Below are 55,317 nucleotides of genomic sequence, written 5' to 3' on the forward strand. Positions count from 1 at the left end.
ATGTATTGTATTGACAATTTTTACAAGGTTGGGTGACTTACCCAGTTAGTGGTAGCCCCGGTCAACTTGGGCGGGGGGAAGCCCCCGGCCTGGTTGACCTGAGCCTGCATACATGGCCATCTATGGGAAGAACTTGCGCAGGTGCTCGATGTTCCACGCGTTGGGGAGCGGCTGCCCATCTTCTGCAGCCAACCGTAAGGAGCCTTCTTGCGGGACACCGATCACGGTTAAGGGGCCTTCTCACATAGGGGACAGTTTATTCCTTCCGTCGGGCGATTGGACGCGTCGGAGAACTAGATCCCCCACCTCGAGAGACCGGGCCCGGATGTGACGCTGATGGTAGCGCCGCAGGCTTTGCTGGTAGCGGGCTGCTCGGACGGCGGCACGCCGCCGGCGCTCTTCCAAATAGTCGACGTCGTCGCGCCTTTACTGTTCCTGTTCACCTTCAGAGTAGGCATGCACCCGAGGGGAGCCTAGAGTGAGCTTGGAGGGGAGGACCGTCTCAGCGCCGTACACAAGGAAGAAAGGAGTCTCCCCTGTAGCGCGACTCGGCGTGGTACGATTGGCCCATAGCACAGCAGGCAGCTCGTCGATCCACCCTTTTCCCATGCTTTGCGAGCACGTTGTAGGTCCGGGTTTTGAGCCCCTTCAGTATCTCCGCATTGGCGCGCTCGACCTGCCCATTGCTCCGAGGATGAGCGACGGAGGCGAAGCAGAGCTTGATGCCGAGGTCTTCGCAATAGTCCCCGAACATGGCACTTGTGAACTGAGTGCCATTGCCGGTGATGATCCGGTTCGGGACACCGAAGCGACTGGTGATACCGCGGATAAACTGGAGCTCCGTGTTCTTGGTCACCATGACGACTGGAACCGCCTCCGGCCACTTGGTGAATTTGTCGATGGCGACGTAGAGGTACTCATAGCCCCTAATTGCTCGGGGGAATGGACCAAGAATGTCCAGCCCCCAGACCGCAAAAGGCCATGACAGGGGGATGGTTTGAAGAGCCTGAGCTGGCTGGTGAATCTGCTTTGCGTGGAACGGGCACACCCTGCAGCGCTGAACCAGCTCTGAAGCATCCTGGAGGGCTGTAGGCCAGTAGAAACCTTGCCGGAAGGCCTTCCCGACCAACGTGCGGAACGATGCATGGCCGCCGCACTCGCCCTCGTGGACCTCAGCGAGAAGCTCGCCGCCTTCTGCTCGGGTGATGCATTTCAGGAGGATGCCGCCTGCGCCACGCCGGTAGAGATCTCCATCTACTATGGCATAGCGTTTGGAGTGCCGAGCAACTCTTTCGGTAGAGGCATCATCCCCGGGGAGGAACTTTTCCTTCAAGTACCCTCGGATCTCGTCCATCAACGAGGCATCTTGAGAACTGTCAGCAAGCGCAGCGAACTCGCCGGACGGCGGCACCCTGTCGGGGCTTCCCACTGAGGGCGCCGCCGGGGTCCCCTGAATTGAGCTCGAGGTTTCCCCTTCGTCTTGTTCGGCAGGCAGGACGGAAGGCCATGTGAGTCTTTCTTCAAAGACTCCGGCAGGGACGCGTGCACGGGAGGAGGCCAGGCGAGAAAGGTCATCGGCCAGAGCGTTGTCGCGGCGAGAGATGTACCGCAGCTCCAGGCCATCGAAGCGCTTCTCTAGCTTCCTGACTGGCGCCACGTACGCCGCCATTTGAGGATCCGTGCACTGGTATTCTTTCGATACCTGATTGACCACCAGCTGGGAGTCTCCCTTGACCAGGAGATGACGAATCCTAAGGCCCACCGCGGCTAGGAGGCCGGCGATGAGGCCCTCATATTCTGCCATATTGTTGGATGCGCGGAACTGCAGCTGCACGACGTACCGGAGTTCTTCACCCGTTGGGGAGGTGAGAACCACTCCGGCCCCCGCGCCTTTTAGCATGAGGGAACCGTCAAAATGTATAATCCAGTACCCGGGCGCATCGTGCCTGGGATATGTGGAGATTTCTTCTTGTACGACCTCAGGGACGAGTGTCCACTCTACCACGAAGTCAGAGAGCGCCTGGCTTTTGATCGCGTGGCAGCTGACAAAGTGCAGGTCGAACTCCGCCAGCTCCACCGCCCACTTGACGACGCACCCGGTGCCTTCTCGGTTCCGGAGGATAGGCCCCAGTGGGTACGTGGTAACCACCGAGACCTTGTACGCCTGTAAGTAGTGGCGCAGCTTCCGGGAAGCGATGAGCACGGCGTAGAGCAGCTTCTGAGCTTGGGGGTACCTTGTCTTGGCCTCCCGGAGGACTTCATTGACGAAGTACACCGGTCGCTATACCCGGCGGGCCCGGGCTGCGGCTTCACCCGAGGGCCTGCTACAGCCCCCAAGCTCGGCGACGTGGTCGGGGCTGACTGGGTGCTCGGGCTCGACTCCCTGGTCGGGAGGGGCCAAGTGCTCGGGCTCGACCCCCTGCTCGGGAGGAGCCAAGTGCTCGGGCTCGACCACCTGCTCGGGGGGAGCCACGAGGACAGGGGAGTGCTCGGGGGTGGCCGGGAGCTGGAACCCAGCACCTAACCCCGTGCACTCGTCGCGCTCCACCACCAGTACCATGCTCACGACCTGAGAAGTGGCCGAGACGTAGAGCAATAGTGGCTCACCCTCGGATGGGGCCACCAGTACGGGTGGTGAGGTGAGATACTTCTTTAGATCGTGGAAGGCCTGCTCGGCCTCCGGCGTCCAGTCGAAACGACCGGTCTTCTTTAGAAGATTGAAAAGGGGGAGTCCTCGCTCCCCGAGTTTGGAGATGAAGCGTCCGAGGGCCGCCATGTAGCCGGCGAGACGCTGAACCTCCTTGAGTCGAGCCGGGGGTCGCATCTGCTCGATGGCCCATATCTTCTCTGGATTGACCTCCATCCCTTGGCTAGAGACCTAGAAACCGAGGAGGTTGCTCGTAGGCACCCCGAAGACGCACAAGATCTTCAGGCGGGTAGTACGAAGACTGTTGAAAGTTTCGGCAAGATTTTTGAGCAGGGTGGCATGGTCTCGGGATTTGACCACGAGATCATTGATGTAGGCCTCGACGTTGCGGCCAACCTGCGAATCAAGGGTGATGTGGATAGCGCGCTGGAAAGAAGACCCAACGTTGCGCAAACCAAAAGGCATCAATAAATAACAATAAGTCCCCACCGGAGAGGTAAAAGTAGTTTTTTCTTCATCCTCTATGGCCATGCGAATCTGGTGATAACCAGAATTTGCATCTAAAAAATACAAAAGATCACATCCCGCGGTTGCATCTACAATCTGATCTATGCGGGGCAAAGGGAAATGATCTTTGGGGCAAGCCTTGTTTAGATCAGTGTAGTCCACGCACATGCAGAGCTTGCCGTTGGCCTTCGGGACGATAACTGGGTTCGTCAGCAACTCGGGGTGGAGACCTCTCGGATGAATCCGGCGTCAAGGAGCTTGCTGACTTGCTCCCAGATGAACTCTTGGCGCTCGGGCGCCTGCCGCCGGACCTTCTGCTTCACCGGGCGTACGTCCGAGCGCACAGCCAGGTGGTGCTCGATCACCTCCCTAGGGATCCTGGGCATATCGGACGGCTGCCATGCAAACACGTCGACGTTAGCCCGGAGGAAGGCGACGAGCGTGCTTTCCTATTTGCCGCCCAGGTCACCGCCAATTCGGACGACCTGAGAGGCGTCTTCGCCCACCATGACCTCCTTCGTGGGAATGGAGGCGTCGACAGCGAGTCGGGGTTTGGATGAAGAGGGTCCCGGGCCCCCTGGACGACCTTCGACCTCGGCTCGAGCTGAGACCAAGTCCGAGTATAACTGCTCGGCGCAGGAGACGGCGCTGCTGGTCTCAACGGACACAGAGATGGGGCCTGCTGGGCCCGGCATCTTAACCGTGAGGTATGCATAGTGTGTGACCACTATGAACCGAGCGAGCGCCGGGCGCCCGAGGATGGCGTTGTAGGGGAGGGGGAGCTCCACGATATCGAACATGATGTTCTACGTCCATAAGTTGTCCCGGCTCCCGAATGTCACGGGCAACTCGACCTGCTCGAGGGGCAGGGAGTGCCTAGGTGTCACCCCGTAAAACGGGAGCGACGGCTTTAGGCGCCTGAAGGGCACCTGCAGCTTCTCGAAAGCCTCCTTGGAGAGGATGTTAAGGCCTGCGCCCCCATCGATCAGCATTCTGCTGACCTTTATATTGCAGATGGTGGGGGACACTACCAGGGGTAGTCGCCCCACGCCTGCAGTACTGGCGGGGTGGTCGGCCAAGCTGAATGTGATCGGGGCGTCCGACCACTTCAGGGGCCTTACGGCCTCTTCGCTCGGGGTCGCCGAGCACACCTCGCGCCGCATGGTCTTGACACTGCGGCGGGAGGAGGGCGTGTAAGCGCCTCTGTCGATGAAGGCGACGGTGTGCTCAGGCTCCTAAAAGCCGAGCTCTGAGTTGTTGGGGGTGGCTTCATCGTCGCCACCCTGGCGGGGCTCCTCGCGGTCCCTGTGGCGCTGCTCAATGAGGCCCTTGACCGTGTGACACTCTGTGAGGTCATGCCACCTGGTCTGATGAATCAGGCACCACTTCCCCGGCTTGGGCCCCATAGGAGTGGGGGCCCTTGCCGGAGCGGGAGCCCTTGCGGGAGCCGGAGCCCTAGGAGGGGCTCGGGCTGGAGCCCTCGCGGGCGCAGGCCGTCTTTCGGCGGCCACCCGGCGTGCTTGCCGGCGGTCGGGCTCCTGGGCCGGCCCAAGGGCGGGGCCTTGGGCTAGCTCGACGGGGACAGCCTCGCTCCTCCTTCTCTTTTTCTTTTCCCGCCTGTCGGAGCGGGAAGGACATGGTTGATCGGCGGCGGGGTGCTCAGAGCGCAGAATATGCCACGCCCGAGCGCGTGAATGTGCCCTGAAAATTAGCCAGGAACTGGTGGCAAAGATCGTCCCCAGGAACTGATAGACCCTGGGGGTAAGTTCATAAGCCAAGAGCGGGCAGAACTCCTCAAGGCAACATAAAAGTAGTTAGCCATCAACTTTTCACTGCCACCAGCCGCCTGGACAGCGGTGGTGTATATCTGGAGGAACTCAACGGGGTCGATGGACCCGTCGTACTTCTCTGGCAGCTCGGGGTGGAACTTGGTGGGCCATTTGACCCGGTGGAGCTCACTGGTGAAAGCACGGCAACCGGTGCCGTATCCTGCGGCGCGGGTAGCACCCTTGGGTGGTGAACGCCGGTGAGCCGGGGATCCCCGGCGATCATGGGCTGGCATAGTGGAGGCCTGGTCCTCGGCTTCAGCCTCCTGACGGGTCTCCCGCTGGCGCTCGAGAGTGACGCGCGCGTCTTCGATGCCCCTCCGCTCGTTGAGGTGTAAGCGGAGGTCCTGGGTTCCGGACGTGGCCAGGGGGGCGACGCTCCGCCTGGAGGCCTCCCGGCCAGCGCGACCGCCACCTGACGATGGGCCGCTCCTAGCGGCGCCACGCTGGGAGGTGGCGCGGGAACTTTCGGCCAGCACCTGGCGGTGGGCCGTGCCGACTAGGGCGGCGACTTCCTGGAGCCAGTGGCCCGCCGGGGTTTCCCCCGCCGCCTGGACTAGCGGATGACTGAGGAGAGCATGCGCCGCAAGCAGCGCGCTCCCGGGACTGGCCTCACCGAAGGCGAGCCTACGCCAAAGTGGCGCCCGTCGCTGTCCACACGCGGACCTGGCGGCAGGAGTTTCGACCACCTGCTGGGGGTTGGGTGGTGCACCGGCGATAACAGCGGCGGCCCTATTGGGCCCAGCACCCTGGTCCCCTTGAGAGGGGAACACCGTGCGTGCGGATTGCGGCTGCTGCTGGGACACAACAGCGACTGGGGCCTCCTGAGCGCGGGGCTCCATTTCCCCACTGGAGCTGGAGCCAGAACGCTGGAGGCGATGACCACCAGCCATTTTTTCTGCAGAAGAAAACAAACAAATTCAGGGATACTTCCCCCCTACCTGGCGCCAGCTGTCGAACGGTTAACTCCTGTCGCATGGATCCTGAGGGACCCCTTTTTAGAGATTCGACCGGGGGGATGATCCTGAATATGTTCGCCGGAGAAATAAATGGGTATGAATGCGATGGCCGGTGGGGTGGAATGATCTAGTACGAAACGGAGTAAATGCGCTGGTGTTTAGACAGGTTCAGGCCGCACGGAGGCGTAACACCCTACTCATGTATGGATACTATAAATGCCTTGAGAATGTCCCTCAAGGATGTTGCTGGTTACAAGAATGTCTATCTATCTTAGAGCCTGGGGCTCCTTGTTCTTTGGTCTGCATGTATCTGCTGGCCTTGGGTGCTTCGATCTTCTCTTCTCTTCGCTACCTCGAAAACTTCTCAGAGATTGTCTAACTTGTCGAGCTTAATCAGAGATTTCAAAGCTTCAAAAAAAACTTGTCTTTGTCCATGCTGCCGGCTGCTTTAAATACCTGCCGGCAGTGGCGTGCCCCGAACGGGAGGGGGCACGAGTTCCAAGACACCATAAATGGAAAGGGCATCTTTATAGCCTCTGTGCGAAGTGACCGGGGGTGGAAAATACGTCCCACGCCCGGTCATACGTCACCATAAATGCACTGGCAACGGGCGCCGTGGAGAGGGCCCACCGGGCAGCCGCAGAGCGGCCCAGCGTGCCCGCCCTATCTTGTTATTCTGCCACAACAGCGTGGTAGACGGAACGCCTCGGCCCTTACGACGTTATCCCGAGACGGGCCGGATGGCATGGGATGGGACCCGTGCATTTAATGACCCCACGCCCTTCTGCCAGAATGTGGCAGGAACTGACACCGAGCATGGCGGGAGCAGTTGGAGGTGACAGGCCACGCGTGCTCTTTAAATGCGGTCTTGGACCTTTGACTGGCTGACACCTCATCAGTGGGCCCCTCGGGGGCCACTGTCAGGGGGCTCTCTGAGTCGTCGGGGAACGGAGTGCTCGGGGGTCACTGTTCACCTCCCCGAGCACTCTCTCCCGAGAATGCTCTTTCTTGATCCTCGGGGAACCGAGTGCTCGAGGGTACTGTTCACCTCCACGAGCACTCCCTCCCGAGCACGCTTGTACGGATCCTCGGGGGACCGAGTGCTCGGGGGCTGCTGCACGCAGCTCCGAGCACTCTCTCCTGGAACTTCCTTCAGTGGATCCTCGGGATACTTGGGTGCCCAGGGGGCCACCGCTCGCGGCCCCGGGCACATTTCTCCCGGTACTTAGCTTTCTTGATCGTCGGGGGACTCGGGTGCTCGGAGGCCACCGCATACCTCCCCGAGCACTTTCTTCCTGGTACTTAGACTTCACAGATCATCGGGGAACTTGGGTGCTCGGGGACCACTGACTGTGGCCCCGAGCACCTTCTCCCGGGACTTAATCTTTTTTACCTCACGAAGGAAACTCCGCGGGATGGCGCCACGTGGCGGATCGCTAGCCTGGCCTCGGGATTCGGGGACCCCCAGTTCCTGATTCACCGACACACTCATTCAAATTTCTTCGTCATTTTCTTTTGTCATTAGTATTGTGCCCGTACATTGTAACAGGAGCCGAAAATTTACACATGATAACTTATGAGCTATTGTCAGTTCATGTTGCACTTATTGTAGCAACATCTAAAAAGTTACAGGCATTCTATCACATATAATGGAGTTATCTTTATTTTTTAAAAAGGTGTCACCCGTTGTAAGTTCCCTTCCAACGAACAACGGTAGTCTAGATGGGCCAAAAAAAAATTATTGACTAGGTGAAACACGTACAAAATAACTAACCAAGATAACATCATATAACTGAACTTGGAATAAGGGGGAAAATCCTCACCTGAAAGACGATTTAAATATCTATCATGGAACCAGTCGTCATCATACCAGCCAACCCTCAAACACGTGAAACCCTGTAACAACTTATAAGCAAACCAATTACATATATGAAGTACAAAATTTGACGGGAGACTGATCCAAACCCCCTCACCGATCATCATCGTGTATCCATAAACACCTATTGGATAGCAAGAGTTGGCAGCCTCTCTACATAGGCACACGAAATGCATCATGCTATAGTATTCATGGAGTTTGGCCACAACTCCATCGAATCAGCCATAAGGTCCACAATACATGGAAAATAATTAAAAAATGCACGGAAAATAACAAAATTGCATTGTAAAGGACAGAATGTGAAGAACAAACCAGGAGAGATCAATGTAAATTTTATATACTACTTATACTGTTGGATACAGAGAAATATGGAAATGCTGGCAGCAGTAACAAATATGTGAAATGGCACTTGAAGCATACTGTTTATTTAAATGAAATTGCTAGGGCTAGCAAATGAATGAAATTTAAACAACATAATCAAGCGTATGGAGAAGACTCGATTAAGAACTGTGCTATCTGGATATATTCATATTCTTGAAAAAAACTACGCCTTAGGATGTAGCAAACGATGCTCCTAACCCTCAAAAGCTGAATTTTACATCTATGCTCCCAAAAATCCTAGATTAAAATGACAACATCAGATGTCATCACAGTCAACATGCTAGTGACAACCATCGGACCAGTTAAATTCCAATATGCATGTGAATTATTCATTCAACTCTAAACATTTGCAGTATGGAATTGGAACAATTTTCTTCTCGATATTGTCTTAATGTGTTTGAAGATCATGTCACAAATATTCATTGATCATCTACTTGTAACTGCAAAACCACAAACAAAATAATATTGTCTTAATCTTGATTGTTTAGGTTCACTAATGCTTCAGACCATGCAAAACTGCGATAGGGAAATACTCCAGGCCGCTATCGTCATGTGTTAGCATAACTGGTGACCCCATCATCATCTTCTCCTTCGGCGTCTTCACTTGTCATCCCCTTTCTCTGATGCCTCATCTAGCATCTTCATCCACCACCCCTCCTCTGCCGCCTCCTCTAGTGTCACCCCTCCCCCCTGCCTGTCGTACCGCCACCATGTAGCCACTGAAGCATCCGCTAGCGCCACGGCTAGCCACCGCACCCTCCCCTCCCCTTCCTCTTCAGCGGCACAAAAAATTGTTCATCTACATTTTGCTTGACCCTAAAGCTAGAACATATCAACTACGAACCGAAGAAAAGCACACAATAGAACACAATTTCGCGAATCAGATGGAGCCCGACCCCAAACAGAACAAATTTCAGAGAGAGATCGAAGGTCACCAATTACTCACCTTTCCCCAATTCCACACAAAAAAAATCCCGAATTGACCGCATCCACAAAATCATATGCAACCAATTCCTAAACACGAACCACCATCTCAACTCAAAACCCTAATTCCCAAATTCCAATGATACAATTGCACAACCTGACTAAGAAATCCGGTAACCCTAACCTCGGGATCCCAGAAACTCGGTCTATTACTGACCACACTCAAGGAGGTGGATATGGATCATGGATATGTGAGTAGGAGGATTCGTGCGGCTTCCATGGTGTGCCTATTCGTTATTGTAACGAACCATCCAAATAATATTCTAATTAATCACCAGGAGGATCATTATTCATAATCACAACCTCGATGATTAACCAGAATATCATCCTGATAGTCCCGACACGTGTTTTATGCCCAAGATCGAAACACATACCTACCAACATTTAGCATCACAACATAGATTAAAAAAGATCAAGTAATTAACATTGATATTACAAGTCTTTAACATGCAACCATTTTCAATAATTTACATGAAAAGGTAACAACATCTACGTAGCGGAAGAAACCTATACAACGCAAGAGAGAGCAGTGCCAAATGCCCTTAGGCACCGTCCCAAAAGCACGATCTCCTATAGTAGGATGAACTACTCTTGCCCGCCACCCTGATCGGCAGGCACGAAGTAGCAAAAAACAGCCTCTTCCTCGGCAGCAGCAATACCTGTATTAACTTAAGGGCAACACCCTAAGTACAAAGGTACTCGCAATATTTACACAATATGGGTATATAATATTCCGTCTCCAAGGATTATGCATTGAGCTGTTAGCAAGGACAAGCTATAAGGTTAAGTAAAATATATGTGGTAGCCAACCTAGACATATATGTGTGAGCACCTATACTTAACCAAACATGCCATTCTACCCTGCAATAACCAACCAAACATAAATGAAAATGTAACATAAGTATTTGAACATATAAAAAAACTGAACCAACTCATCCACCACCATAATAATCGAACCATCAACCACATATCCGAACCATCACCCACAAACGAGAACTCTACGACCGGGTGCAAATGAAACAATAGTATACTCATGACCGAGAGTACGACAGTTCGAACTGTTTATACACCATGATGGAGGATACTCATGGACCCAGACAACACGAGGAACATACGGTTTATGCCACCCGCTAAAGTGCACACAAGGGGGTACTCGTGATAACCTTTCCCAACCAGCCCCAACCGTGTGGATCGTGCATCGCTCGGCGCGGCGGTACTAGAACTACTGCCGGAGCAAACTAGTACCACTTACAAGCATGTCCGCTCATACCGTCGATGTTCAGGCCCACAAAGCCACAGTTGCGAAGGTATTCAGCTCGCCTTACCATTAAATCAGCATATGATGAGTAAGGTAAGTGCTAAATCCAGCTACCCCGATGATCGGCCTTAAACGATGCAAGCGGTCTACGATGCCCGGGTTCCTCTCCTGAACTGCCCCCAAGACTTTCCTTCGAGGCAGACGTCACCCCTAACATCGCCCACATCTCGTCTCATACTCATCACTCATCCAACCAACATCCACATAACCATATACGTGAACAATTATTAAGCCCTAAGCTCGCGAACAACGGTCAAACCATTGCTCATCTTCTACCGAGGACCTATACATTGCTAAGCATTTCGATCGACTCTTAGATATTTACCACGTTACCAAGGCTACAAGGATATAGATGAACAATTCAAGGTAGAGATTATGCAATCAACATAGGTTCTACCCATAAAAACCTGACATCGACTCTCCATACATTCAAACCTATACATAAGCATTGTTTATCAATATTTAGATTTCATTCAATTCAACAAAGGTGCAATATGATAGATGCTTACCTTAATGCACTGGTTCAAATAGGTGGGGCACGTCGGGATTGCCCTTGGCCTCCGAGATCAATGGATCGGCATGCTATATGAAACATAACACGTGCAATGATAAGCATGAGTGAAATTCAATAATACATGCTACAATATTCACATGATGAACTGCCATCAAATATGCCACATAATGCATGAAAACATTTTTCCTAGTTAGAGAAAGTCATAAGAAGACTAGAAAAATTGGTTTCACCCATTTTGAACATGTGAAGAATTAACGGTGAATTAATGAAGCCTTAACCTAATTAATTAATCTCAGAAAATTAATTAATTATTTAATGTCTAGGGATATTTTTAATAGGTAGATTAAGTTATTATGAAACAAAAAAATTGGTTTCATAATTTTTGAAGTTATAAAGAATTTATTATGAATTTTACAAGTTTCAGCAAACAGTAAACTGTGTTGAAAACGGTTCTGCTGAGTTGACCGCGGTCAGACCGCTAGAGGGTCACGGTCAGACCGCCAGAAATTGTGGTCAGACTACCAGCGAACAGAGAGGTTTGGGTTCTGGCGGTGAAACCGGCCCGAGGGCGGTCAGACTCCTGGAACGGCGATCAGATCGCCCAGAAACGCGATTAGACCGTTGTATGCGACTGGGGGGGGGGGGACTTGGTGAGCTCGCCGGTGATTTCAGTGGCCTTTAGGGTGGGAATTTGGACCTACAGCATCATCTTGACCTCTTCTACCGCATAGGACCACACGTATAAGCCGAAATCGACCAAAACTTGACTATTGCTACCAAAACATCAAGAACTTCAACCCTAGCTCCAAATTCTTAGATTTCGACCAACAAAATCGCGCATTCATGCCATGGGAGCCTAGGAGACTCACCCAAGACGCTTTTCTGAGCTTGAGGACCGTCGGTTGAAGGAGGAAATGGAGGGAAAAGCTCAGGAGACGAAGAAACCCGGTGTTCCTCACGTTTCAACCCTAAACACCAAAAGATATCAAATCCGGCCCAAATCTTTCGGGAAAGAGCAAACAAATTAGAGGGATAGGAAGCTTATGGGCTCAGGATCGCGTGAGTACCACATGTATATCTCAAATCCTTCTTTTGAGGTCGGGTTTTGGGAGAAAGGGAGAGAGAGCTTGAGAGGGGAGTGAGAGCTCTTGCTCTCCTTGCTTAGGCTGGTTGGGAGAGGAGAGAGGCACGGGAGTGGGAGTGAGGGAGTGGGTGGGGCTGCTGCCCAAGTGGAGGGAGAGATGGTGGGGCCGACCGGTGGGCCCACGTACAAGAGAGAGAAATCCTTTTGACTGGGAATTCAATTCCTTCCTCTCCCGGATTTCCTTCTCTCATCCAATTAACTTTTAACGAAGTGCACTAGTATTCCCAATTACAATTACACAAAATTGAACATAATGCTTAAAAAGCATAATTATGCTTAATTATGTGATTCAGGATTTAGGACGTGACAGTTATCCTCCTGCAGGAGCCGTAGCTCCCTCTTAAGCTGCGGACTTGGGCCTGCTTACGCATGCGTGAGCGCACGGCGGACTCTCGGTTCTTGATCATGCACTTATTGCGGCACTACCCTCCTCTGACGCTGGCTCGAGCCAAGTTGTTGGCGGTGACTGGAGAGCAGCATGGTCTGGGCTAGGCCCAAGAAGCAGAGGAGGATGAGGCTGCGTAGGAGGGGAGGAGGGTGTCAGCGTGGCAGGCGGTGAGGCGGAGGCGTGCGCGCAGGCGGGGGCGTGGCAGGGGGAGGCAACGCGGGGAGGAAGGGAGGAGGAGACAGCCGTGGTAGCTAGGGAAGGCGATGTGGGGAGGAAGGGCACGTGTACGATTGGGAGAGGGCAGCAAGGTGGGGCAACGGGAGGCCGAGAGATCCAAACGGGGGGCTCGGGAGGAGTGGAGGCAGGACGCGGGGGGATGGGATCAGATCCGATGATATAGTATCGCTATATTACTACTGTCGGTGATATGAGATCTGAGGGTTCCCGAGTTCCGAGGCCAGGACAGCTCGGTACCACATGACGCCTTCCGTCGGGAACCACCTCCCTGAGGACCCGAGGGAAGCACGGTCCAGGAGTGGGTGCTCGGGGTCAAGAACAGTTGGTCCCTGAGCACCCGGCAAGTCCCATACCGGTGGACCCCGCAGGGACTCCACGATGATGTGTCGGTTGGTGGGAGGCCCGATGCCGCATTTAATGGGGAGCATGGATGGTCACATCCAACCATTCTCCCTCACGCTTGCCGATCTGAATACGTAAGTCCCTGCAGTCACCTGGCAGAAAGGCGTGTGCACAATTAATACGGCAGGTCCCATCGCATGTCCCCTCGCGGGACCTATGAAGAAAGACGGCTTGAAGATATCTTTGATGGATTTGAGGCTTATCGCCCTGTTACATTAGACCGCGTCAGACCTACTCTGACCAAACATGCATGAGAGAGTATTCAGAAGCTGGCCGGTGGGCGCCCCTGTGCCTGCTAAAGTTGGAACGTGAAGACTGATGGAATCGTCCGAGGGATGTATTTTCAACCCTCTGTAATATCATATGTAGATCAATGATGGTCACTTTCTATTTATTGTTTACAGGAGCTTGTGCCCTCGTTCTGAGCATTCTCTGAATGGCCTCTCCCGGTAGATAAAAGGGGGAGCACCTTGTAAAAAAAGAGAAGAAAGAAAGAGAAAAAAGAGAGAGAAGAAAGGAAGAGAAAAAAGAGAGAGACGAAAGGAGAAGAGTATTGACAACATACTGGACACACAGGAGTAGGGTATTACGCATCCGTGCGGCCTGAATCTATCTAAATTCTTGGTGCATTCATTTCTACTAGCTAACGATCCATCCCGCCTAAGTCCTCCTCGTATTAATCTCGCGTACGAGGTAGTTCCAAGACCAGCCCCCAGCCGAATCTCAAAGGGGTCCCTCAGGATCCCTGCTCGCGGTGTTCATCCACCGACAACTGCTGCTATAATGTTTTCAGTTTTAGTACCTTGCTACAATACCGTGCTACAGTGTTTGAAGTTATGATTCTGTTTATTCTCTCATATTTTATTATTTCATCTGTAGCTTCACCGTGATGAAATTAGAGGATTTCTATTCGACGCGGGGAAGAGGCTCGGGAGGAGCGGAGGCAGTGTGTGAGAAGGGTTCACCTGTCAGCGCTGAATAGAGCGAGTAGAGAAAAGGACAGGACAGGATATAAAGATAGATCATACAAAAGAAAGCAATACATACTTTTTAAGTGGTAGATAGATAGATTAAGCAGTAGAGATAGAAATTTCGTTCGGAACGCAAACGATTTTTTTTTACACCTCTCGACTGAGTACAAATGTAGTATTTGTTCGAACAAACATACACACAATAACAACACACACTACCCTACACACCCAACACAAACACACAGACCTACATCTATACGAAGCAAAGCGTCCTCCTAGGAATCGACGAAACCAACTGGTTCCGTAGGTGACGGGCACGTCACGATCCCCTTATAGCTTCACGCACGAGAGGCAGATCTGGAAATAAACGAAAAAATACAGTGCAAACTCGCGTCGAGCAACGCTCGAACGCGTGCTGGCTCGGGCGCACGTGCCGTCCTTGCCAACCGAGCCGACGCTCGGAATGCAAACGAATTATTGACATGCCTGTTTGTCACGCTGTACTCGATTCACCATCTAACGGCCAGCCGCGATTCATTTAGGTAGTGTTTAGTTCATGGGATGGGGTGGGACGGAGCGGATCCATTCTGTTTTTGAGCTGTTTGGTTGGAGTTCAGTGGGATGAGATGGTTCTGAATCAGAGAATATTCTTCAAAGATTTGGGACGAATCCGTTCCAGAAAAAAGACTGAACGCAGCCATCCCACTTGGGACGGGTCACTGACGGTGGACCCGAAATCTAAAATGGAGTCGTTCCATCCCACCCACCAAATAAACATCTGATTTCGGACCATCCCATCCCATCCCTAAATACATGAATAGAATCGTCCCAACTCACCTCACTCTCCAACCAAACACTACCTTACTCATAACCTGCTCACTCACAAACTCTGCTCCAACAGTAAGCCATAGCTCGCCTCGCCCCCACCCCGACGCATCCGGCGGCCGGCGCGTACTACGGCGATCCCCTGCTCCACCCCCGATGCCTCGTCTTCCGCCATACCGGCACATTTCCGGCGACCCTACCGCCGACTCCGGCATGGTTAAACTCCTCGCCGACATCGTCCACCACACTTCGCCGTTTACCTGGCCGTCCGCCCTCACCGCGCCGCTGCTCCGCAGCCGCCTCGCGCCCGCGCACGTCGCCTCCCTCCTCCTCCTCCCCGCCTCTCTCCGCCGCCCCGACCTCTCCCGCCGCTTCCTCCTCCTCCTGCCTCCCCACCTCGTCTCCCCGGTCTCCCTCTCCCTCCTCGCCCTCTCCTTCCTCTCCTCCTCGCCCTCACCCTCGTCTTCGGCGTCCTCCCCGCATGCCGCCTCCCTCCTCCTCTCCCTCGCGTCTTCCACTCCGTCCGCGTCCTCCTCATTTTCGTCACTCTCACAAGCTAACTCCCTGGCCACCTTCCCACCTGGCGCCGCCGCCGCCGCCGCCACGCTTCTTGCGTCCTCGTACCTCCGACTCCGCCGCGCCCGCGACGCCGCCGCCGTCCTCCGCCTGTCCCTTTCGTCTGGCATTACTATAAAGCAATATACTGCTTCGCAGATATTGTTCTCTCTTGTCAACATTCGGCAGTTTGCTCTTGCCCGCGACCTGTTCGATGAAATGCTCAAGTCCGATGTTCGCCTGGACGAGTACGTTTACACTGCTGGAATTCGGGCCTACTGCGAGATGAGAAATTTGGATGGTGCAAGGGGGCTGGTGGCGAGGATGGTAAGTGAGGGCGTCAAGAACAGTGCCGTGCCGTACAATGTATTGATGTACGGCCTCTGCAAGAATAATCGTGCTCATGAGGCAGTGGAGGTGAAGAACGGCATGGTGGCGAGAGGAGTTACGGTTGATGAAGTGACCTACCGGACTTTAGTTTATGGGTTTTGTCGCATTGAGGAACTTGAAATGGCATTGGAAATGACAAATGACATGCTTAGGCTGGGATTTGTGCCATCAGAAGCCAGTTGCTCATTTATGCTTGATGTGCTACGGAAGAAGGGGCTTGTTGAGGAGGCTTTCAGTTTAGCCTGTCAATTAGGTGAGTTGGGAATGGTTCCAAACCTGTTTGCGTGTAATGCATTGATTGATAAACTGTGCAAGGATGGACGATTTGGTGAGGCAGAAAGGCTCTTCACAGGGATGACAAACAGGGGTCTAGAGCCAAATGAGGTGACTTATGCTATATTGATACATTCGTTGTGCAAGAGGGGGATGATGGATGATGCCCTTTGCATGTTTAATAGGATGAGGGAGAAGGAAGTCGGAGTGACAGTTTATCCATACAATTCTTTAATTAATGGTTACTGCCAACAAGATGATTTTGACCGGGCGAGTGGCTTTCTGAGTGAGATGGTTGAGAAGGGATTGACACCGAGTGCAGCATCATATTCTCCCTTCATAGCTGGTTTATGTCGGAAAGGGGATCTGTCCGGTGCTATGGAACTACATAGGGAGATGACCAGGAATGGTGTTGCAGGGAATATTTATACGTTTACAGCGCTTATCAATGGTTTCTGCAAGGATAGAAATATGGATGAAGCTGCTAGGTTGTTTGATAAGATGATTGACAGCTCCCTAGTACCAAACGAAGTAACTTTTAATGTCATGATAGAAGGGTATTGCCGGGTAGGCAATATTACGAAGGCATTCCAGTTATATGATCAAATGATGGATAGGTGCCTAACACCTGATAATTACACTTACAGGTCCTTGATAAGTGTACTTTGCTTGATGATTGGCGCCTTGAAAGCAAAGGAATTTGTTGATGATCTAGAAAATAACTGTGCTGTGCTAAACAATTTTAGCCTAACAGCACTTCTACATGGATTCTGCAAAGAAGGAAGGTTAACTGAAACATACCATGTTTGGAATGAGATGGCAGTGCGGGGAGTCAAGCTTGATCTTATAAGCTTTACTGTAGTTGTATATGCAGCTCTAAAACAGCATGATAAGGAAAAATTATGCTTGTTACTTGGGGAGATGAAAGAAAAAGGTGTCAAGCCAGATAATGTGTTCCATACATGCATGATTGATGTGCACTCAAAGGAAGGAAATATGGTTCAGGCTTTAAATTGCTGGGATAAGATGATTGCTGATGGTTGCGCTCCAAATGCTGTCACATATACAGTTTTAATAAATAACCTTTGCAAGTCAGGATATTTGAGCAGCGCAGAGATCCTCTGTAAAGAAATGTTAGCTGGACGCCTTCTTCCTAATAGCTTCACTTATAACTGCTTTCTCGATTATCATGCAACTGAAGGAGAGCTGGAAAAGGCTAAAGTTCTACATTCAGCCATGCTTGACGGCGGTTTAGCTAACGTAGTGACATTTAACACATTGATCAAAGGGTTCTGTAAGGTTGGGCAGATCCAAGGGGCAATTGACATTATCCACAAGATTACCGACAGTGGTTTTGTTCCTGATTGCATCAGCTATTCTACAATAATACATGAGCTCTTGAAGAAGGGTGATACAAATAAAGCGTTTGAGCTTTGGAGTGAAATGGTATCCAAGGGCTTGAAGCTTGATGTTATAGCATACAATATTTTGATACGCTGGTGCAATATTCATGGTGAATTTAGCAAAGGTTTAGCAGTATACAGTGATATGGTCAAGAGTGGGGTGGAACCAAACTGGGACACTTATAGAGCTCTTTTCGTAGGAGCTTCTCTGATGACCAAGAAGGGAGAAGCTTTACCACTGACCACCTGATGTTAGGGCAACAATTTTCATGTTCTCATCTACTAGCATAGGCTGATTCCTTGCATCATGGCTGGGGTGCCAGATGCCAAGACCAATCATTCCCTGAGCTGTTGCTTCATACACTAGTGGGCATAATATACAAGGGCTTTCAACTTTTTCCATGTTTGAGCTGATGGATTCATGGATTCCAGTCTTTTCAGGTAAGCAATCTGAGATAACTAGTTTTTTATCAACATGGTTGCAAATTCCTTCGCTAAGTCTTGTACTTCCTTTATAATTTGGGTACATATATTGTAATTTGACAATATTACTACAGTCCTTACTGTAATTGGTGTTTGAGGAATTGTATTTTGCTGTTTCATTTTGGCCGACTTTTGATGTCTTCTTTGTTATTATTAACATAGCTGGCTTTTGATATTGTTTTCTTTTCTCTCATCTTGTGTAACAGGTATTTAGCCTGCTTGCAAAAATAGGTTGATTAGGCCAAACTTCGTCTCACTCAAATCTCAGTTGCTGTCTGTAACTGCAAGGGTGAAATGAGGAAGTCCACAATTAAAGGTTTAATACTTACAATTTGGAGTTTATATTCTCAACATTTTTCTACTAAATTTTAAGATATAATATAATGTTATTTTGGTCAACACGGCAACACCTCATACCATTTAAACATTGCAACAGTGATAGGGTGTGATTGAGGACCTGAGCATATCAGGAAAAATACCAGGTGCTTGGAATCTTTTATTGTTCTTGAATCTTGCTGAAACTGATCATGAGTTTTCATGCTTCAACGCAATACTGCCATCGGATAATATATCCCATGCTATGCTATTCCTCGTCTAAGCTCAACAAGCATAACAATGGTCTCTTCAGTATCTGCATAGCATGGTATATCACTATATCTTCTCCATTTACGATTGTCAGTGCAATTTAGTCATCTAAACAAGCTAGTATGTTATCTACTGGGGACAAGAAAACTGAGCGTGCATTGTGACAGGACTACGATGTTCATCGAATAGATCTTGGTCCATGTTGTTCATCGAATAGTACATCATGCCATGCAACAGTGACCACGCTAATTTCTACTCATTGATATGGTCACTTCAAGGAAATGCACAGGCATCAAACTTCTAGATTCCCTGTTTATTTGTTTCTTCACTTGGAAAGCAAGTTTTCTTGTTTGTTGCAAGTCACAACTTGCAATAACACAGGTGACACTTGCAGCACCATTTTGAATTTTGCTTTGTGTTTGTTTTCAACAGTTACTTTCACTTTCAATATATACCTCAATCTGACCAAACAATTTTCATCTGTTGCTTAGTTTCATGAATTCTGCTCGCAGTGATAATGGACTCCTTTATCTGTCCATGGTGGATGTTCCAGCAGGTATCTGACATCGTCTGGGCAAAATTTGCTTGACGAGTTGCTCATAATCCTTATAGAGTTTACAAAAATTATACCTGCTGTTAGTTTGTCGTACAACAGATTCCAGATTCATTGTTTGTACAGATTGTTGTTGTACCAAGTAGGAGCAATCTGATGCCCTGATCGTTCTGTAATATGTACTGTATATGCTTTAACCCTCAGAGCCATCAAACGAGCCAATAGATTTTCTTTATAACAGTATATAAACAGTACAGAGCAATTAGTCAATTTTCTTTGGGAACCAACCAATGTTTCGGTAATCAGCTGTCCAGGACTGCGCTCATGATATATTTTCATGGAAGTGCTATTGACAATGTCCGATCTGTTTATACATCAAGAATGAGTGAGTGAGTGACAAACGGATCGACCAAGCCCTTAAGCCCAAAAGATGCACCTGATAGCAACAAATCGGTTTGATCCCAAAAGTTTGGTAGCGTTTCGCTTTTTATTCAATACCGCATATCGCACTATGTGCACTGTATGATGTAGAGATCGAAAACTTGTTTTTCATTATAAAAAAAAATTCAATATTGCATAAAATATGGGCAGCTAATTTGATTGCCCGTACTAACGTTTAGGTTTACCTGTGGCTAATGTGCCACAATTGTTTACTTTAACTGACTAGTGGGCCCAAGGCAAGTCATCCCTATCGCTAGATGTTGGCACCGACACAAGGGCCGGGCGGGGGCCTACGCCAAAACCAACCGCCAAAAAGAAGGCCGTCCCCACCTCTGCGCCTCGCCCACACTGTGACCACGTCAGCGATCCGCGTCGAATCCCATCGCAGCCGTCCACTTGAAGCAGCACCAACGCCTCACAACCCTCCACGTCAGTGATCCGCGGCTACTACCCTCGCACCAATCAGCGCCCGCCGCTCCTACTCTATAAACACACCGCATCCCTCTGCTCTTCCCTTCACACAGCGATCCAAACCCGACCGAGTGAAACCTCACATCGAGCCCAAGCCGCACCGCACCCATGGCGCCCAAGGCGGAGAAGAAGCCGGCGGCAAAGAAGCCCGCGGAGGAGGAGCCCGCTGCAGAGAAGGCGGAGAAGGCCCCGGCGGGGAAGAAGCCCAAGGCGGAGAAGCGGCTCCCGGCGGGCAAGTCCGCCGGTAAGGAGGGCGGCGACAAGAAAGGGAAGAAGAAGGCGAAGAAGAGCGTGGAGACATACAAGATCTACATCTTCAAGGTGCTGAAGCAGGTGCACCCGGACATCGGGATCTCCTCCAAGGCCATGTCCATCATGAACTCCTTCATCAATGACATCTTCGAGAAGCTCGCCGCGGAGGCCGCCAAGCTTGCTCGCTACAACAAGAAGCCCACCATCACCTCCCGCGAGATCCAGACCTCCGTCCGCCTCGTCCTCCCAGGGGAGCTCGCCAAGCACGCCGTCTCCGAGGGCACCAAGGCCGTCACCAAGTTCACCTCGTCTTAGGTTGCCTCTGGTACTATTAGTAGTGGTTGGGTGGTGTTGGTAGTTGTGGCTTAGTTTATCTGGTAAGTTAGTAGTTGCAGTGAAATGAAATCAATGGTCTGTTTGTAGTTGGGTTGCGATATAAATTATGGTGCTTCTGGAACAATGTCCCCTCATGGATCGGGAATAGTAATGGTGCCCGATCCATTGTTCTCATTTCTGTTATATGATGTTCTTCCTGCGATTGCACTTGTGCTTCGTGGTTAGTTATTGACGTCAAAAAGTATATGACCGAAATCTGGAACATAAGTGAATGTGAAATTTCTGGAGTAATTATGGTTCTTGTTGCATGCTTGTCATTGTCTTTTGTGTTTGTAGGTTCATAATTTACTCTAGGGTAATTTTTCTTGGCTTCTTATATCTCTGAACTGAGTTTGCCTGGAGGGGAGACATTCTTGTCTCTTGCAGCTGTACTGCTTTCTGGGATGCAAGCAGTAAGTTTCTGCATCATTTGCATTCTGGAATCTTTAGAATGTGTAATGGATGTGCTGTTGGAGAAATATGGATGTGCTGTTTGAGTGGTGAAGTAATATGGAGGGAGAATTTTTATAGATGGCAATTCATATGTGGATATGGATGGTGTATTATAGATGGTCTGTTGAGTTGCTATAATAAGCTTTTGTTGACTTGTTAATACGGTATGGCCACTGCTTAGAACTATTGTGGACCTTTTAATTTTGACATCTAAGGTAAAACTGCTTGATGTATTACATTGTTCTGATGCTGTCCGAGAGAAGCATAGCTATGCTGATTGAAATATGCCACATGTGGCTTTGGTTATTCCAGGATAATGCCCCACCAGCATACTTGCTCGTTGCTGTTCTGAATGTTTGCTGTGTGGAAGGCTCCTCTTTCTGTTCATCTCTTCCTATAAGTTACTGGCAATCTACCCTAAGAAACATTAAGCTGGCAACCATGTGGAGTGTCTTGCCCAACCTTCAGATCTGATTGTTTATTTTTGTTGCAACTCTGCAGAGTGATGTCTTTCTTTTGATGTTCTCCTATGGGTTAGCTGGAAATTTAATTGCATGCATCTCCATGCTTGCATATAACACTGGTAATCCAGAACCCCAAAAGTCCTGAATTCATACATATACACAGTGTTACCTGGATACAGACACGGGTGTTGGAATCTGACTCGGATTTAGGTGTTTGATTCGGCAAAGAAAATTTGAACATGTGAAATACAACTCGGAACCTGACATGGATTCGGGATGTCTAATTCAGCAAAAAAAATTTACACACGGGTGTCCAGGTAACACTGCTTCTACTGCTATCATTGAATTCTGTGTGCATTCATAAAAAGTGGTATCTTTTTCATATGAAAGTTTGGCCTTACATGAGTAACAATACACCCTACTGGATAAATTTCTAACTTGGTTTTTTTTAACCTGTGACAGACCCATATGATGCAGTGGGATGAAAGAGAAAAACAACATGCAGCAAACAACTGGTTAGTACCTCTATATTAAAGCAACAAATGCAGAAGACGTAAGTATTACACTTGCAGCATTGGTCTGAACTCTGAAATAAATAGAGAAAAACTATTGTAGACACAGCTCGTCGTGTTACCTACTTCTGGACTTGTAGTGAAATATTAAACCCTATCTTTAGACCTTACATTCTTATGCTTTCAAGAAAGTTCCTGTGCTTGTTGTCCATATTAGCCGTGAGATGGTTGAGGAAGTCACTAAAGCTGCTCTCTTTGTACTTCTGGGGATTTTGCTCATCCACAAGCTCCTTGGCACAGGCGACCTTCTCATGTATTGCAAAACCACGAATGCTACCTACGGATAGCCTTGCTTCTTCAGGATTCAGAATGGCACGGTGAACAACAGTCTTTCCAGTTGTTGCTGTTGCGGTCAGCAACTTCAAGGCCCCGACATCTTGTGACCAAGATGGTAAGGAACCCGTAATCAGAAAGTGGAGTACTCATAGCACCTTCTGATAATTTTTAATGCAGGTATTCCTTGCCCAATCCTAGGCCTTCTAGTATTTTCCTTGCCCAATCCTAGGCCTTCTAGTATTTTCCTTGCCCAATCCTAGGCCTTCTAGTATTTTCCTTGCCCAATCAGTTGCAAAGCCACCCTCTTTGCTTTGACAGCATATTTTCCCATGTCTTCCCTCGTTTCAGTAAACAAAAAGGAGTCATTTCAATTCTTATAAACATGCACAACTAATTTTTGTAGTTCAGGTTTGTAGTAGGAAATTTTGAAAAAGCTGTTTTGCCCTGTGGATGGCCATAATGCTTTAGGAACGCCCTTGACATGCTAATACTATATTTTCGGAGGTCGTTGGATGCAAACTCTTTTGTCTCACTTGATAGTTGGAAGAATTTTGAAGCTGCTTCAACAGCACCATCCATGACAGATTGACTGATCCCATGGGTTATAACATGCCCTTCACTGATGCATGGGTTAGCCCATTCAATGGGTCCAGATGTCAGTGGCTTAAGAATGAAAAAAGTGTGCACCGAGTCTCAGTTTAGGTTACTGTTCACTTCCAATTTTTTCCTCTTCCTATTCCTGAAAGTGTTGATTTATTGAAACCTGGTCAAGTCAGTTGACGATGAAGTATTTTTGTTCAGCATGTTGTCATCTCAGAAGGAAATCAGAATAAAGAATAAATGATTCCGCAAAATGAGGGGAAAAGGTGTCATTTTAATGTAGAGTTCAGTCATGATAGGGAGTTGAATGATTCTGGAGGGTAGAATTTTTGCAGTCGCACTGCTTTGGGAATGCTAATACAAAACTGGGCATCATTTGGATAACTGAATCCCGGAATCTAGAGAATGTGTAAGAAGCTGATTACTTTTTCATACAGTATGGCCACTGTTCTAGTGCTATTGTGGAGCTTCAATTTTTTACCCATGGTTAAATTTCTTCTCGTGTTAAATTTTCTGATGTTATTTTAGAGAAATATAGCTCTGAGAAAATATGCTAACAACCACCTATAGCGTCGATTATCCAAAGATCATGCCCCACCACTTGTTTGCTCATTGCTGTTCTGAATGTCTACTGCATTAATTAGTTCATGGGATCTGGATTAGCGTGGGAGTTCGGAACTTTTCAGCTTTCATAGGGTAGGATTTTGACTCGTACATCTTATTGACAATTCTGTATAAAAAAGGCATACTAACTACTGGTAAAACTCTCTATGTTTGACACATTTACAAAACATCCTTTAGACTTGCATACATTTGATGTAAAGAAATGTAGATTATTGAGAAAGGAAGGATATGATATTGACTCATACATCTTATTGACAATTCTCTAGAAAAGGTGGCACACTCACAACTGGTGACACTCTGGACTGTTGACACATTTACTAAACGCTCTCTATAGTCGTATATTCGATGTAAACAATTGCATGTTGTTAAGAGAAAAATGATAGAACTGCAGCGTTATACACATATCCAGTTATTTATGTTAAGTATCATCTGCAGTCTTCTTGCCCATTTTCAGCTTTACTTCTTAATTGTTACAAATTACTGCAGAGTTGTGTCCACTCCATGTTCCACCATAAGAGATCTGGCAAGATTGAGGTATGAATCTCTGATAGCATGCATTTCAGTGGCCGCATCCCGTATGAGTGTACGCTCCCTAGGTTGTTTCTTTGAGCATGATATTCCGAGAGCAATGACAGAAACCAAACAATTCTCAATTCTACATCTTGTAGTGCTGTTAAAGGCGCCTGTGTGCAGCCACATTGTCATATCGGCTATCTCCCAAATTCTCTCTGGAAGAGCATCTTCTGAAAACTTGTGCAGATCCAAGGAACCTCTGAACGTATCATCTGTTGGGCTCCTTCCTGTAAACATCTCAAGCAACAATATCCCGAGGCTATAAACATCACCGAGAGTTGAGACGGAAGAACCTTCACCATACTCTATATTTGAGCAAAAAAATTGTATTTATTAGCTTGCCATGTTTATAAGCTAGGAATGACATAACGAACAAATACTAAAACACAACAATTTCAGTTACCTGGGGCAACATAACCTATGGAGCCTCTTATTCCAATTGTGCTATTTGAATTCTGCAGTGCTCTACTTGCAGTTTCTGGAAGAATTCTTGATATGCCAAAGTCTCCAACTCGGGCACTCATGTCTTCTGCAAGAAGGATGTTGCTTGGCTTTATATCACAATGAATAATTGGTGGCTCACAATGATTATGAAGATACTCCAAAGCATCCATAATATCGACGGCAATATCTAGCCTTTGTGCTAGGCTGAGAGTATTGCTTAGAGTGGGCATGCCAGATTGTGGATGAAGCCAACCATTTAAGGTACCTTTGGGCATGAACTCAAAAACCAGGGCCTTGAACTCTTGACCTTGGTAATTGATGCTTGAGCAGCATGTGATGATCTTTATGAGACAACGGTGACGCACTCTTCTCAGTGCCTCACATTCAGCCACAAAACTTCTAGTAGATCCAGATTGTTCAAGGTTAAAAACCTTCACAGCAGCAATTATTCCCTGATCTTGAAAAGTGCATTTATATACCGCCCCAAAGCTTCCTTCACCAAGCAAATTAGCTTCTGAAAATCCATTGGTTCCATTTGCTAATGTATGGTAAGAAACTCTTCTATAGTGTTCCTCAATTACTGGTGGTAGGAATGGGTTCTTCTGCCTTCGTTTAAGTTTCTTATAGTTCAGCTGAATGAGGACAATAACAAAAGCTAAGAACAAGAGTGCACCAATTGTTGCCAGAGCTATTGTAAGAGACTTTAACCATCCTTTTCTGTTATTTTTCATGGAATTCGTGTGGCATGGAGCTAAATGAAGCTGAGGTATTCCACCACAAAGCTCATTATTTCCAGTGATTGAAAAGTTAGCCAAATTTCTGAATATTCCCTCTTTTGGCACTTCCCCTTGCAGATTGTTGAAGGACAGATCCAATTCCGATAGTGATGTCAAATTCTGCAGTATCACTGGTATCGGCCCAGACAAATTGTTGTGTGCCAGATACAATTGTTGCAGGTTGCGGATACTACCAATGGTATCCGGAATTGTACCAGACAAGTTATTCATGGACAACTTTAGCTCAGTGAGACCCTTTATATCATTCAGAGATTTAGGTATGCTTCCCTCAAATGAGTTATTGTCCAACCAAAGTACTTGCAGCACGGTGCAGTGCCCAATATTATCAGGTATCTCACCAGACAACTGGTTTCCAGATAAAACAAGGTTGTTTAGGTTTCCCAAGCTACCAACTTCAGATGGAAGGGGTCCCGATAGTGAATTGTGTGATAAGTCTAAGTAAGTAGAAAGGACTGGTAGTTTGAAAATGTCTTTAGGAATTGGACCGTTCAGGCTGTTCATTGACAAATCAAGAGATAACAGATTCTTTAGCTTCGCTATGCTTGCTGGAATCGGTCCCTCCAGGTTGCAATTGTGTGCATCAAGGGTATTCAAGTTTGAGAGATTTCCGATGGATGAAGGTATGAGGCCTGACAAGCAAGTGTTGTACAAATATAGCACAGCCAAATTTCCCAGCTTGCCGATGCTCTCTGGAATCAATCCGGATATGGATGTATCCCCGAAAGTGAGGGCTTGGAGGCCGACCAGATTGCTGATATCTGAGGGGATGCTTCCCGTGATCCCAGTTTGACTCAACAGAAGGTCTTGTAGGGTTGTTGAGAGATTCGCTATTGAACTTGGCAGCTGCCCAGTGAAACCGGCGTTGATACCGATTTCGAAACGTTGGAGCTGGCTACAGTTTGATAGTGAAGTGATGAATTCCCACCCCTCGCGGTCGTCTGCTTCTAGCAAGTTGTCGTACAGGTATAGACGTTGTAGAGCTCGTAATCTACCAAGTGTGCCAGGCACATATCCACTGAGCTTATTTCTAGAGATGTCGAGTACTTGGAGAGTAGTGAGGTTGGAGAGCGAAGAAGGGATGGTTCCGGTGAACTTGTTGCCAGCAAAGCTAAGAAACTGCATGCTGCGGAACCTGCTTCCGATGTCTGCAGGAATGCTTCCATGGAGCATGTTGTATTGAATTAGTAACGTTTCCAAAGAAGACAAGTTGTAGAGTGAGACAGGGGGCTCGCTGGAGAGCCTGTTTTTTTTTTTTTTTTGATAAAAAGCGGAACTTCAATTAAACACAAGTAATTCTACAAAGGTGAAAGTCACCCCAGGAAGAAGATTGCAATGCCTCGAGTACTGGACATTGTTGATCATGAAAGAGATTGTTACACATGAAAGAACAGGATGTCCTGTCAGGTTGATTCCAAGCTTTTCGGGTCAGGCTGTGAGCCATCTTGTTAAGTTCTCTTCGAATCTTTCTAGCTTCGAATAGAATTTCTCTATTGTTGTTAAAGAACTCAGCAAGAATTGGTCGCAAGTTCCAGTGACCCGGCGTTGTAATGATATCGCCTTTGTGCAGGGCTGTCACCAAAGTTTGATTATCTGAAATATAAGTCACTTGGTTGAGGCCTAGAGACTTCACCACTTTTGCTGCAAGACTGACAGCTTGTGCTTCGGCCATCAAAGGTCCATGAGCTTGAAAGATCTGTGCCGTGATGAATATACCTGCAAAAGATGAATTTGGAGCTGTGTTGCGAATGAAAAGTCCCAGACCTGCCTTTCGAGGTTCAGTTATTTGCGTATCTGGGAGGATGGCGGCATCAGCGTAGCACCTTGGACCTGGGAGTAAAGACCTCAAATTACTTTGCATACCTGAAATATTTAGTTGCCTTTGAAGTTGTTGTGGACCTTGTTCCCCCTCCTGTATGTGTTGCACTGATCTGGAGATATCATCTTGATGTGCATTGGCTGCTCCTCCAATCTGAACACGTTGTACTATAACCTGTGCTTCTACATGGTCTTGTACACCATGGGAATGCTTAATGAGTGCAGTGCTGTTCTCTTGCTCCTGTATGCATTGATTATTATGCTGTGTACCTGCAAAAGGGTTAAAAGCTTGGACGGTGGCATTGGTTAAATGGTGAACTTGCTGAACTGTCCAAACTTTCGAATTGAACCTATGATCATTTCTAGCTTTCCAAATGAACCACAGAGTTGTAAAAACTTTATGGATGTGAACTTTATGAACACCAGTTTGAAACAAAAAAATGATAGGAGAATGAATCCCAGTATCATCTTCTGGTAAAACATCAGATCTTAAAGGGGGGTCAGCTGAGAACCAAACAGCTCTTGCAAAAACACAAGTGAAAAACAAGTGATGATCATTTTCTCGAATGCCACACCTTTTACAATTTTCATCTATGTGAGAGGAATATCTTCCAGCTCTCTCACCTGTGGCTATGGCTTGCCTCAATAATCTCCAGGCAAAAGTTTTGACTCTTGGCTGCATTAATCCATCTTTCCAGATCTGATTCAGCAATGTTAGTATAGGAATTGGTAGGGATCTCTCTCCTTGTTGTGGAATGGGCTGAAAATGTTGACCTGCAAGGTGCCTATAAGCCTCCTTGGCTGTGCAAATACCCGATGCCACTGGTTTCCAGCATAGAATGTCCTCACCTTCATGTTGAGAAACTGGAACCTGCAAAATAGATTGAGCAGCTTGTTGCCCAAAGAAGTGAGTAATTTTTTCCTCATCCCACCTTTTAGAATTTGGAAGCCACAAGTCAGAGACAATGTTTGGTATTTGCTCACCCTGAGTGCTTAAGGTTAAGTATGCATGCATGTTATTCCATATAGGACACCAAGGCTGAGACCAAATATTGGAGTTACCTTGCAAAATCTGGTAGAAGCAATTTGAAGTGAGCTCATTTTTGACCTGCATAATGGAAGACCAGAAGACTGATTTTGCCCCATGAGAAGGCGCAGTCCAGAAAGAGTTAAAGGGAAAGTATTTAGCTTTGATGACGGAAGAGAGATGAGGATCTTGGTTGTAAGCAATCATCCAGGCAGATCTAATGATGAGGCTACGGTTGACATGCTCAAGGTTTCTAATACCTAGGCCTCCCCTATTTTTTGGTTGGCAAAGATCAACCCAGGCTCTGTAAGGAATAGGGTTGCTGGACTCTCCTTCTTGCACACCAGACCACCAAAAACGCCTCACAATGGTATTGATCTTGGCCATGAAAGCTTTGGAGAAGAGGACATTGGTCATGTAGTAAATGGGAATGGAGGCAAAGACAGAGTTAATGTAAGTGAGCCTGCCAGCATGAGAGAGTTTATTGGCTTTGACCGTGGTGAGTTTGTTTTTGAACTTTTGATAAATAAACTCATAAGCTTTATTCCTATCTTTGTGAGTTAGAAGCAAAGGGTGACCAAGGTGAAAGGTGGTATGGGAGACCATAGGGACAGGAAAGATGGCCCGGATCGCAGCTTGAGTAGCAGGAGAAACTTTTTTACTGAAAAGAATAGAAGATTTATTCCAGTTGGGAGTCTGACCTGAGAGACTGCAGAAATGGTGGAGAAAATTCCTTATAGCTGCCGCCTCTTGAATATGAGCAGCACCACAGATGATGAGATCGTCTGCAAAAAGCAACGAATGGATTGGGGGACAGTTGGGCCCCAGGGAGATGCCAGTTAGATGATTTTGCTGAAGAGCTTGCTGCAGACAAATAGAAAGATCATTGATAGCAATAACGAACAGGTATGGTGAAAGAGGGCAACCTTGGCGAATGCCTCGATAGGACCTAAAACTCCCATGAGCCTGACCATTGATCATAATAGAAAAAGTGGGAGAGAATATGCAGGCATGTATCAGCTCAATGAAATGACTATGAAATCCTTGACGTTTCAGGGCTTGTAAAATGAAAGGCCATTCAATTCTATCAAAGGCTTTAGCTAGATCAATTTTAAGCATGAAACCTTTTTGGTTCCAATTACTAAGACTAAAGGAATGAGCTATTTCCTGAGCAAGTATAACATTATTAGAAATATGTCTACCTTGGATAAAAGCATGTTGGGAGCTATGAATGTAACCAGGAAGATGGTTTTTAACTCTTTCAGCAAGGGTTTTGACAGTTAATTTATATATGACATTGCAGAGACTAATAGGCCTGTAGTCTTGAGGGATAGCAGGAGTATTTTTCTTAGGAATGAGAACAATTAGAGTGTCATTGAGTGCAGGAGGGAACTGACCCGAATTATAGAACTGTGAGATGAAATTGACCACATCCTTCTTTATCCAGTCCCATGCTGCTCTGTAGAAGGCCACATTATATCCATCTGGACCTGGGGCTGCATCTCTTTTCATTTGTTTGAGCAAGGTGAGAATCTCCTGCTCATCTGGAATAGACAATGTAAAATCATCAGTTATAGTCACATTTGAGTTATTACCTTGCACTTGTAGCTGCTGCAGCTGAACTACATTTAGTTGGGAGGAGAATAAATCAACAAAATATCTCTGGAAGACATGAGCTATCTCCTGAGGTGTGGATGTCATTCTTCCATGCTCATCCAAAATGAAGCTGATTTTATTTTTCCTTGCTCTCTTCAGGATTGCCTGCTGAAAGAAATGAGTATTCCTATCACCATCTGCGGCCCAAGATTTATGCACCCTTTGCCTATGATATTCAGCCTGCTTATCTAGAATGATCTGGTGTTGTGTAAGGAGATCCAATTGCACTTTATGATCTTGTACAGCCGGATGTTTTGCTTGCATCTCTGCTAAAGTGCTCTCTATGTGTGCTAGCTGTTCTTGCAGGGGCTTTTTCTTTTTCCTCCATATCTTAAGGTCAGAGGCTAAATTTCTTGTCTTATTATGAAAGTTCAGAGCATATGAGCGTTGCCAACTTGCAGAGGCTATCTGTTGAAACTCATCCTCCATGAGCCACCAATTTTCAAATCTGAATCTTTTCCTAGGCTTTGGAGCATTGGATTGGAGAACAGCTAAAATAGGGGAGTGATCACTGTAAAGCATGGGAAGATGATACACAGCAGTTGAAGGGAAAATAGAACACCATTCAGCATTACCAAAACAACGATCTAAACGTTCAAAAGTGGGAATAGAATTAAACCTTTTATTACTCCAAGTGTAAGCAGGACCATTGTAACCCAAATCAAAGAAGCCACATTGTTTAACGAAAGAACAGAAAACATTCATACGATTAACATTAGCTTTCCTAGGACCACATTTTTCATTAGCAAACATGATATTGTTGAAGTCACCCATACAAAAGACAGGGGTATCAGGAGCAGACAAAACAAAATGAGACACAGATTGCCAGATCTGCTCATTACTACGGTGGTGAGGGTCACCATACACACAAACTAAGTTAAGGCTCTGAGCATTAGGTTTATATTTACAGGTAGCTAATATCAGGTTCTGACTAGAGTCAACCACCAAAAGGTCCATATCATCCTTCCACATCAACCAAAGGCCCCCAGAATTCCTTTGAGCTGGAACTATGCAACAATCAATGATAGGAAACGAGTTAAGCAACTGAGATTTAGAAATTCTAACCTTTCTAGTTTCAGAAATAAAAGATACCTGCGCATTAGTAGAAGAGATAAGGCGGGCGAGATGTCGCATAGTTGAACTGCTAAGGCTCCCGCCCGAGCCTCGGCAGTTCCAGCTCAATAGACTCATGGCGTCCCCGGCGCCCTTGAGGCCGGCGCCGGAGCCAGATGAGATGCACTGTGAGCTGGGGATTGAGGTGGAGGCACACTATGACTGTGATCTGTACCGTGGGCAGCAGAGTCTTGGCCCATGCTTCGAGCTTGATTAACAGTAGCAGACATCACATTGGTTCTTGAATCGTTTGGTTGGAAACCAGAAAGATGGGCTTGAGTTGCAGCACCATAGGCACCTGTAGAAAGCCTCGCATGAATAGCATCAGCATCTCCCTCGCCAAAGAGAGGCCTCTGGTCCCACCCATTGCGCCTAGGTCGAGGTCTACCTCTATCCCCCTCCAATCTGTCCCACGGCGGGGAACGACGACCAAGAAGGTGAGAGGAGGAGCGATGAGCTGACGGCGATGGGGCTGAAGAAAGGCCCCGCCTGAGATCCGAGCCTGGGCAGTGAAGATCTTTGATAGACCCATCACCCGACGGATTCCTGGCCGAAGACGGAGACTTGAAATGGCGCAGCGGAGGGCGCTCAGAGCCATGGACTGACTGAGATGTACCAGAGACTGAATTGATTTGGTGCGGATTCATATGAGGAGCATGGCCTAAGCAGGAAGAATCAGTATTGGAGTGGTGGGGGGAAGCTTGTCCCGGCAGCACAAGACCTGACAGACGGTTGACATGGCCATCATCTGGAAGTGGGCGAGAAACAATGGGGCCTTGTGTGGGCAAAAGACTCTGGATGGGTAAAGTGCTCTGTATAGTTGTGGCTGCGTTGTTAGGGATAGAAGAAATAACCTGGTGAGGGTAGTACTTAGAGCCTTGTATATTTGTGCTTTGCATGATAGCTTCAGGTGAATGGTGGAAAGGCTGAGAATGTGAGCCTGATATGTGCCCCATGGGATTGCTTCTCCCTGTTTGCAGAGCTGATGCTAATACTGTTTTGTCTTGAAATTTTTCCTTCCTTTTCTGCTTAGAACCTTTCTTGTCACTAGGCATTTCCACTTGTTTGTTTGTGTCCATCTCCATTGTGTGGACAAGGCCATCTACTATCTGATATTGATGGATCCCCTGTTGAACGATTCCCTGATCTCCCTGCTGCACTTGCTCTGTTCTCTGCTCCTTCTGCCGAACTGAATTAATTCTCTGGATTGCTTGTGCTGCTGTTTGAGCTAAGCCTTGTGATCCCTGCACTCTGTTATCTTCATGATTGGCAGAACTTTCTTGATGTAAAGAAAAATGCTTTTGGAATCTTTGCAACAAGATATTAGATGTCTGAATTTCTGGAGTCTTTTTTGCCTCAATAGGTATGTCAGACACTTTGGTCATCCAAGTACCAAATATCACAAAAGGCAAAGGATCTTGTTCCGGGCCCTCTATCTGTTGTTTGAGTAACATTTCATTTCTGGCTGGACAATCCTTGACATTATGAAACAGGGCAGCACAGAAGTTACATATTTTTGTGATTTTTTCATAATGCACATACACTGTTAATATCTCCTCCGATGGTAGCTTCAACAGAACTCTGTCAGTGGCTTTGTCCTTCACCTTTATCTTTGCTCTAGCGGTAATACTTTCTTCATCTCTGATAAGCATAGCTTCGGATGTGGGGTCCAGATCTGAGGGCTGGCCGATTTCTTTTAGCATACGGTGAAGCAGCTCCATTGTTCTGTGAGAGATTGGTACACCAAACAGCTTCACAGAGACATACAAAGTATCAAACTTGTAGGCCGACATTGGTTTTCTGATATCAACCCACTCTATTAACAGAGTTTCTCTACCAATATTCCATGGCTGTCTGGCCCAAGCAAAGTGCATGCTCCGCATATCCTTAAAATGCGCCATGAACAGATTTGGCTTGACCTGAGAAATATCATAATAGCTGTTCCTCCAAGCACGGGCGAGATCTGCTCTAACTGCTTGCAGAGGGATCTTTCGAACCAGACCAAGTGGGTCGGCAACCTTTAGCAGCAAGTTGAAACCTGTCTCTTTTATTGGGACTTCTTTGAGCGGAGCTTCTATGAGCTGCAATTGACGAGGAGCAGAAAGGTTCAATGCTGTGAAGGAGGACGACAGATCTGGTAGAGCGATCCGACAAGAGGATTGAGGAACCGATGCTGGTGGTGGAGTGCTTGCGCTGATGGGAGGGGGTTGATGCGGATCAGGAAGGAGAAGTGGTGGGTCAGAGTGGTTTCCATCGATTCCATCGATGGTGTCTTCCATGGTGGGAGCAAGGATGTCCAGAAATGGGCAAAAGCAAGAGGATTAACGCATGGGGGGGGGGGTGAGAGTAGGTAAAGGGGAGTTGGGTTCTTGGAGAGAATCGCACAGATTCTAGGTGGGATGGAAGATGGAGAGGACAGCGGAGTTACCAAGGGGAGAGGGAAGCGAGGGGACCGGCATTCCGCCTAGCTCTCTCAGAAAACCTACCTCTCTTGTGCTTCAAGGAGAGACCGCTGGAGAGCCTGTTAAAGCCGAGGTGGAGGACCCGGAGGCCTAGGATGCCGTCGAGCTGGTTGTGCGAGAGGCCAAGAGGGATGGTGCCCTCGAGCTGGTTGTGCGAGAGGTTTAGGGTACTCAGTGATGACAAGTTGGATAGTGACGCAGGGATGACACCGGTGAAGTTGTTGTTCTCCAAGTCGAGAAACCTGAGCCGTATCAGTTTGGATCCAAGCTTGGAGGGCACGAGCCCGCGGAGCTGGTTGAATCGGAGGGCCATGATCGTTAAACTAGTGCTTGAGGTCAGGTTGGCGGGGAGCTCACCAGACAAGGCATTGTAGCTCAAATTGAGGGCCTGGAGGCGGCGAAGGCGTCCGATGCTCGCGGGGATTTCCCCGATGAACCCGTTGAAGCTCAGGTCAAGAACCCTCAGGAATGATAGGTTGCCAACGACCGGCGAGAGGATGCCGTTGAGCCCGTGGGACGACAGGCTCAGCGCTACCACTCGCCGGTGCCTGCGCTCGCACGTCACTCCCTCCCAGCTGCAGAACCCGCCGGCGGTGGTACGGTTCCAGGAAGCAAGCGGATTGTCGTCAGAGCCGCCACTGACCGCGGTGGCCTTGAAGGCCAGCAGCGCGGCCTCGTCGTTGGCTTCTGCGGCCACGAGTGTCGAGATGGACATGGGGGCCGATAGCAGCAGCAACAGCAACAAGCTCACCGAGCGCGTTGCCATGCCGGCTGCCGGTTGCTTTGCAGTGGGGTGATGGAAGGGTGGTGATTGATGTTTGGTAAGTACTCCTACATGCCGCTAGCTAGCTAGCTGGTGCTATTCATATTGTAATTGGTGCCGCCGCGTGACATGTACGTGTACAGTAGGTGGTAAGTAGGTCACGTTTACTCTTGATTTGGAAGGCAGTACCCTGCCAGATGTGGAATCAATGCTCACGCGGGTTGACCTTGACCGTGACCGAAAGACTGATGCTTGCAATGATCCGTCAGCTTCACAAACGCTGCAGCGTCTGATTCAAAGATGGATGATATTGCCCATCCCAAGCGCCACTGATTTCCTGACAGCCTGCCTGTGAATAGGCTTGTGCTTCGGCAGCCTGGAGAGCAGACTGACAAAATGGAACGTTCCCTGTTGCTCCAAGCACCACCACATCACCTGCAGTGTCCCTCGCAACGAATCCCCATCCACCCGATCCCAATAGGTATATGAGCAGGAGCCATCCAAGTTAAACTTGCAATGTCATCTGGAGATTCTGGTGATACAGCAGAAGCAAGATTGATGCTTTTGGTGATTTGCAGTGGGGCGATGGATGGTGATTGGTGTTTGATATGTAGGTCACGTTTACTCTTGATTTTGAGGTCAGTACCCTCCCAAAAGAGTTTGGCAACCTGCTCCGGGAGATTCCATTGGCCTTGCTCTGACCGAGCAGACAGACCTGCTCGATGCAATGGGCCCTTCGAGCATTCGAGACGGATGTCTTCCCCGCCTGCTGCTAGCGGCTAGCCCCCTCTCGAGCCCTGCCCCCATCGCCAACCATCACCAACTCCTTCATCAACGAGCAGATCAACTGCTAGGGGATGTAGCAGTAGCAGTAGCAGCAGCAACAGTGAAATGGGAATAACGGTCAGTGTGCTTCGACAGGGATTGTGCCGTAGTGCTCTTGGAACAACGTTTCCTCATCAACTTGGAATAGTAACGGTGCCTATTCTACTAGAATGTGTTATATGATCGTGCATTCTGATTGTGTTGTGCTTGGTAGTTAATTGATGATTGCCATGTGGTTTCCCTAAAAAATAATTGTTATGCGAAAAATCATAGAACTGTTCATGAATTAGAGTGCAATGTGCTCGTTAGTTATTGATTGTTCGAAATGTGAAATTTGTGTACGCAATTTCTACAGTATTTACCGCTGGTATTGCATACAGGTCTTCATCTTACATTTGTATGTTTGCGACTTACACTGAAACAAACAACATAACCACTCCTGTTATTGTGAGAGATACTGCAGGTAAGGTCTATATGGTTAATTCCGACCTTGAGAGAAGAATGCCATCGATATCGACATAGAGTCATTCGCCGTCGCAAATTCCGGTTCCTGCAATGGTCACAGGGACACGCTTCTCATCGACTTTCTTCTTGTTTGACTGCATGGGGTGCGATTCAGTGCTCGGACACTAATGTCACAGCCGTTGATCTCATCGACATCCCTGATGCATCCATTGACCACAATCCTGGCCCAACCATTGTTCTGCGCCATTTGGGCAAGGTTGCCACCCAAAACGGCGCAGCGCATGCTTCCACCACCACAAACAACCAGGACCCTGCCATGACCTTTCTCCTCGAGGAACTCGTGGAGCAGAACATTGTCCTTGAAGATCTTCAATGTCACAACAGGGTTAGCGAAAACATGCCGCCTTCCCTAGATACAGAAGATAGGCTGGAGGGCACGAAGCTCACCATTCATAATCAACTCAGAATTACCATCACATACTTCGGCGGTGGCCAATGGCAAGGCAGCCATATTACCTTCAGTCTTGCTTTTCATCAGAAGAGGGAAAACATCACTGAGCAGAACTAATCAACAGAAAAGGCCATTCCTTGCACAAAAATAACAATAAATTGTCCAATGAAATGCACCTTTATACTTATAAAACTAGAAGGAAGACGGACGACAACCTGAATTATTAAGTCAAATTTTGCCACAGGACACTTAATAATGTGGTCTTTTTACCAGAATACATCAATTTTTTTTTCTTTGCTGCTAGAGACCGTGAAATAGTGGTTATTTGCTAAAGACAAGCTAAGTGTAACATCTCAGTTTTGGCGAAACCGGATTTCAAAATTCTTTCAAACAAATCCTTTCAAAACTTTTCAAACCTTCTCAAAATCTTATATCAAGTCCAAAACTCTTCTTTGAGCTCAATCTCCCCATTCCCTTCCCAAGCTGGCCCATTCTTCTTTCCTTTTTCTTTTTCCTCCACCGGCCGGCCCACTGCTGTCCTTCCGGCCTGGCCCTCTTTTTCTCCCCTTGCTCTGCCTCCTTTTTTTTTTCCTCTGGCCCACCTAGCTCCCTCTCCCTCTCCTTCTACAACGCCAACCCGGCCCGAGCGACCTCCTTCTCCTTCCTCGCGACGTACGCGCGCGTGCGTTGGAGCTCGCCCAGCCGTCGCGCGCAGGTGACCCCCCTCTACCTCACGCCATGCCGCCGTGCCGTCCTCTTTCCCTCCCTCTGCCCTAGCTTGTCACATCCCGACTGTACCATCGGTGAACGCCTCCAACCTCGCTGTGTCGTCCGCTCGCCCCTTGGCCCCCTTTCTCCGCGCCAACACACCCGCACACGCGCGTACGGGGTTGCCAGAGCCGAGTCACTCGGCTACGGCCGCAATTACGCCGCCTGTACCAAGCGCGCCGAGCCGTCCTTGCCGTCGTCCTCTCACCGGCGAGCTCCCGCCCCTTCCCCACTTATAAATAGCCTCGCTCGAGCTCTGCCCTGCTTCACCACGCCCACCCAAGCTCCTTGAGGCAAGCTCCCCTATCTCTCTCCCCCCTCTCTCTCTCTCTCTTCCATCCTCTCCCACTCTCACTACTCTCACTCTCCACTGAGATTACCTCCCCGGTGATCTTCTCGACCGAGCTACCAAACACCACCATTATTGGCCGCCCAGAGCCACACCGAGCACCTCCACCCCTCCCCTCACTTCTCTCTCCCTCCCATGCCCTCACCGAGCTCCACACCGAGCTCACCGAACCGCCGCTATAGCCGCAAGCCGACGACCATCTACGCTACCACCCCAACCCGAGCTACACCCAAAACTGAATCCCCACGCCTGCCTCACTCTCCCGGTGTATTCGCCGTCGAGAACGGCGACCGGGAGAGCCTTTCCGGTGAGGCTTCCGGCGAGCCGCCGCCGTCTCCAAGTCGGCTAGCCGAACCGGCCACGGCGTCGTCTCCCCGCCGTTTCTCTCCCGTCACCCCTCTTGCTCTCACTTAATCCGATAGGCAGGCCCAGCTGGCTAACGCTGTTAGCACGGCTGTCAGTTTCCCCGCCGGGCCGACGTGGGCCACTTCGGCCAACAGGCCGACCCAATCATCAAGCCCAGCGCAGTAGCAGAGCCCAAAATGCATAGTGCTCTTCCTCTTTTTCCAGAAAACCAGATTTTTGGTGGAATATTCTTCCTTTTTCTTTTTTCCTGAATTAATCCATCGATCGACTTCCAAAGCCCATAACTCTTCCGTTTTAAACTCCGATTTCGACGATTCTTCCACTGATATTCTTCTAAATTCAAGCTCTATCTATTCATACCATTTTCATATTTATTTCAAATTTATTTATATTTTATTTGTTTTTAATTGTATGTTTGCTTGGTTGTTTGTCGCGTTTAGAAGCCGGAGAGTTCTTTGAGGAGGAGGAGGGGGTGGTGCCAAGAACCCAGGAGCTCGAGCAGGACCCACTCGAGGACTTCAACGAAGGTAAGTCTCAATCTGTTTCTCTTTGATCATATTGAACCCAGTTTTATCAACATGACCCGTAGCAGCCGTTTTACTGCATGAAGTATTATTAGTTAGCATATTTTAAACTGTTGAACTGGTTATGACCTATTGTAGCTTAGCCAACCTTCTTTTATTTACCCTATATGCTAAATCTTGGTAAACTTAGGATCCCGCCTTAGTACATTTACTTAAGCTCAGGCGATTACCTTGTTATTAGCATGCTTAGGACGATAATCTTTACTGCTACTTCATGCTTAATCATATCTAGCTTTTCAAAGGTGTAAAACTTTGTGTTGGTGTTGTGTGGGTTATAGTTGGGTAAAACCTTGTTGGATGATAATGATAATACCTGAGTTGGGGTTAGAGTTGGGGCAAATCAAGGTTCCTTCGGGAATGCCTAGGGAGTCGGAGCGCTGTCGGTGAGACAGGCTTCGGGAGGAGTGCTGCCCGTGTGGCAGGCTCCATATGGAGATATTTGCCTTGGCTCGTTTAAGGACCGAGTTGATGTGATATCCTACCTAGTCTATACAGTACAACCACTCGACCCTGTATGGGTAGGGCTTAATCTAAATCCTCCAGCTAGTCTACTATCGTCTGGAGGTAGGTGTGCAGCGGGGAACCATGGAGCAGGTGCGGGCGGTGCAGGCTTGGTGACCCAGTTGGAGGCCTAGCTAAAGGTCATGAACCCCTGGTTAGCTCCCGTAGGCGGTTAGTGTGATGATGATGTGGTGGGTAATAGCTTTGTTAAGTCGCGCTTCCACGGAGGTGGAATGTTGTCGAACTCAGCTTGTGGGTAAAGTGTACAACTCTGCAGAGGTAAAACTATTCGAATAGCCATGTCCACGGTCATGGACGAACTACGGTTCGATCACAACAACTAGCATGGGTTGCTTGTGTTCTCCTTGTGAGTGAGTGAGCAAGGTGTGCCCTGTTTTGGAATATAGGTCCAGCCGTGTGCTGTGGTTTGCCGTGGACGGGGTGTCCAACAACAATAAAACTTGGACAACCCCTTTTTATTACTAATGTCATTTTCACAAACCGCTTTATATAAAATGAACCAAGCATGTGTAAAACTTAGCTTTCTGCAAAATTTAACCTTACAGCTTATCATTGTCCTCCATTTATGCATGTATTCGTTCCCCCTGCCGTAGGGCAAAGGTTGAGACTTGTTGAGTACTCTTGTACTCACCCTTGCTTGTACTTTCAGAGAACGATCTGGACTTCACCGAGGCAGACGGTGAGGCAGACGAGTAGGCTTGATCGCGTCCGCACCCGAGTTGCCTGTGGAGTGACGTGTTCTCCATGCTGTCTCTGCTGTGTACTCTGTTGCCATGGACCATTGTAATAATGCACTTGGGTTTAGTGCTGTATGTTTTATTAGGCTGGTAGATTATACTCACCGCCCCTCGAGTTGTATAGCATTGGTAATATCTGTTGTAAGACTCTTATTTACCAACGACTGATCCAGAGACTGGTATAATAATGATTTTAAGCACCGGAGATAACCCGGGGCGCTTCACTGAGCATTAAAATATAGTATTTTGCGATGAGGAGAGAAAAATAACTTGGAATGACTAGAATGCCCTTCTTCAACCTCCATCTCCCTTTGTCCTTACGTTGTGTTAGATTTGCAGAAAAGACGAATGCACTTAGACTTTCGAGTACAGATAGGGGATAGATTTGATGAGGCTTACCATCAGATCTGCCCCTTGTCGGATTGCTAGGCCCCAAGTACATCTAGACTAGATGAATTTGAGCTTTTAGCGTGCTCTGGCGGCGCCAAGGGAAGTCCATCGCTACATCCCCGGCAGTCAGGTCGTGGGCTTTGAGCAACTAGATGCGGTGAATGAACACTTGATGCTGCTGACTCACCTCAATATGTTGTGGCCAACAAGGATTTAGCTCCGCCCTCATGCCCATGTACTCCAGGGGCCTTAGGCAACACACTCACAATAAAACCACTACTTGTGTCATGCCGACCATGATAATTTTGTCATGATGTTGATGTACTCACTGACGTGGCCTTCATGGAGGTGGAAGCCGCTACTCCACCTGTCGTAATTTGCTTCAACGGGTAGAAGTAGCAGAAGAGGACCAAAAGAGGCCTCATTCCCACGAATGCCTCACAGAGGTGGCGAATATACTTAGCATCATGATTGAGTTGGGATTGAGGCTAATCAGGCTGATGTCGTAGCAGACGAGGACCTCCAATAAGAACTCCAAGGCGGTAAGGCAAAATCCATAGTGGGCAAAGGTCTCGAACATCATGATTTCATCGGTGTTTGGGCTCGAGATCTTCTCTGCATCCGCAAATCTCCATAGAATTAGGCTCTATGGAGTGATCAGCTTCTTATATACTTTCGTAATACGGGCCTCATACATTTCCTAGGCTATCCACACATTGCTGTTGGAAGACGCCATGGCTGGACTTGGGGGCTAGAGGCTGAATAAAGGGGATATTTCTTTCACTCGGTGGCAGAAGACTTGAGGAACGTTAGGGTGCAAAAAGGATAATGCCCAGCTCCCTTCCCCGTTTATAAGGGAAGGTGGGATTGGCAACCGCTCTATGATGGACGCCGTGATCATCGCACCCATGTTAATGGCATCTCTGACGGTTCAAATTTTGAAACACCTTTTTAGACGTTGTGGGGTCTCAACCTCACGAGTCACGAGCATTTAAGGCGATATTCCCCAAGGACGGAGAAAAAGGGAACAGATACCTCTTGGGTTTTTTTCTTACAGTTGTAAGGTATTTCCCTATTAGGTGGGATATCGCCAGGAGAATTTTATTGAGCTGGAGGACTTGTTTGACTAAGTCAACATTCTGTTTAATCCGAGATATTTCCTAACTAGGGAGCACGCATTTCAGTCGTAAGCTATTTTCCGACTTGGTGAATTTTCCTACTAGGTGAATCTAACATAAAACAATGTTAAAAGTTCACGGAAAGAAGATATTTCATAAGAAAGATTCAGAATATTTACACAAAAGTTGTTCGTGATTACATCACAAAAGGGGCTCAAGTTGAAACACAAATGACTCGATACCTAACTACTCGGTACCGACTACAACTAAGCTACTCTACGCCTCTTGTTCGCCCCACCAAGGGTGGCGTCGTGATTGATGGCAACAAAGTTGCTTGTTGGGCCGTCGTCCCTGGAGGTGGAAGACTAGGAGGTTAAGCCAGAATGGGTGCAGATGTCTTCTTCTTCTTCTTCTTCTTGTTATTATTATTATTATTATTATTATTATTATTATTATTATTATTATTATTATTATTATTATTGTTGTTGTTGTTGTTGTTGTTGTTGTTGTTGTTGTTGTTGTTGTTGTTGTTGTTGTTGTTGTTTGAGGAGGCTCTGGTCGAGCACCTCATCGGCATCGGTCATGGCGCCATCATCACCGTCCAACTCATCATGCAGACTCTGGGCGATTGCCTCGCTCCTAACAGAGTCCTTTAGGCCCGATTCCCTTGCTAAGTCCTCCTCGGAGGAGGAAATCACGATGACCAGCAGGATGACCGACGAGGGCGGTGGAGAACCTAGCAGAATAAAGTGCAAGGACGATGAGGAGGAGGAAGAGTTTTCTCGCTAGAAGGCAAGGAACCTGAGAGAGTGGGAGCACGACGGAGATAACATCTAGGTCCTCTCATATTTGTACGAAAAAGAAGCCGTACGACTGTTCCGTGATGGACGGTGTTATGGCGTTTCAGCTCCTGAATAATTTCAACTCCCCTTAGAAAGTCATGTGCATTTAATACACCTTTAGGATGCAGAAAAAGGAAGCGATCTTTGGGCTTCTATTGTCGGAGATAATTTACCGACTAGGTAAGTCTAGGTTTTCAGAATGAGAGTCGTGAGGGATGGCTGGTGAGAGGTCATTAGTCAGCCTGCAGGTGGGTAGGGTTAGTGCCACCACTTGTCGGTGCCCACCCCGGTGACGACACTGATGTGCCTGCACCCAACACGGTGATGGTAATGGTTACAGCTGGCTGGTGCTCCAATTGCTCTCATGAGATACGGCAATCAGTGATTGATATTATTGCAAATAATTGTAGAGAGACAAAGAACTAGCGAATGAAAGTAATAAACTATTGTATTGATTCATAGAGTGTTTATATATTTATACAAGTTGAATGGATATAATGAAAGGACATGTCTATTGGGAAGACATCTCTTCCGAATAGATATGATTATTGGTAATTGATCACATAATGTTTATTCTGAACCGATATGATGACACACGACCTCTCGCGCACAAAGTCATCGGTCAGTTTTTGTTCTCTAGAGAAAGCTAGTTAATTCTTAGTGTATAAACTCATGCGATGCATAGGCTAGGAACCCTCAAAGACACATCAAAAATAAAAGTTCATAAAATGTTACCTGCATGTTTAAGTTTTATGATCTCGAAAAAATATATAGCATTTTTTAGAGCTGCAAATTTTTATGGTTAGCAAATAGAAATTCAAAAGTGTTTTACAAAATTATAGATATACATTATCCTCCAACAACTATGGGGGCAATGGTTATTAATAGACAAAGTAATCAATGACATCTCCATGCTCTTCTTATGTTTTTCCTTGGGACGATTCCATGCTTTTCCTTCACCGAAGCAACGTCATCTCCAGATTAAGAAAAATAATAATTAATGACATCTCTGCCCTCTTTCAACACGATTCAACTTTGGATTCAACAGACACTCACGCTTCACCTCCAGGCTTTTGAGATTGGGACAGCACAATGTACGCAGCGCGTCAAGAAGACCTGGACCGTGATCGGAAGAGTTTGGCATCCTGACACTGTATCCCAGGGGCCAAATCGTTGGCCACAGCAAATTCCGATACTTCAGTCTGCCAAACATTTGACATGACTTGCTCTCACGTCAGTCACGGACGGCTGATGCCTTCGTCAGCTTCTTCACTAACCCTGCAGCATCTGCTTCAGCAGCATGGAGAGCAGACGGACAAAATGGAGCGTTCCCTGTTGCTCCAAGCACCACCACATCACCGCGTCACCCTTTTCAGGGTAAGGAACCACCGTTTCTTTTGCTGATTTGCACTCACAACGCTTGAGGATTGTGAATGCAATGGACCGAGCAGACCGACCTGTATAACGGGTCTGGACCTGGGCCTAGGCCTGGACCCGGGCCTGCTCCTGGGCCTGGGCCTGGGCCCTTCAGTATACTAAGACAACGTATCTGCAGGCCACGGCCATAGTTTTCTGCCTTTCAGGCCACAACTGTCATTCTGTGGAAAACGGTATTCCTTCCCCGTTTCTGTTTTCTGCCAGATGCGATCCCCTCTCAAATCTCAGGAACCTTCTCCGCCTGCTAGCCCTTCCGGCTCTCGAGCCCTGCTAGCCCATCGCCTCACCGCCGACCATCAGGACCTCCTTCATCGTCAACGTTGTCAAGAAGCTCGATCAGGAATCATGGATGTGTTTTTGGAACACTGTTTCCTCATTGATCTGGAATAGCAATCATGGTGCTTCTTATATTATCATGTGATCTCTGTCAAATGGTGGTCTGACTGCGTGATTGGGTTGGGCTTTGTTGTGGATTTATGTTTACTATGTTAATAACTGTATCCCAAATTCACTGCAGAGTGATACTCTTTCTCTACCCCTGCATCCATCATTGTTATACTTTCTCTGGGGTGTCACTTAGAGCACGGCTAGCAATCCCAAACACAACCGAAATATTTTTGACTCATACATCTTATTGACAATTCCGTCTAAAAAAGGGCATACTAACAACTAGTAACTCCCCATGTTTGACACATTTGATGTGAAGAAATGCAGATTGCTGAGAAAGGAAGGATATGATATTATTGACTCATACATCTTATTGAAAATTCTCTAAAAAAGGAGGCACACTCGCAACTGGTAACACTCTGGACTGTGGACACATTTACTAAACGCTCTCTATAGTCACATATATCTGATGTAAACAAACAAAGGTTGTTAAGAGAAAAAATGATAGAGTTACAGCGTATTATACATCTCCAGTTACTTTGCAGTCTTCTTGCCCATTTTCAGCTTTACTTCTTAATTGTTGCTGCAAATTACCACAGAGTTATCCACTCCATGCTCCACCATAAGAGATCTGGCAAGATTGAGGTATGAATCTCTGATAGCATGCATTTCAGTGGCTGCATCCTGTATGAGTGTCCGCTCCCTAGGTTGTTTCTTTGAGCATGATACTCCAAGAGCAATGACAGAAACCAAACAATTCTCAATTCTACATCTTGTAGTGCTGTTAAAGGCGCCTGTGTGCAGCCACATTGTTGTATCGGCTATCTCCCATATTCTCTCTGGAAGAGCATGCTCTGAAAACTTGTGCAGATCCAAGGAATCTCTGAACGTATCATCTGTTGGGCTCCTTCCTGTAAACATCTCAAGCAACAATATCCCGAGGCTATAAACATCACCGAGAGTTGAGACAGAAGAACCTTCACCATACTCTATATTTGTGCAAAACAAATTGTATTTATTAGCATGCCATGTTTATAAACTATGAATAACAAACGATGGCTAAAACACAACAATTTCAGTTACCTGGGGCAACATAACCTATGGAGCCTCTTATTCCAATTGTGCTATTTGAATTCTGCAGGGCTTTAGTTGCACTTTCTGGAAGAATTCTTGATATGCCAAAGTCCCCAACTCGGGCACTCATGTCTTCTGCAAGAAGGATGTTGCTTGGCTTTATATCACAATGAATAATTGGTGGCTCACAATGATTATGAAGATACTCGAAAGCATCCATAATATCGACGGCAATATCTAGCCTTTGTGCTAGGCTGAGAGTATTACTCAGAGTGGGCATGTCAAATTTTGGATGAAGCCAATCATTTAAGCTACCATTTGGCATGAACTCAAAAACTAGTGCCTTGAACTCTTGACCTTGGTGATTGATGCTTGAGCAGCATGTGATGATCTTTATGAGACAGCGGTGACGCATTCTTCTCAGTGCCTCACATTCAGCCACAAAACTTCTAGTAGATCCAGATTGTTCAAGGTTAAAAACCTTCACAGCAGCAATTATTCCCTCGTCTTGTAAAGTGCATTTATATACCGCCCCAAAGCTTCCTTCACCAAGCAGATTAGCTTCTGAAAATCCATTGGTTCCATTTGCTAATGTATGGTAAGAAATTCTTCCATAGTGTTCCTCAATTACTGGTGGTAGGAATGGGCTCTTCTGCCTTCGTTTAAGTTTCTTACAGTTCAACTGAATGAGGACAATAACAAAAGCTAAGAACAAGAGTGCACCAATTGTTGCCAGAGCTACTGTAAGAGACTTTAACCGTCCTTTTCTGTTCTTTTTCACGGAATTCGTGTGGCATGGAGCTAAATGAAGCTGAGGTATTCCACCACAAAGCTCATTATTTCCAGTGATTGAAAAGTTAGCCAAATTTCTGAATATTCCCTCTTTTGGCACTTCCCCTTGCAGATTGTTGAAGGACAGATCCAATTCTGATAGTGATGTCAAATTCTGCAGTATCGTTGGTATCGGCCCGGACAAATTGTTGTGTGCCAGATACAATTGTTGCAGGTTGCGGATACTACCAATGGTATTAGGAATTGCACCAGACAAGTTATTCATGGATAGGTTGAGTGCACTCAAACCCTTTATATTGTTCAGAGATTGAGGTATGCTTCCTTCGAATGAGTTATTATCCAACCAAAGTGCTTGCAGCACGGTGCACTCTCCAATACTATCAGGTATCTCACCAGACAATTGGTTCCCTGATAGTAATAGTTGATTAAGGTTCTGCAAGCTACCAACTTCAGATGGAAGGGGTCCCGATAATGAATTGTATGATAAGTCTAAGATTCTAGAAAGGACTCGTAGTTCGAAAATGTCTTTAGGAATTGGACCGCTCAGGCGGTTCTTTGACAAATCAAGGTAGAACAGATTCTTTAGCTTCCCTATGGTTGCTGGAATTGGTCCCTCCAGGTTGCCAATGTGTGTATCAAGGTAATTCAAGTTTGAGAGATTTCCGATGGATGATGGTATGAGGCCTGACAAGTAAGTGTTGTACAAACCTAGCTCAGCCAAATTTCCCAACTTGCCGATGCTCTCTGGAATCACTCCGGTTATGGAAGTATTCCCCGCGTCGAGTAAGGTGAGGCCGACCAGATTACTGATGGCTGAGGGGATGCTTCCCGTGATCCCAGTTTGACTCAACTGAAGGAATTGTAGGGTTGTTGAGAGATTCACTATTGAACTTGGTAGCTGCCCAGTGAAACCAGCGTTGGCATTCAAGAGTAAATGTTGGAGCTGGCTGCAGTTTGACAGTGAAGTGACGAATTCCCACCCCTCCCGGTCGTCTGCTTCTAGCAAGTTGTCCCACAAGTTTAGACGTCGCAGAGCTCGTAATCTACCAAGTGTGCCAGGCACATATCCACTGAGCTTATTTCTAGCGATGTCGAGATATTGGAGAGTAGTGAGGTTAGAGAGCGAAGAAGGGATGGTTCCAGTGAACTTGTTGCCAGCAAAGCTAAGTAACCACATGCTGGGGAACCTGCTTCCGATGTCTGCAGGAATGCTTCCATGGAGCATGTTGAATTGAATTTGTAACGCTTCCAAAGAAGACAAGTTGTATAGTGAGACAGGGAGCTCGCCGGAGAGCCTGTTAAAGCCGAGGTGGAGGGACCAGAGGCCTAGGATGCCGTCGAGGCCAGGAGGGATGGTGCCCTCGAGCTGATTGTGCGCTAGTTGTAGGATACTCAGTGATGACAAGTTGGATAGTGACGCAGGGATGGCACCGGTGAGGTTGTTGACCTCCAGTTGGATAATCTTCAGGCGCGTTAGCTTGTCGCCGAGCTCAGGGGGCAGGCACCCGTGGAGATGGTTGTGCTGGAGGGCCATGATCGTTAAACTAGTGCATGAGGTCAGGTTGATGGGGAGTTCACCGGAGAAGGCGTTGTAGCTCAAGTTGAGGGCCTGGAGTCGGAGTAGGCGACCAAGGCTTGCGGGGATGTCCCCGCTGAACCGGTTGGAGCTTAGGTTGAGAACCCTCAGGAATGATAGGTTGCCAACGGCCGGCGAGAGGTTGCCGATGAGCCCGTGGGACCGCAGGCTCAGCGCTACCACTCGCCGGTGCCTGCGCCCGCACGTCACTCCCTCCCAGCTGCAGAACCCGCCAGTGCTGCTACTGTTCCAGGAAGCAAGCGGATTGTCAGGGCTGCCGCTGACTGCGGCGGCCTTGAAGGCTAGCAGCGCGGCCTCGTCGTTGGCTTCTCCGGCCACGAGTGTCGAGATGGACATGGAGGCCGATAGCAGCAGCAACAGCAACAAGCTCACCGAGCGCGTTGCCATGCTGGCTGCCGGTTCCTTTGCAGTGGGGCGATGGAAGGGTTGTGATTGGTGTTTAGTTAGTACATGAAGCTAGCTAGCTAGCTGGTGCTTTTTATCAAGTGCTCCCGTGTGAGTTGGATCGCGTTGTCATGTGCTGCCGTGTGAATTGGATCGCGTTGTCATGTGCTGCCGTGTGAATGTACGTATCGCGTTGCCAAATGGGGAATCAATGCTCACGCGGGTTACCTTGACTGTCACTGTATCCCCGAGGAATCGATGCTCACTCCGGGACTGGGAGTCTGGGAGACCGACCTGCTCGATGAGATGGGTGCTACAGTATACAAAGCAAACGCGTCTGCAGGCCACGGCCATAGTTTTCGGCCTTTCAACCCACATTACAAAGATGGCCGCCGCACCTGATAGCCCCCATTGGTGATAATGGTTAATTATTGAACAAAGCACCATTAAATATTAATTGAAAGATAAATTATATAGTGTAGGTAATAGTAGATATTATCATAAAAAATACTTTAACATCATCTAATTTTTATCAACTTTTACTAAGAGGTAGTTATCAAAAGAAATAATTAAATGTGTTTGTTGAAGATTGTGTCGATATTTTTAATGACATGTAAAAGAGAACGGAAGTAATAGTTAATAGTACTTATTGGAATCTAGAGTGCTTATTGGTTGGCAAAAGTGATAATGGTTATCGTTATAATTAAAAGTTAGCTTTAAAATACTCTGAAGAGAAGAACGTCTTGTTGATTCTGAAAAGTTAGAGTAGTCTTTAGCGCCACCAAAAGTTCATAGAATATCCAATTAATTTTCGCTTCAAAGAACTAAAAAATTATTATTGTTCAATAGCATGCTTATACCTAGTTGTGCGCCTGCTCCACCGGGTTCTTCATCGTCCCTAAGGGCTCCCGGTCTTCGTCGACCGTCCCTGCCGAGTGCCACCTGCGTGTTCGAACATGACACCCAGATCAGACCACCAGAACTTTCCAGAGCGATACGGACGAACACGCGGGGGCATGTAGGTGGAGGAGAGACTTACGCGAGATGAGGGCGCGAAGTCTGCAGCTGCGAGCTCAGATCCTCAATCTTTGCCTCCCCGAAAATCACATAAATGTCCGAATTGGGGCTCTTGAAGACATTTGGTTTTGATATCACGAAGAGCGTCTGGAGATTTGGAGAAAGTTAAGCAACTGCAACTGCACTATTCACACAATGTGTAGCATGGCTTTCCTGCTCTTTTTCTCACTCCTGCTCTGCTTAGATCTTCCACCAGCATCATCTCTTGCTGCTGGAAAGCACAAAAGTTATCAGATTTTGCAACTACAATACATTTTACAAAAGGCCAGAAGTTCATATGGTTGATCATTATTTTCACTCATCAACAATGTAAAGTGCAATATTCTTAAAATGCCTCACTGTTTAAGACTGAAACAAAACTTGGGAGTAAATGATAAAAAAATTAAGCATCTTGAACTGTGTCTCGCTTAGTTTTGCCACCTGAACTCGTTGCATAAATAAAACTCCATTATAGCTTATCATAAGAAATAATTAAATGCAGGAAAAACAAAACCATTCATCAAATTCCACTTGGATTACTATTGGAAATCAAGGTATGACATTCAAGCAGTCATCCACTTTCACTAAATCTGTAATCTATCATTAACTTACCTGATAATAGATATAGATGTTGAGACAAGGTTGCAGAGCAGAGATAATAAGGAATCATGACGATGATGTTTAACAAACCTGATAATAAGGAATCTTCTTGACCATAGCTCCAGCTTTGCACACAGCAAGTGACACTGCAAGAATAGCATTTGCTCTAGGCTTTTGTTTATTCAACACCACATCAAACCTTTTGTTTGCACCAGCCCCAGTCATTGGAGGTTCCATCAAGCTGTTGGACCATGAAGTTATCAATGTCAACCTGCACAGTAGGATCCTGAAACATAATTCACCGTTAAGCAAACTATCTTGTATTTTGGATATTACATCTATGAAATTATCTAACTTGAGAATGGAGATGCTTACCTTTCCAATAATTGCTGGTCCAATAATGCTGTTTACATTTTCACAGCCTAGCAAAAAGACAATACAATCCATTAGTCAACTGGAAGATAGAAAACCTTCCATCAAAAGCACACAATGTTTCAATTGCTGATAAGAGAGAAAAATAACCATCAAACATAACATAGCGTTCAGGTCAAAATGGTGCATGGAAAAGCATATATAGCTAGTATAATACCCTCACATTTCATGAAAAAATAGCAAGTGAACTGACCTTAAGAACACCTTTGCCAAGATAGTCAGATCCTCCATCCCTTAACTCCAAGGCCTCATATATTCCTGAAGTCAATTTTTCAAACATAAAATGCGAACATTAGAGCAGAATTAGGCACCTCAGAGGAGCTCCCACGTCCAGCAGGAGACGAGATGGAAGAGCAGAGTTGGGTACCTTGGTGAGGAGCTCCCACGCCCAGCAGATGGCCTCCTCCTTCTTAGTCCCCAGGGACGAGTTCCCGAGCATCTCGAAGAAGGTGTTGAGAAATTAAGTGGAGAAGTGCCTTATTCCAAGTGATTTGTGTTTACTTTTTCTCAAGTTTTTGATCAATTAGATGTGCTTCACTTCTTCTATCCTAAATCTTTGTGATTTGAGGGTTGTCAATGCACTTATTAAGGGAGAGATTGAGAAACCAAGTGGAGAACTGTCTTGGTTTGTACGTGATGATGCATTGACAACAGTTGGTGTGTCTTGAACTTGGTTAGCTTATGTTTGTGGATGCGTGTTCTTGTTTTTGTCTAACTCGAGTTGGCGGTGTTTGGAATTGGCAAATTCTTCTCTGTACGCAGAAAAAATTACACACATTCAGATGTGAACATAGGATGTTCCAGTGTTCAACGGAAGTTCCGGTGTGGGCAGTGTGTACTCGCCAAACTATTTCTTGTAGAGAGAAATTTTTCGGCATGTGAGTGTGGTGGCTACACTGGAGGGTATTATCGGAGCATTTTCAGTGCTGAAGCAAAAATGAAAGCGAACACCGGATGGTCCGGTGATGGACTTTGAGAGCGCCGGAGTATTTTCTGCAGAGAGAAGATTTTTGGTGCCAAGTTTGATTATGTACACTGGATAGTCTGGTGCTGTAATTTGAACACCGGAGAATGCACTAGACCTTTTGTTGCAAAGAGGTTGCAGGAGGGTGGTTCGGTGGATTAGCACACACCGGATTATCCGGTGATGGACATGAGATCACCGGAAGCTTTCACTGGACATTTTCTTGTAGAGAGCAAAATTTTCCTGAAATAGATAATATTACATTCATCGGATGGTCCGGTGTTCAGGAGCAGAACACATCGGAATATCCGCTGTTCACGTTTTCTGTAGGATGTGCTTTGAGTTGAAGTTTTTGATTTTGTGCTAACCTGGAGATGTTTTGGAGTGTGGAGAAATGTGTTTGCTTGTTTTAAGGTGTGTAGGTGACAAATGCAACTTGATGATCGACGGGGAGTAATCGAGGGCTAAGCGAGTACTTGGTGCCGAACGATCAAGGAGGGCCGAGCGGAGTCAAGGGTGATCCTAGCTATACACATGAAGGTAAAGCAAAGTATGAAACAGATGATGAAGATGGCATGTTGATAAAGTCAAGCGAAGGGGATATCGGCACAAGTGATAAGGTGGCCTGAGAGATCGAGAGCTGGAAAGACTTGCCGGCGGTCAAGATCGCAAGACGGATGACACGCATCATCATCGGAGCACTTGCTTCAGGTGGAAGCAAGTGGCGGCTAGTCACGCTTTGAGAAGCATGCTAAGGTTTCGTGGTTTAGCCTCAAACCGTGGGAGGATTGGAGGAGTACGTGGTACCATCACGAAGCTTATGTCGAGATGAAGTTAATTTGTAAAGGCGTCGTGGCCGTCTGATGAATGAAGAAGAAAATAGACTAAAATGCCCTCGACGGTAGGTAAAAGTGTACTCCTTGATCCGTTCCGCAATCTGTTCCACAATACTTTCAGTGTTTTGGAAGATTCTACAGGTCATTTTCTTCCAAATATTCCACCAAAAAGCAATGACCAAACCATCAAAGGATCTTTGTTGATTCTACACAAAGCCATATTCCACTAGCCCATGGTGGTGCGGTAGGATGAAAGGTGAGGAAGGTTGGACAGATGGAACCAAATAGACAGTTGTGACCAAATGTGTCGTGTGAAGATGCAATCTTTGCATAGGTGAGTAGGTGTTTCCTCTTCTTGATCACAAAGGTGACATATTTGTTGTCGAGGCCATCCCCTCTTCGCAAGATTTTCCGTGGTTAGAATTTTGTTCTGTAGGAGCACACAGGAAAAAAAATTGCACTCTGGTTCAACTTTGGCTTTCCGGACTGGTTGCATGTTGTATTTCTTTATTTGGCCCACAAATTGTTTCTTGTACTCACTTTTTGTAGTGTAAGTACCACTGTTGGTCTAGCGCCAGCATATTGTGTCTTTCAAATCCAGTTGCAGCTGTTGATCCTTCAACAAATTCTAAAGGCGAGAGATTTGGAGGAGCTCTTGCTCAGTTGCGATTTGGTTTAAATATCGAAGCCATCTATGCTCCGGGAGCCATTGTTTCACCGTGAGGTTTTTCCTCAAGGACTTTGCAAAAATGAGAGGCACTATGTTTTTTGGTGATTGCCCATCAAGCCAACTGGAGTGCCAAAAGGAAGTCCTCTCACCATTGCCGATTGTTACTTTTGTCGAGGCATTGAAAATGGCAATATCTGTTTGATTGCAAGGTACTGGGAAACCATTCAACAGTCTATCCTCTTGCCATTGGAACCATAGCCACCGAAGTCTCGAGGCTCTAGCAAAAAACCAAAGATCCATGATGTTGAGGCTGCCAAGGTCTTTTGGCTTTGTCACTGTTGGCCAATTGATGAGAAAATGGCCTCTAGAGACTTTGTCTGGGTCTTCCCCCTCCAGAGGAAACTTCTCCGATATTTTTCAATCTTCTTAAGAAGCCACTTTTGCAAAGGGAGAACTATTAAGAAGTAAGTAGGCTGGGAGGAAAGAATTGATTTGACAAGAGTATCTCTACCAGCAAGGGAGAAGAGCTTTCCTTGCCATCATGGAAGCATGTCCCCAATTTTGTCTAAGAGCGGCTGGACATCCACTCTCCTAACCTGTCTGGTGTGCAGGGGGAGACCCAAATACTTTCATGGAAACGAGCCGACTGTGCCAGGGAAACCCTCTAAGATCTAGTCCGTGGTTGTTTCGTCGCAACGAATCATGTAGATCTCGGTTTTGGCAAGGTTAGTCACTAGTCCTGAGCAGTCTCCAAAAGCCTTTATTAGGGTTTGTATTGCGAGGAGCTCTTCTCTGTCCGGGTTTGCGAAGATCACCACATTATCCACATAAAGGGAGCATCTTAATTTTGCAAAACGAGGTAGAATTGGGTTGAGGATGCCCTGCTGCTCGGCCAACAAGATCATCCTCTGTGGCGGGTCGATTGCAAGAATGAAAAACATCGGCGAAAGGAAATCACCTTGGCGCAGCCCTTTGGCGTGTTTAAAGCTCGGGCCTGGCAATCCATTTAGAAGGACCTTCAAGGATGAGGATACAAGGATGGCCGAAACCCAGTCTCTCCAAGTTTGTCCGAAGCCCAAATTTTCTATTACCTCCAGGAGGTATGGCTAGCTCACTGAGTCAAAAGCCTTGGAGATGTCTAGTTTAATGAAGAGCGCAGGCTGTTTGCTCTTGTGCAGGCTCCGGAAAACATTTTGGATGTAAAGGAAGTTATCGTGTATGCTTCATTTCTTGATGAAGCCGCTCTGTCCTTTTTGGATAAGCTCATCTAGGAAAGGAGCAAGTCTGTTGGCCAGAAGTTTTGTGAGGATTTTGGATAGGCTGGAGATCAAACTCACCCTTGCCTTCAATCCTTGACATCAAAGTTTCCAGTGTAGCAGTTGCAAGCTTGTTGAATATAAGCTGCCCATCACCTTCTAATAGTGATTCTGCAAGCTGTGTCTCAAAAACCTTTGCAGCCTAAAAGACATAAACAAAGAAGGTTTGAGAACTACATATGATAGAAAAAGAATGACTAAATTTCAAAACCTACAACAATTTTAATAAATGTTACAGAAAACTACAACTTCTGATGCCCATTGCAAAAACCTACAACTATTTTAATACTTAGTTAAAAAACTATAACTTTCTCATTGTGAGCTCATATGTCATCCTCTATGACATGTAATAGAAGGATTAACCGTGGGCACATCTGTTGCCAGAGGATAACAGGTGGGGTTATAGTGAAAAAGTTGTAGTTTTTTTTAACATGTGTTAAAATAGTTGTAGTTTTTTGTAATTGGCACCAGAAGTTGTAATTTTTTACAATATGTGTTAAAATAGTTGTAGGATTTTAAAATTTACTTAAAAAAGAATGCATTGAACTAATTATTTGATGACAATCCCCCTGTGCTTGTGCATTTGATGACGTCCAGAACTTCACATTTTGAAATTTACTTAAAAAAAGAATGCAGAGAACTAATCATTTGATGACAACCCCCCAGTGCTTGTGCATTTGATGACGTCCAGAACTTCACATTTGAGCTCAATCTTGTCGTTGGCAGATGGCTCACTATTTTTCAGAGACAATGTCCCTTTCATTGACAATCAACCTTTCCTCCCAACCAAAGATTCAACTCAAGCAGGTTTAGAAACCTATTCAGCGGAGACTTGAGAGAGAAGGGGAGAGAGAGGCTTCGAGATAGCACAGGTTGGAGCCGACCTGCCGAGGAAAAGTGCCTCCTCGAGGGCGCAGCGGAGGCTGGACTCCCGGTGCTCGAGCCCGGCGCACTTACAGCCAAGGTTGAGCTTACCGATAGTTCAACGGTTACCAAAAATTCGCGATAACCACGATAATCATTTGAAATTTGAATAAATTTTGGACAAAATTTGTTTTATAAAATTTAGGAAAAAATTCGTGAAATTGACCTCTCGGTAACCGGTCGAATTGGACCGGTTACCGAGCGATTTTCTCGATTTATCGAGCGGTTTTCTTGAATTTTCCGTATTGTCAGTAACCATTCGGTTTTGTCGGTAACCGCTCGGTTTCTCGATTTATCGAGCGGTTTTCTCGATTTTCAGTGAAATTCAACAAAAAATCCAAAAATTATCTCAATCTTGTAAAATCAATAACTAATTCATTTGAGCTTCAAATCAAGTGAAACAAATTTTGTTGGTTCCTTGTAACATGATCTACATGATAAAAATATTTATACTCATAAAAATTTCAAAATTGTCCGTGAGAAAATGTATTTGTTAAACCAAGTTAAATGCATAGTTTACTCTTTGCTAATCCACAAATCATGAAACTAATTTTTTTAGTCTTTTTACATGATCCTATGTCTTTTAAAAATACATGAACTCATGAATTAGTTATTGTAACATGCATGATTGTGTAAATGTGTTGCAACTAGATTAATTCATAACTGACCCATCACACCTCAAAAATTAGTGAAACTACTTTTATTAGTTTATTTATATTATGATTTACGTAGAAAAAATAATAGTAGACATGAAAAAGTTAATTACAGTGCTGTTTTTTAACATATTCACTTTATGCTTGGGAACTTTGTAAAAATTATAGAGAAATTAATAAAACTCTAAATAAAGTGAAATCAATTTTAAAGATCCTATTAATATACGTTCTACACAAGAAAAATATGTGTTTGCATGTTAAGCTTTTCCTTAATTTGAGTTAATAACTGAGCCGCACGCTTCAACTTTTTTTTATTTTTTTCAAACTTCCTCCATATAGAATATGATGCAAACGACATTATTTTTTAAATTTTTTTCAC

At 46.8% G+C, this 55,317-nt stretch overlaps 5 protein-coding genes, 1 long non-coding RNA gene and 1 pseudogene across 10 annotated transcripts; 3 read left to right on the forward strand and 4 right to left on the reverse strand.

Moving 5' to 3' along the window:
- The first annotated feature begins 15,039 nt into the window (after positions 1 to 15,039).
- Positions 15,040 to 19,508, forward strand: LOC133889451 (putative pentatricopeptide repeat-containing protein At5g59900). 5 transcript variants are annotated; one of them, XM_062330070.1, is made up of 4 exons: positions 15,040 to 18,041; positions 18,290 to 18,399; positions 18,520 to 19,049; positions 19,160 to 19,508. In XM_062330070.1, the coding sequence occupies exon 1, from the start codon at positions 15,136 to 15,138 to the stop codon at positions 17,848 to 17,850; it is 2,715 nt and encodes a 904-aa protein (XP_062186054.1). In that variant the 5' UTR covers positions 15,040 to 15,135; the 3' UTR covers positions 17,851 to 18,041; positions 18,290 to 18,399; positions 18,520 to 19,049; positions 19,160 to 19,508. The 5 variants fall into 5 exon arrangements, with proteins under 5 accessions (XP_062186054.1, XP_062186114.1, XP_062186011.1 ...); XM_062330130.1 differs by having other exon boundaries at positions 19,181 to 19,508; XM_062330027.1 differs by having other exon boundaries at positions 18,520 to 18,726; positions 18,836 to 19,508.
- Positions 19,509 to 20,165: 657 nt separating this feature from the next.
- LOC133890018 (histone H2B.1) lies at positions 20,166 to 21,022 on the forward strand. Its single transcript, XM_062330485.1, has one exon. It carries the CDS (start codon positions 20,242 to 20,244, stop codon positions 20,698 to 20,700), a length of 459 nt encoding a protein of 152 aa, XP_062186469.1. The 5' UTR covers positions 20,166 to 20,241; the 3' UTR covers positions 20,701 to 21,022.
- A 1,001-nt stretch (positions 21,023 to 22,023) lies between these two features.
- Positions 22,024 to 24,489, forward strand: LOC133890109 (uncharacterized). Its single transcript, XR_009904025.1, has 3 exons — positions 22,024 to 22,640; positions 24,236 to 24,283; positions 24,418 to 24,489. It is a non-coding gene; the product is annotated as an uncharacterized LOC133890109 (long non-coding RNA).
- LOC133889270 (probable LRR receptor-like serine/threonine-protein kinase At3g47570) lies at positions 22,776 to 34,585 on the reverse strand. The gene is made up of 3 exons (XM_062329815.1): positions 33,696 to 34,585; positions 24,726 to 26,803; positions 22,776 to 24,627 (listed from the first exon to the last, which is right to left on the reverse strand). Exons 1-3 carry the CDS (start codon positions 34,400 to 34,402, stop codon positions 24,227 to 24,229), a joined length of 3,186 nt encoding a protein of 1,061 aa, XP_062185799.1. The 5' UTR covers positions 34,403 to 34,585; the 3' UTR covers positions 22,776 to 24,226.
- LOC133889797 (uncharacterized) lies at positions 26,832 to 28,655 on the reverse strand. The gene is made up of 2 exons (XM_062330309.1): positions 27,424 to 28,655; positions 26,832 to 27,276 (listed from the first exon to the last, which is right to left on the reverse strand). The coding sequence occupies exons 1-2, from the start codon at positions 28,610 to 28,612 to the stop codon at positions 26,843 to 26,845; spliced, it is 1,623 nt and encodes a 540-aa protein (XP_062186293.1). The 5' UTR covers positions 28,613 to 28,655; the 3' UTR covers positions 26,832 to 26,842.
- Positions 34,586 to 35,694: 1,109 nt separating the features above from the next.
- On the reverse strand, positions 35,695 to 36,200 carry LOC133889922 (putative 4-hydroxy-4-methyl-2-oxoglutarate aldolase 2; annotated as a pseudogene).
- Positions 36,201 to 43,968: 7,768 nt separating this feature from the next.
- Positions 43,969 to 47,537, reverse strand: LOC133889359 (receptor kinase-like protein Xa21). The gene is made up of 2 exons (XM_062329923.1): positions 44,724 to 47,537; positions 43,969 to 44,629 (listed from the first exon to the last, which is right to left on the reverse strand). Exons 1-2 carry the CDS (start codon positions 47,488 to 47,490, stop codon positions 44,214 to 44,216), a joined length of 3,183 nt encoding a protein of 1,060 aa, XP_062185907.1. The 5' UTR covers positions 47,491 to 47,537; the 3' UTR covers positions 43,969 to 44,213.
- Positions 47,538 to 55,317: the final 7,780 nt, after the last annotated feature.

This window comes from Phragmites australis, chromosome 1 (assembly GCF_958298935.1).
Source record: "Phragmites australis chromosome 1, lpPhrAust1.1, whole genome shotgun sequence".
Classification (NCBI taxonomy): domain Eukaryota; kingdom Viridiplantae; phylum Streptophyta; class Magnoliopsida; order Poales; family Poaceae; genus Phragmites; species Phragmites australis.

What these genes read in the sequence shown, in the direction of transcription:
- LOC133889451 (XM_062329990.1), top strand. Translation starts at nt 15,136, where the DNA reads ATGCCTCGTCTTCCGCCATACCGGCACATTTCCGGCGACCCTACCGCC.
- LOC133890018 (XM_062330485.1), top strand. Translation starts at nt 20,242, where the DNA reads ATGGCGCCCAAGGCGGAGAAGAAGCCGGCGGCAAAGAAGCCCGCGGAG.
- LOC133889797 (XM_062330309.1), bottom strand. Translation starts at nt 28,612, where the DNA reads ATGATTGCTTACAACCAAGATCCTCATCTCTCTTCCGTCATCAAAGCT. An exon ending in AAGGCAACTAAATATTTCAG is followed by an intron (nt 27,277 to 27,423) that starts GTATGCAAAGTA and finishes CATCTTTTGCAG; the next exon opens with GTATATTCATCACGGCACAG.
- LOC133889270 (XM_062329815.1), bottom strand. Translation starts at nt 34,402, where the DNA reads ATGGCAACGCGCTCGGTGAGCTTGTTGCTGTTGCTGCTGCTATCGGCC. An exon ending in CTCCACCTCGGCTTTAACAG is followed by an intron (nt 26,804 to 33,695) that starts GCTCTCCAGCGG and finishes AAAAAAAAACAG; the next exon opens with GCTCTCCAGCGAGCCCCCTG. An exon ending in CATAGGTTATGTTGCCCCAG is followed by an intron (nt 24,628 to 24,725) that starts GTAACTGAAATT and finishes GCTCAAATATAG; the next exon opens with AGTATGGTGAAGGTTCTTCC.
- LOC133889359 (XM_062329923.1), bottom strand. Translation starts at nt 47,490, where the DNA reads ATGGCAACGCGCTCGGTGAGCTTGTTGCTGTTGCTGCTGCTATCGGCC. An exon ending in CATAGGTTATGTTGCCCCAG is followed by an intron (nt 44,630 to 44,723) that starts GTAACTGAAATT and finishes GCACAAATATAG; the next exon opens with AGTATGGTGAAGGTTCTTCT.